This window comes from Humulus lupulus, chromosome 2 (genome assembly GCF_963169125.1).
Source record: "Humulus lupulus chromosome 2, drHumLupu1.1, whole genome shotgun sequence".
Classification (NCBI taxonomy): domain Eukaryota; kingdom Viridiplantae; phylum Streptophyta; class Magnoliopsida; order Rosales; family Cannabaceae; genus Humulus; species Humulus lupulus.
The window spans coordinates 126,619,554-126,691,642 of NC_084794.1; the positions used below are offsets into that span (position 1 = coordinate 126,619,554).

Below are 72,089 nucleotides of genomic sequence, written 5' to 3' on the forward strand. Positions count from 1 at the left end.
TGCATAATTGATTCTACAGATGCACTTAGGAAAGCATGCACCCAAATTCATTACAGCTATACACATTTTTTTACACGAACATCTTTCTATTGGCAATGATGAAAGTAAAAATAATACAGTGGATCTTATAGCCAAATTGATGATGAATATGGATAGATAAAGCCAAATATATTTCATTCCTTGGATCATTGAGTAAGAACAGACTACTTAAATATTATCACTACTATGTTTGGATTTTAATAATTACAATTTATAATTGTTTTAGTCGACATTGGATGTTGGTGTTTGTGATGATGCAGGGGATGACCATAATTTTGGACCCTTTGAAAAATCATAAATCTCCACCAATAAGTAAGGAGGTTATGGAAAAGTAAGTTTTTCAATTTTAATGTATGCATTGTTAATTTTTAAGAGTTGAGAGTATAATATGTAGTTAATTAAATTTAATTTTTGTAGATCATACGCACAATGTTCGGAAAATGAATACATTGGCACATTTACAAAATTGTTAAGAGGTTCTTGACCTAAACAACCCGAAAGTCATGAATGCGATTATTATTGTTGTACCCTAATTTTAGCACGAGTTCATTCGTTCAGGTTGGGTATAGCTGGCAGATAGATACATGGAGAGATAACCGAGGGGAATAATATATGCTTGTTATCCACGTGGACAGTTTTAGATTCATAGTGGGCATACGTGAATATAGTCGTCCTGAGTTTATCCCGAACTAAGGGTGCAATGGCTGTGAAGCGCGAGCTCATAATATTAAATAGTTGTCGAAGCATAAGCTTGGAGGAGATATCCAGATCGTGGTAATTCTAATATATTGCATACTCAAGGATCCCTAGAGACTCGGGATCCCTTTATACATTTATTTATGACCAGGCTGTCATAATTATTATCCGAGATAGCAGGAAACTGTTATCCTGTTATCAAATCATATCCCAATATAAATGGGAATTATTTGTATTAAATGTAATTATTATGTAAATACGTGATTGACTCACGCGGTTACCCAAACCTATCCATGGAATCCCCCTATAAATACTAGGAATATTGGACAGGAAAGGGGACCATTATTCTGTAATACCAAAACTCTGTCAAAATAGAGAGAGAAACAACAATAATATTGACTCGTGGACTAGGTGGATTTTAACCATTGAACCACGTAAAAGTTCTGTGTTCTTAAGTGAATTTTTTTTATTGTTCATTACGGTTTATTATTAAGCACTAATCTGCCTTATTATTTCTTCATACACTGTTGGCGAAAAACTGCGTCAACAATTATGTACTAGGATACATTTATGATCTTGTAAATGCACTGAATCCGACAGAAGTTATCAAGAAGAAAGTGTGTTATATTTTATACTCTTTTTTGCTTAAGAAAAAATTATATATAGTATTTAATCATCTAATCTATATTAACTTTTCAATTTTGTAAAGGTTTGACAAAATTGAATACAATGTCAAAGATAATCTACTCCCACTACAAAGCGATTGGTTAGCAAGATTAATGTCATTTATTTATGAAGTCTAATTTTTCATGTGTAACTTGCTAACTTGACTTATATGTTAAATGATATTTGTATGTTCTTATTATGTATATGTAACGACCCAAAAATATACAAGACCAAAATTTTGTGGAAAATTAAAACTTCACTTTAGTCATCTTACGAAATTCCATATAAAAAAAAAACTTTTAAAAGATCGTGTGTGCACACTTTTAGTTTAACAAACTGAAATACAAGTAATTATCCAAAGAGTTATAATATAATAATTATCCCAAAAGTCATATCAAGTTTTCAACTTTGTCTTTTCAAAATGGCGATCCATCAAAACCATCCTTAGGTTGGGCCACATGTACATATCCGCAAGCAGACTCCGACGCTCACTGCTCCATCTTGCTCTTACCTACAACATGAATAACTAGGTAAGCAACAAAGCTTAGTAAGAATAGCCTTACAACACAAGTATTCTAAACCCCGATAACAAGTTGACCTAAGGTAGTTACCACTACCGGTCACTAGGGTATTGGATAAGTTCCAACCCTATTACACAATTTTCACAATTAATAGTCATATCATAAACTCACACTTTGGTTGTACCTAACAACCAAATTCCACACATATCATAAAACCTGCACTCAAAAAATCCATAACATTCAAGATATAATTTCATAATTTAAACAATTCAAACAAACACAAAGGATCCTGGCTCCAACCCGGATTCACTCTTAACGTCCTGGCTCCAACCTGGACTATATTACCGCTGCCCAGGCTCCAACATAGACCATTTCGTTTTTGCCCTGGCTCCAACCCGGACTATGTCTTACCCTCAACCTGGCTCCAACCCATACTATATTTTACCATGTCTTGGCTCCAACACGGACTATATTTTACCATGTCTTGGCTCTAACCCAGATGGTATTACACTAAGGTTTCGGCTCCAACCTGAACCCACTTACCATTAAGCCGCATAATGCATAAGCATTGCAAAGGTGGGTATAAGGCATACCCTAGTCTTAATGACCCAAATAAAACTAGTGTAATCTACTACTACAACCGCACACTAGTATATTCATGTTATAGCCAAGAAAGGGAAAGGCTAACTTACCGGATTCCTTAGCTTCCAGTAGAATCCTTAATATCGCTAATCGTTTCCCCTTGGCAGTTACTGTAATTAATACAGTGTACTCGGATTAAACTATGACATATACTTATAGTTAATATGCTATGATAGTTGCACTCAATCAATATTCATGGACTCTATACAGTAGTCTCCTACACACTTCATGACGTATAACAATCGGATTTTCGTTTCGGTCCTTAAATTATCGTAGGAATCGGTCTCAAAGTAGCATGCTCTCCATACAGTGTGATTTAATATTTCTTCATAAAGAAACTATTTTATTTGTTACTTATGTACTCTTGTTTAGAATAAAAAAAGTTAACAAAATCTCTTTTTAGAAAAATACCATAATTTTTCCCTCTTTCAGGAAATCCACCATTTTCTTTTATAATATAAAATACTCTTTTTTTACTCTTAATTATATATATATTTGAAAATGTTACCCTTTGTTTATAAAGATTCTTTTTAGCATAACCTTTTATATTTTTACCAAGTTTAAAAGATAGCCTAAAACCTCTTTTGTGGTATTTTTGAAAAGAAGGACAATTGGACCCTTAATTTATTAAAATGGTAAAAATCACATTTATTTATCTCCAACTGATTTAGATTGATTTTATATTCCAAGTCCTTAATTAATTTCATAAAAAGAACAAATTTCCATTTCTCACATTTTTAATTTTTAATTTTTAATTAAGTGATAAAAGTCCATTTTCAAACATTTTCCATATCTCGAGTTATTGGCCAAAGCCCTTGAAATTTTGTCCACTTATTCATGGTCTTAAGGACAGGAAATAGTTGAAAACCTTGTGTTAAAACTCGTTTTATGTTGGGAGAACCAAGCTTCCAAAAACCTCATTTCGTTATGGTCAGTATTTTACATTTTCCAGATTTTAGGGCAAACTTTACAGACATGTTTCTCTTAAATTGTAACATATTTTTCTCTAAAATTTCACAGGGACCTTTATACATATAGAAACTATATTCCAATAAAATTTCATAATTTTTAGAATAGTATAACCCACTGAAATATTTAATGAAATCTAAGCAGTGCTTGCTGCCTAGTATTTTTTTTCCAGATTTGCATCACAATGCCAAAAAATGCATAACTTGAGCTTAAAAATTCCTTTTTGTGATTTTACAAAGCCTAACATCAAGTAATCTCAAATTAATACATCACTTGAGCTTAAAAATACCTTTTTGCAATGATGTTGTATGGATTTTCTGGAGACGGAATAACCAGCACGGGATCTACCGAGCTCCCGGTAACCTTGGGAGACTATCCAGTCTCAGTAACTAAGATAATGGAGTTCATAGTGATGGACACCTCATCAGCCTACAATGTACTGCTCGGGAGACCAGCCCTGATTGGGCTAGGGGAAGTTTCATCTGTGAGACACTTGACCATCAAGTTCCCAACACCTAGTGGCATTGGGACGCTAAAGGGAGACCAACTGGCCGCCCGAGAATGCTATAGCATCTCCATGAGGGGGAAAGGCCAAACAAGTGCACAAGCACTTGTTGTCATACGAGAAATAAGTGGGATGGTCTTTAAAGTCGAAGAAGAGATCGACCCCAGAATAGAATAGAATAGGATAAAGTCGATCTCGGGCCAATTGAGGAGCTCGAGGATGTAGAGCTCGATGAAACAGATACAACTAAGGTGGTAAAAATATGGAAGAACCTCCCAAAGGATGCAAGATAGCAATTAATTCGCTTCCTGAGGGAAAATCAAGATGTGTTCGCATGGTCACATTCATACATGATTAGGATCAGCCCGAACATTATAAGCCATTTGCTCAACATAGATAAAGGATTCCATCCAAAGAAACAAAAAAAAAGGCTCCTAGACGACGAAAGGAAGAAAGCCTTGAAAGAAGAGATCGAAAGGTTGAAGGCAAATCAGTTTAACCAAGATGCTTTCTAACACGATTGGATAGCAAATCCAGTGTTAGTTCTGAAGCCCAATGGCAAGTGGCGAACTTGCATTGATTATTCGGACCTCAACAAGGCATGTCCAAAGGATTGCTTTCCCCTACCTCAAATTAATCAGCTCGTAGATTCCACCGCAGGTCACAGCATCATGTCATCCATGGATGTATATTCTGGATATAACCAGATAGCCATGCATTCACCTGACCAAGAACATACAAGCTTTATGACCGATAAGGGTTTGTACTGCTACAATGTGATGCATTTCAAGCTCAAGAATGTCAGGGACACATATCAAAGATTAGTGAATAGGATGTTTGCCAAAAAAATAGGGAACAATATGGAGGTTTATGTGGACAACATGCTGGTCAAGTCCAAGCATAACTGTAACCATGTTGATGATCTCGCAGAATGCTTTGCTATACTTCGGAAATACAACATGAGACTTAACCCACAGAAATGCTCATTCGGAGTATCCTTGGGAAAGTTTATCAAATTCATAGTAAATGCTCGAGGCATAGAGGCAAACCCGGATAAGATCAAGGCATTAATCAAAATGCCCTCACCTCAAAAACATAAAGATGTCCAGAGTTTAATTGGACGAATGGCGACCTTAAGTAGGTTCATATCGAAATCTACAGACAAATGTCTTCCATTCTTTAATCTTTTGAGAGGGGTCAATATATTTGAATTGCTGGACGAATGTGAGCTCGCTTTTCAAGCTCTTAAAAATCACCTCGCCGAACCACCAATCTTATCCAAACCAATCACAAGGGAAGTATTATACTTATATCTCGCCACAACCAAGCATGCAATCAGTGCAATACTTGTTCGAGAGGATAAGAAAGTACAAAAACCTATTTACTATGTTAGTAAAAGGTTACTGGGGGCAGAGTCAAGATATCCATTAATGGAAAAGTTGACCTTGTGCTTGATACATGCATCTCAAAAGCTCCAACCCTGCTTCCAAGCACATCCTGTACACATATTGATTGATCAACCATTAAGGCAAGTGTTGTCGAAACCTGAAGTGTCTGGGAGACTGTTAAAATGGGTTGTCGAACTCAAGCAATTCGAGATCACCTATCATTCGAGAACAATGATCAAAGGGCAAGCCTTAGCAGATTTCATAGTTAAGTGTAGGGGAATCACAAACGAGGAAGTCATAACCCCAGCCCACGAGCTGTGGAGACTTTACGTTGATGGATCTTCAAATGAGAACAGGTCGGGGGAAGGAATCATTTTGATCACTCCGACGGGAAATCATTTTCATTCAGCCTTACGGTTTGGCTTTGAGGCATCAAATAACGAGGCGGAATACGAAGCACTATTAGCAACACTTTGGATAGCTTCCAAGCTCAAGGTGAAAGCCATTCACTGCTATAGTGATTCCCAATTGGTCGTTAACCAGGTCTTAGGAGAACATCAGGCTCGTGACATTAAAATGGCAGCTTACTTGGAGAAAGTCAAGGAAAAATTTGGGCAATTTGAGTTCTATGCCATTGAACAAGTTCCATAGGAGCAAAAATTGAATGCAGATGCTCTAGCTAGGCTCGCCACAACCAAAGAAGCTGGTACACTCAATGTGGTGTCGGTTGAGTTCTCACCAGTCCCAAGCATAGCCGAGCTTGAAGAAGAAGACGTCAACATGATTGATGTTAGGAGTGTGTCCTAAAAGCAAGTAAAGACATTTGTTTTTTCTGTGAATAAATAAATACAATGGTTTATTATTATTGTCATATTTAGATTGTTAAATTATTGTTTGAATAATTTTGTAAATATCAGAAAAATTCCATATTCATTATTGAGGATGTGATCTTGTATTAGTACGAGAGAATTAAGATCACATGAATGAATAAAAATAGTCAACAACAACAAATTAAAGTTATGGAATTCTTTAATTGGAGTTGTAAGTACGGTTTACTGAGTATCATAATGATACAAATAATCTAGATTCGGATTATTGATGTGGTAAGACATCTCGTTAAAGGTGCTTTATATAATATGATTATATATGACATGGACCGATATGAATTAAAGTCTTTATCCAAAAACCATTTAACAATAAAGACCTGTAATTCATATCATAACTGATGATCATTTATAGATCAACCTAAATCCTGAGTGTTCATGAACTCTTGTTCATGTTTATTAAATCTTTTGATTCACTCGTTAAGGTCTCTTCAAAGAATGAGGCTAATGACTTTTGTTTTGGAGATTTAATATCATGGATGGCTGGGAACATGTATCAACAATACAGAATCTAATCTTTCCTAACGGATCGTATATTAGTTCCTTTAAGGGTTAATTCTGGAACTGAATGATTTTGAGCTCAAATCTATAATTAGATTATAGATTAATTATTCACTAGTGAATTAATGGTACTTAAGGAATAAGAAGTAAATTAGAAAGGTTAAATGGTAATTCTTCTATTCTAATTTATGAACTAATTAATTAGAGGGTTGAACTATTGTAAGATGATTATATCAATGGACGACTTAAGGAAAATATTTCTGTAAAAGTATATCTATAACATAAAGAGTGCAATTCTGAATTTATAGTGGAGTAATATCAGAATTAATAAATTAACTATTATAATTAAAGAGTTTAATTATTTAGTTTCAATTTATTGGAGCTTAATGTTATAGGTCCATGGTCCCCGAAATGGCTCAAACAATCACTGTCAAAGGCAAATACAAAAATGAGCAAAAAAGACTTATGTGATAAGTAAAATATTTTTCTATGTATCAAACATGATTATTGATTAATTATGTGTAATTAATTAATTAAGAATTAATTAATTATTTGATTTATTATAAATATAATTAATTTTGAATTAATTTATTTTTGGGATTTTTGGTATTTAAATAATAATAAAAATTGGAAAAAATCACATGCTTGCACATGCATGTGGTACACGTGTGGCACAGTGCACAGGCACTGTGCTACACGCATAAGAGATGGACTGAGTCTCTTGATTCCACAATTTTAGTTATTTAAATATTAAATAATAATGAGATATTTTAATATGATTAAAATATTATTATTTAAACAAAAATCTGATAACTGATAAGTTATTTTGAATTTGTTTAAAATAACAAATATTTTAATATATTGGATATTATTAAATATGGGATATCAGTTTTAACAAAACGTAAGTTTTCAGGGATAGAAAAATATCTAGGATTCTCTCTGAGAAAAGAGAACAGTGACAAAAACAAAGGTCATTGTTCTTCACAAAACCTAGGTCCAAACTTTATCAGATCTCATGTGTTGAGAACGTCTGATAAATAGTTATTGCCTATTATTTGTATAGCGAGCCCACACTCGTTCTTTGTGTGACTGAGAACATTTTGGAAGATCTTGGTGTGAGATCTCAAGGATTCAGCCATACGAAAAGATAGCAGCAAGGAAGGACCTGAGGTAATTTTTCTATTCTTGTCCTTGATTCAATATATATATGAGTGTGAAGAAGTAGATCTAGAAATCATATGGGATTAATCTGACAATTTGATTGTTGTTCCGCTGCGCATAATCTCTGATTTGATCAATAAAAACCAACAAATGCTACCATAGCCATCTTCACATATATATGTATTGAATCTGTGTGGGTTTAATTTTATGCATTTATTTATGAATGGATGGCTTAATGTGATTGAATGCGTGGGAATGTTGAATCGTTAATTGTATGGTGTTTTTGGGTTAGGATTTGTTTATGATTAGATCATTGTGTAAGCCATTAAAGGGCATAGGATTTATGTAATTTTATTTGGTTTTCGACACCATAAAATTGTAATTCCGATCACACAAAAGTCAGAACGGAGCCCGGAATTCAGAAATCAGCCACCGCACCTCCGAGGCCAACCTCCGAGCCACTGCCCGACGTCGTACGGACGGCCGTACGAACATGTCTGTACGGTCTGGCCCCGGCAACCCCGTTTTGACGCCGTGTGGCCCCGCCTGACGGTCCATAATTTTTTTTTTCTGAAATTAATCTGTTATTTTTTTAAAATTTTAAAATGTTTAAATATCTTATTTTTGAAATTTGATATTTAAACAATGAGATATTTTTGTTGTCTTAACAAACTTTTTTGAATATCTTATTTAAAATTTAATTTTTCAAAATAACAGATTTAAATTCATTTCAGTTTTAATTAAAAGTTGTTTTAATTAAAAAGAAAAATTAAAAAATGATTATTTAAAAGTTTGTTTTAATTAATAAAAAATAATTTGAAAATTGTTTTCTTATTATTGTTCTGGACCATCAATGCCACAAATCCTACCGACAGTAAAGTAAAGAAGCCCGATGGAGATCAATGCAGTTTTATTTTATTTATTTTAATTTTATAAAGTGGTTGTAAAATTAGAAATACCCAAAAAGCACCCGGTTCAACATTTATTGTTTATTTATTTATTTAAATAATTATATTCATGTGATTAATGTGATTGATAACATGTTCATGCATTGTTTGCCATACATAAAAACCCACACAGTTATAATCATGCATCTCATTAGTAGAAACATGATTATTAGGATTGTCCTATATGTTTATATGAATTGTTTTGTGAAATCAATTGCATGTAAATTACTTAGTTTTATTTTGAAAACTTGGTAAAATATCACACCAAATTTTTAAGTCTTTATGACTTAATTTCTTTAAACCAACTTTATTTTAAAAAGTGTTTTTTTAGTAAAGTTTAGATGAACATGATTGGTAATTTAAAATTGGATATGGACCTAGAAACTCGCTTTCTTTCCAATTTTAATTATGTTCATAAAGTTTAAAGAAACTATAATTAATTTGGAATTAATTAGGTTAAAAACACTTATTTCAAAATAGTGAGTGGGAGAGGGTTGATATCTCAAACATAACCCATGGTCTCCATTATTAATATGACACCGTGAGATATGAATAGCGCCTCGCGACGGCTTTGTTTTCGTCCCCCTAAGGAAGGTGTCTGGACATATCAATAGCAAGGTTATATTTCTTACATAGATAGGAACTAATGATGTATTTTAGGCTTGACCGACCCTAAGGCGACATGTCCTAAGTTAAGTCATGAACTCCGAAATAATGGGTTACACTCACAAAGTTATGATTAAGCTTGAGAGTGGATAATCAGATAATCATAACTTGACCAAACTAAGCGGTACTTTAATGTTTAAAAGAGAAAATAAAGAGTTATTTTAAGTATTAAACAATAAAGATAAGAATGTCTTATAAATTCTCTAAAATTAATTTGACCGACCCTAAGGCGGCACTTTAATTGTTAGAAAATTTTATCGTGGAAATTAATCTTTATTTTATGTGTTTTAATTCTGCTCATGCATCACGTTTAATTTCCGAAACTTTGATATTTATTTTTCTAAATATAATAATAATATTTATTTGTACTTATTTATTACCAGCAAAATGTCTATTGGTGAATCACACACCGATGCCTTTCTCAAATCCTTGGTTTTTGAACCTGGAAATATGAAACACTGGTTTCGAGGCATGTTGAATATTTTTTCTTATAAGAAGATGATGTCAACTTTCTGTGAAAAACCTCCAATAGAACCACCTCTGGCTACTAGCTATGAAGCAGAAGAAAAATATGCATATTGGATGAAATCCGATCGTATGGCACGTTATTGCATGCTTTCAACCATGCCTGACGAAACAAAGGAAAAATATATACACTATGACTCAGCTCATGAGATGTGGCGAGCAATGACAGAGGAAGTCTATGCTGAGAGTCGTCGTTTATATCAAACGAAAAAGGTAAATAAGATTTACATATATTTTTCAACTTTGAATAATTGATTCAAAGATTATGAATATCAGATTCAAAATTTTTGGATAGTAGATTCAAAAATATATGCCACTAATCTATTTTTCTTTTGTCTTTCCTTTTGCAGAATCAGAACCCTAAAAAGGAGGAAGTGACTGATGAGGATTTTGGTAGCAAGTAAGGAGCTGGAGAAATTGGAGAGCAGTAGTTTTATTTAGTAATTTTTATTGTTAGTTGAACAATTTAAATTTCTTTATTTTGTTTTAGAAATTTTAGATTTCTTTAAACAAAGAAAACTACAGTCTAGAAATTTAGTTTATTGTTAATAATTTTGATTATTAATGTTTGGAAACTTATTTCTATTTTTGCATAACATCTATTTCTTTATTAATAAAGTAGTTATTATATAAAGAAATTATCTATTTACTTGTTATGCAAATGCTTTGGGATAAACAAAGTTTACATACTTATATTGAATGACAAATTTTTATAATTTTTGAATTATTTAAAAACAACTAATCCTAGATCTATTAAACTAATTCCGATAGTGAAACATATCTGTGACACTTGAGATTGGACCATATTGGTCTAGACAGAATAAATAGGCTTGTAAAGGATAGTCCTTTAATAGAACCATTTATTGGATCTCTCCCTATTTGTAAATCCTGTCTAGAAAACAAAATGACCAAGAGACTTTTCTTTGCTAAAGGTTCAAGAGCCACAGAACCACTTCAGCTAGTACACATGGATGTTAGCAATCCACTTAATGTACAAGCAAGAGGAGGTTGTGAATATTTCGTCACTTTCATTAACGATTATTCAAGATATGGTTACCTATACTTATGCAAAGAAAATCTGAGACTTTTGGAAAGTTCAAAGAATTTCAAGCAAAGGATAAAAAGCAATTAGGTAAATCACTAAAAAGCGCTTCGATCTGATCGAGGAAGAGAGTACTTGGACTGTGAATTCAAGAACCATCAACGTGAGCATGGCATTCAATTCCAACTCACTACATCTAAAACGACACAGTAAAATGATGTTTCAGAAAGACGGAATAGAACGTTATTAGATATGATTAGATGAATGATGAGCTTCTCATCATTGCCACTATCATTCAGGGGCTATGCGATTCAATGTGTATACACATTGAATAATGTTCCACCTAAGTCTATCCAAAAGACATCCATAGAATTATGGAATGGTTGTAAACTTAGTTTACACCATTTTAGAATTTGAGGGTGTCGTGCATACGTGCTTAATAGGAAGACCGGGAAGTTGGAAACGTGCTCTGAAGTATGTGTGTTTGTGGGATATTCCAAAGAGACTAGAGGTGGAATTTTCTATAGTCCAAAAGAAAATAAAACATTTGTATTGACAAATGCTACTTTTCTTGAATATGGCTATGTTAATAACCACAAACCTCGCAGTAAGATTGTACTGGAGGAGATGGTCTCAAATAAAGTTGCAAAGTCACCAGCAATAACCAATGAAAAACGGGAAGAGGAAACTACTAGTTCTAGTCATAATAGTAGAGAACTTCATTGTAGTGGGAGGGTTAGTAAGTAATCCACACGCTATGAACACGAAGTTCAAATGCTTGTGTTTGACACAAACAAAGACGATCCATTGACATTTTGAAAATGCAATGAATCATTCTGACAAGGAAAAATGGCAAGAAGCCATGAACCAAGAAATGGAATCGATGTGTTCCAATTCTGTCTGGGTTCTTGAAAATCCACCTGAGAATATCAAACCCATTGGTTGCAAGTGGATATTCAAGAAGAAAAGGGGAGCGAATGGGAAAGTAGAGACTTTCAAAGCAAGGCCTATAGCCAAAGGTTACACACAAAAAGAAGGGGTTGACTATGAAGAAACCTTTTCTCCTGTAAGAATGGGTTGACTATGAAGAAACATTTTCTCCATAAACCATGCTAAAATCCATTTGTATACTCTTGTCCATAGCTGCGTGCATGGATTAAGAGATCTGGCAAATGAATGTCAAAACAACTTTTTTGAATGGCTACCTTGACAAAACCATTTACATGTCTCAACCAGAAGGGTTCGAATTAAAAGATCAAGAGCAAAAGGTTTGAAAGCTTCTTAGGTCTTGGAATATTAGATTTTATGACACAAGAAAAACATTTGGTTGTTGAAGAAAATGTTGATGATCCTTGTGTCTATAAACAAATCAAAGATATTATACTAGTATTCCTCGTTCTTTATGTTGATGATATTCTACTCATTGGGAATGATGTAGAGACATTATCAAATGTAAAGAACTGGTTAACTGAACAATTCCAAATGTAAGATTTGGGAGAAGCCAAGTATGTTCTGAGCATTAAGATTCTTAGAGATAGACAAAACAAAACTTTGGCACTGTCTCAAGCAACTTATATTGATAAGATGCTAAAACGCTTTAATAAGCAATACTCCAAAAAGGGTGATATGCCAACCCATTCTGGAGTATTCCTTTCCAAGAAGTAGTGTCTCAAAACACCTCAGGAAAAGGAAGACATGAGACAGTATCCCTATGCCTCATCAGTAGGCAGTCTGATGTACGCCATGTGTGTACAAGACCTGACATTTGTTATGCAGTAGGGATAGTCAGCCGTTATCAATCCAATCCTGGATTGAGTCATTGGATTGCAGTAAAGAATAATCTCAAGTATCTTAGAAATACTAGAGAGACTATATGCTAGTATATTCAGGTGGAGACCTGAACCCCACTGGTTACACTGATTCTGATTTTAAATCAGACAGAGATAGTCAGAAATTGACTTCTGGATCAGTGTTTATTCTTAGAGGAGGAGCATTAGTCTGGAAAAGCATTAAGCAAACCAGCATTGCAGACTCCACCATGGAAGCCGAGTATATAGCGGCTTGTAAAGCAGCTATGGAGGCTCTGTGACTCAAAAGGTTTTACTCTAATATGAAAGTTGTTCCAGAAGTGGAGAAACCACTTGTTCTTTACTGTGACAACAGTAGAGCAATGGCCAATTATAAAGAACCAAGAGGCCACAAGAGGGGAAAGCATATAGAGCGCAAATACCAGTAAGTCAAAGAAATCGTACATAAAGGAGATGTGTCCATTCTGAAGTCGTATCAGAACACAACCTTGCAGACCCGTTCACGAAGACGCTTCTAGCAAAGCAATTCGAGGGTCATGTACGTAATATGGGATTGAGAGAAATGCCACACTTGGTTTAAGTACAAGTGTGAGATTGTTAGGAGTGTGTCCTAAAAGCAAGTAAAGACATTTGTTTTTTTTGTGAATAAATAAATACAATGGTTTATTATTATTGTCATATTTAGATTGTTAAATTATTGTTTGAATAATTTTGTAAATATCAGAAAAATTCCATATTCATTATTGAGGATGTGATCTTGTATTAGTACGAGAGAATTAAGATCACATGAATGAATAAAAATAGTCAACAACAACAAATTAAAGTTATGGAATTCTTTAATTGGAGTTGTAAGTATGGTTTACTGAGTATCATAATGATACAAATAATCTAGATTCGGATTATTGATGTGGTAAGACATCTCGGTAAAGGTGCTTTATATAATATAATTATATATGACATGTACCGATATGAATTAAAGTCTTTATCCAAAAACCATTTAACAATAAAGACTTGTAATTCATATCATAACTGATGATCATTTATAGATCAACCTAAATCCTGAGTGTTCATGAACTCTTGTTCATGTTTATTAAATCTTTTGATTCACTCGTTAAGGTCTCTTCAAAGAATGAGGCTAATGACTTTTGTTTTGGAGATTTAATATCATGGATGGCTGGGAACATGTATCAACAATACATAATCTAATCTTTCCTAACGGATCGTATATTAGTTCCCTTAAGGGTTAATTCTGGAACTGAATGATTTTGAGCTCAAATCGATAATTAGATTATAGATTAATTATTCACTAGTGAATTAATGGTACTTAAGGAATAAGAAGTAAATTAGAAATGTTAAATGGTAATTCTTCCATTCTAATTTATGAACTAATTAATTAGAGGGTTGAACTATTGTAAGATGATTATATCAATGGACGACTTAAGGAAAATATTTCTGTAAAAGTATATCTATAACATAAAGAGTGCAATTCTGAATTTATAGTGGAGTAATATCAGAATTAATAAATTAACTATTATAATTAAAGAGTTTAATTATTTAGTTTCAATTTATTGGAACTTAATGTTATAGGTCCATGGTCCCCGAAATGGCTCAAACAATCACTGTCAAAGGCAAATACAAAAATGGGCAAAAAAGACTTATGTGATAAGTAAAATATTTTTCTATGTATCAAACATAATTATTGATTAATTATGTGTAATTAATTAATTAAGAATTAATTAATTATTTGATTTATCAGAAATATAATTAATTTTGAATTAATTTATTTTTGGGATTTTTGGTATTTAAATAATAATAAAAATTGGAAAAAATCACATGCCTGCACATGCATGTGGTACACATGTGGCACAGTGCACAGGCACTATGCTACACGCATAAGAGATGGACTGAGTCTCTTGATTCCACAATTTTAGTTATTTAAATATTAAATAAATAATGAGATATTTTAATATGATTAAAATATTATTATTTAAACAAAAATCTGATAACTGATCAGTTATTTTGAAGTTGTTTAAAATAACAAATATTTTAATATATTGGATATTATTAAATATGGGATATCAGTTTTCACAGAACGTAAGTTTTCAGGGATAGAAAAATATCTAGGATTCTCTCTGAGAAAAGAGAACAGTGACAAAAACAAAGGTCATTGTTCTCCACAAAACCTAGGTCCAAACTTTATCAGATCTCATGTGTTGAGAACGTCTGATAAATAGTTATTGCCAATTATTTATATAGCGAGCCCACACTCGTTCTTTGTGTGACTGAGATTTCAAGGATTCAGCCATACAAAAAGATAGCAGCAAGGAAGGACCTGTGGTAATTTTTCTATTCTTGTCCTTGATTCAATATATATATGAGTGTGAAGAAGTAGATCTAGAAATCATATGGGATTAATCTGACAATTTGATTGTTTTTCCGCTGCGCATAATCTCTAATTTGATCAATAAAAACCAACAATTGACTCACAACCTACCTGGATGGCCCTCATAATTGACTACCTCAAAACTAGGAGCCTCCCAGCAGACCGAATGAGGCTAGGAAACTTATGTACAAGATACCAAGATACACCTTCTTGGAAGGGAAGTTGTAAAGAAGATGGTATTCTATGCCACTACTAAGGTGTGTAACTCCACCCCAAGCCATAATTTTTTTAGAAGAAATCCATGAAGAATTTTTGCAAAGACCACACTGGGGGGCATAGTCTATCAAAAAAGGTGATTAGGCAAGGATACTTCTGGCCTACAATTAAAGCAGACTCATTCGAATAAGTCAAGCGTTGTGACAAGTGTTAGTGGTTCGCTTCAATCCCGCGAGATCCACTTACCGAGCTCACCATTATGAGCTCTCCGTGGCCATTCGCAGTATGGGAAATCGACCTCATAGGATCCTTACCAACAAGGAAAGGGGGAGTAAAATATGTCGTAGTCGCTATTGATTATTTCACAAAGTGGACTGAGGCCGAACCTCTAGCAATTATTACCTCAAAGAATTTTTTGGATTTCATGGTGAAAAATATAATTTGTAGATACGGGGTACCAAGGAAAATAGTATCAGACAGCGGGACCCAGTTCGATAGCGAATTGATTACACAGTTCTGTGAAAAGAATGGGATAATCAAAAGTTTTTCCTCTGTAACCCATTCGTAGGCAAATGGCCAGGTCGAAGTAGTGAACAAAACTATGAAAAGTTCTATTAAGAAAAGGCTCAAACATGCTAAAGGAAAATGGCCAAAGGAATTACCACAAGTCTTATGAGCATACAGAACGATAGCCCGGACCTCGACAGGACATACCCCCTTCTCCTTAGCTTACGGTTACGAAGTTATGCTACCTATTGAGGTCAAAATCCCAACAATCAGACGTGAGGCATACGACCAGACCTTAAACCAATCCCAGATTGAAGAAACACTAGATTTAATTGAAGAAAAATGAGACGAAGCCCAACTTAAGAACGTTGCATACCAACAAAGGGCTACAAGATACTTCAACAAGAGGGTTCGAGACATAAAATTTGGATTGGGAGATTTGGTGCTCCAACGCATGTTTTTGGCCACACGAGATCCCTCAACAGGCATGCTCGGTCCTAATTGGGAAGAACCATACACAATCGAGTCCATTATTCGACCTGATGTTTATAAACTACCGATATTAAATGGAGAATCGGTACCACGAGCTTGGAATGGTGAACATCTACGACCTTATTATCAGTTTTGTAGGAATGATTTTTATTCATTTGTAACCAAGCTTGTACTTAATTTTTGCTTTTTATTAATAAAGCACCAATTTTTATTCAAATGTTGTGTATTTTTATTATTGTACTTTTTGCAAGCTCTCAAAATTCAATAACCTAAGATTGCAATCATAGGATATTAAGGGGGCATAAGTGGTATACAATAATACCATAAACTCAAAAATATAACATCAATAAAAATGAAATAAAATTAAACAAGTGTATGGATTATTAACCAAACACAAACTAAACAAGTCTGAAATGAACCAGCAAATTCTAATCAACACGGTTAAAAGTTGGAATTCTAGATAAACCAACAAAAATTTATAAGTTGAGACAGAGCTGGAAATTTTTGCAGACAAGTTTCACCTCGCAACCTCGAGACTATACTCGAGGATGAGGAAAAGTTGCTATGATTAAGCAAAAAAAAAAAACTAGACTAATAAGGTTACCCACAAAAAAAAGTATTTTAAACGAAGATACGAGGTGAAAGTAATATTCAATTTTGAAGATAATGAAGTCGAAAAATGTGCAATCAAATAAACTATGTATGAATGCATGGAAATTCGAGCTCAAGCACGTCAAGTATTTGTGTAGATAAACAAATATAGAAATAAGTACTTTATGGGTATGCTCGAAATATTTTGAGGCTAGAAATGTGAAGCATGCGATAAAGGAAAAAGCGTTCAAGGTAGGTGTTGACGCAGTTTTTCGCCAATAATAGATTTAGAAATCTAATAAGAAGGATATTAGTGCTTATTGGTAAACTATAATGAACTTATATGAGCAATTTCTCACACACACAATTTTACGTGGTTCAGTGGTTAAAATCCACCTAGTCCACGGGACAATATTATTACTCTCACAATATCTGCAAAGTTTCTGTATTACAAAAAGCAGTCCCCTTTCCTATCCATTATCCCTGATATTTATAGTGTAATTTCCTAGAGAGGTTTGGGTAACCATGTGCATAAATATGGTAAAAATTTAATAAAGATAATTCCCATTTACATAGGGATACGATTGCCTAATAGAAATTACTCTTGTTATCTCGGACAAGAAATGTGCAATATAGCCTGAGCATTAACGAGCATATAAAGAGCCTCCGAGTCTCTCAGAATCCTTCACTTTGCATCATGACCAAGTTTCCCCGAGCTGAACATCTTCATCGAGCTAGTGATTGGAGAGTATCTGAACCTTAGTTTGGATTAAGTTCAAAGCACCCTAAAGGGGATCAGGCCACTACATGTCTCAAACTGGATCATCATCCTAAGAGGCGACATGATAATTATTTGAATGTCGTACTGCCAAGTCCTAACTCGAGCTCCTCACATCATTATTAGCTAAATTTTTTACTTGCCTGCTTTTTCCACATGATTATCTGCCAATTGTACCCCTAGCTGAGTGATTAAACACGTGCTAATTTTTAGGGTACAACATATTCCCTCCTGGCTCCTGCTCATGTTTGACGCTATTATTTTCTGACACGCACAGTAGGGGCTTTTAGGATTTTGTCATGTAAAATCATGCCTGCCCACTACTCGAGTGTTGAACACGTGGCCGTCTGTAATTGGTGTATGTTCGGGTTTCAAGGACTGTGATAATTGTCTTGTAAACTTTTTGTAGTCGCACGGGTCATTTAACCTTGGCTTTTGGATCTCAAGCTGACCCAGTCGGATGGCCCAAATTAATTCCCAAAACTTACGTATAAATAAGGAGATCAGACCTGAACCTTACCACCTTCGCATTCAAAAATTTCCTTTTAGAAACAAAAATCCCCTTTTTCTCTCAATTTTTTCCAAAAACCTTCATCGCCCTTCAATTTCTCACAAGCTCTCAAGCTCCTGCTTGTAGAAGCATCAATATTCTCATCGAACAAATGTATAAAATGTAAGTATTTCATCATCTGGTTTGAATCTTTCACTTCTTTATTTTCCAATGAGCTCTTTTTACTTCGAAAAAATATTTTTTGTTCAGTACCATTTCGTGTTCTAGCCATGTCTGAGTTCAAATAGGGATCAGTTTAGGCTAAAATAATGATATTGGACTTGTTTAGAAATAAGTTATTTGAAAACTGGGCAAATTTTCTAGGTTTTGCAAGGAAAATGTTGCTAGTGGATCGATTAGGATACCTGTTTGGATATAGAAGTTGAGAGGTTTTTAGGTTTGGCTCTGGGTAGCTTAAGGGTCACGATTCCTTAAGTGATTTTTCATTAAACTGCTTTCAAAAGAAAAGTAGCGAGTTTGATGGGTCTAACACGCGAATCTCGAAGTATTAGGGAATTTCCCGAAACTATAGCGCGTGGCCTAGGATTGCGCGTGGAAACACGTGTTGGTGCTAGGAACTACCTTAGCTCATGTGATTTTTGAATCAAAAAAAGTAAACCACTGAAACCCTTGGGTCACCATACCTTTATCGCTCTAGTTAGTCATTATTTTAGGCCCCCACTAATAGGCCGCTTTGTCATCAGGCGAGCTAGATCATGGCCCCATCAAAGAAAAACATCGTGAGCTCCTCTACTCAGAACAAGAATAAGGACAAACAGATCGCATCCGAATCTCCAATTCCTCACTTCGGCCCAGTGGTGGAGAGGGAGATTGTTGTCGACCCTAACACCTTTTTCGAGGCCGAGCACATCGTGTCCCGAACAACAACGTAGGGGAAAGTGAACAAGATATTGCTGAGCCATGGGATCGAGATGGGAATTGATGGCCTTATTTCCCGACATCCGTTGGAAGGAGAGCGGAGTTGTGCCCCTCTTCAAGATGACTTTGGGGCTTGGAGTGATGAGCACCTGAATGCAGGTGCTTCCCTCCCCTTAGACTAGTACTTCGTAGATTTCTTGAACTACGTTGAACTGGCACTATTCCAACTCCCCCCAAATTCGTATCGACTTTTGGTGGGGTTAAAATATCTATTTTTGAGGCACGAGTGGGAGATCCCCACCCCAGCTGATATTATATACTTCTTCTGCCTCAAGGCTAGTCCTGATCAGAAGTTGCGAGGTGATGGCTTTTACTACCTCACTCGCTTCCCCAACTCGGCCTCCATTATTGACCTCCCCAGCCATCCAAATGACTATAAATGCCAGTTCTTTATGTCGAATAGGTTCAAGAACTACAATCACCGCTATTTCAACCGTCCTCGTAAGTCTATTAACTTTTTGAACTCCATACATGATCTTCCTTATCATTCTTTATTGAGTTTAATCCTCCTAACAGAGTTCATTCTGTGTGAAGGTATATTCAAGAGGACAGGGCGATTTGAGACCCTTGGAGGTCAATATGAAATGGTGTCCCGTCTTCCTCCGAAGAAGAAAGAATTCTGATAGGTAGTGAATGATGCTACCATGGTGGCCTGCAACCTAATACGCAAAGATCAGACGTTGGCTATCAAGATATGAGGTCCATCTCCTGTACTTCCTAAGCTTCTTCCTCCTAAAGAAGTCCTTCCCGCCATTGAAGACACCGAGGAGGAAGAGGATGTGGTGCCATTGGTGCGCAAGAGAAGAGTTCCTGAGGATGGGCAAGATCCTGACCCAGAGCGAGCTGAGTCCGGGGCAGCAGCCGGCACTTTCGGCCAAGGTAACCCATATAGAGAACTAGATCGGGTTGCTGCCAATTTTAGGCTAATTCGTTTCAACCCCCATCAGCTCATGAGTTGACATCCTGTTGACCTGGACCTGAACATAACACTCCTCCAGTGTGTGGATCATCTGGTGGTACGCCATGACCATAGCTATCCCAGATGCACCATTATAGTAGACAATACCCTCCATTTTAGGTCGACCATTTTTTAGGAATACAATACGAATCGTAGGACGTGGCCTTCCTTACATCAGGGTGCATTCTCCCCCAATTTTAGGTAATCCGTAGATGAATCCAACTCGGAAGGAGAGCCTAAGCCCTTAGGACCCAGGGTGTAATAATCCAAGAGTCTCCACCACCTCTGATAGTCCAGAAGTTAGAGGTTTCATCCAGTCTGGTTCATAACCCCGAACTGATCATAGTAGATTCCTCCTCTAGTTCGGAGGGTAGGGTTCTTGCTTTGTTCTTTTCTTTGCATTACATTGACTAACTGTTTCTTGTATTTGACTCCTATGCTCATTCTATTCCAGGTGAAGAGATTGATTTTCCAGATGCCTCAGGTTTAAGGGGAGCCTTCAAGGTTGGTGGGGCCGGAGCTGGGCCCATGGTGAAAAGGCCTAAGGTGCCAAAGAAACATGTTCCCAAGAAGGGAACTTCCACTGGGTCTCCTGTCAAAGACAAAGGTACCAGCTCCACTTGAAATGAGCAATAACAAACTCGACCCCCAGCCCCGGTAACAACAGTCATAGTTCTCGAGGCTGCTCCTCCTCTCCCTCGACATGTACCTTCGTCGGTTCCTCAAGTGATTCGAGGCGAAGCCCCGTCCGCTCAGGTGCCCTCTGTTCACATCCCGGTGAAGCCACTCGAGCTGGAAAGTATCCCTGAAATGTTTCAGGGGATTGTATTTGAGATGGAGAGCCATATGGTGGGCCATGCGTACAAAGCCAATGTTAGGGATCTGAGGGCCATGGAGGAGCGTACTCCCAAAGATGTTCTCGATTTCGCCATGGGAATGAACCTCATTGTAAGCCACTTTCATTCCTTCTATAGTACTTTTTTCTTTATCTTTTTTTTTTACTAACCTTATCCTGTATTTTCCCTCTGCAGTCTGTCCTGACTTAACTCCACGTATTGCTGGGTCCAAGCTACGAGTGATGAGCTCCAAGCCACCCTGATTGCTGCCTAAGAGAGCGAGTGATCCGCCAAAGCTTCCCTGGTTTCCTCCCAGGAGATCGACCAGTCTGTAAAGGCTGCCCTGACTGCTTCCTAGGAGAGCGAACGAGTTGCTAAGGATCAGGTCATGGAAGTGAGCCGTCGACTGGACAAGCTGCAGGTCGAGAATGATAGCCTTAAGAAGAGGCTTGACAAGGCCGAAACCAAAGCCAAGGACGAGGCCGAGAGGGCGAGGTTGGAGATTGCAGAGTTGATGAACTCTCTGGAGAAAATGCTCTATCGGTGTTGGGCTTTCAACCAAGACAGTAATTTCACCTTCATCCAGCCAGGGTTTTGGGAACCTTATCTTGCCAAATTCAAGATTGGATTCTCATAGGAACTCTCTGAGACCGCCGAGGCTTCTGATGTTGCTGAAGGGGATGGCGAGGAAGTGACATCATCCGAGCAAGTCGACGGAGCTCAATGATTCCTTTACTTTATTTTGTATTTTGTAACCAAGTCTCTAGGGATTAAAACAATCGCCTTCGGGCTCAGATTGAGGATTTTTCCCTCATCAAGGAAACTATATGCTTTTGAATACATATTTAATTTGTGATCTATTCGTGTTCCCCTTAGTCTATTGTTTTTTCATGTTTTTGAATTTTGAATTCTTGTACACTTGAAATCTCAGGGGTTGTCTTTAGATCGCGATAAGTTTTTGATGGCTTGACTAATTAATTTTAGTAGATATCTTAGTTGTATCCAAGATTTTGCCTGCCTAATTGCATTATACCTATTAGGAATCAGGCCTCTGACCTGGTCGTATCCATGAGTTTTTAGTCTGCTTAATAACATTGTACCTGTTAACAATTAGGCCTAGGACCTAGTTATATCTAAGGGTTTTGTTTTAGAGATTTCTCAACTTAGTTCGTATTCATAATTATTTTGAAAATCCCGAGCTTTAAAAAGACGTTGAATAATCAATTTTTCCAAACTCTAAGTTTCAAACTTTATCTGAATATGCTGAACTTAAAAGCTCTCTTCAGTTATGTGCCCCCCGAGCGACCAAATTTTATAAATGTTCTAGGCTGCTTCTACAGAATGAGCATGCGATAATAAAATGACAAAATTGATTACATAATAATCCAATTGTTATTAAAATGAAACGACTTTTATAGATAAGCCTTACATGAACAATAATTCCATAAACATTAAAGACAACAAAATTATTGATAATACTTTTTGAGGTGCAGGGCATTCCAGATCTGTGGAACTATTTCTCCATTTAACCGGGCTAGCTTAAAGGTCCTTTTCGCGCAGGAACTCCATGATTTGGTATGGCCCTTACCAGTTCAGCCCTAACACACCCTCCTTGAGATCTTTACTTGCCAAAAACACCCTCCGGAGAACCAAATCACCTAGTTTAAGTCTGCGTCCTTTTACCTTCTAGTTGAAGTAATGAGTGATTTTATGTTGATAATGGGCGAGCTGCAATTGTGACGCTTCTCATTTTTGCTCGATCAGATCAAGGGATGCACTGAGTAGCTCGTGATTCTAATCTCGATAAAAGGTTTTCTGTCTATGGGTTGTCACTAACGCCTCAATCGGGAGCATAGCCTCGCTTCCAAAGGTCAGAGAAAAAAGGGTATGTCCCGTGGAGGTTTGATGTGAGGTTCTGTAGGCCCAAAGTACTTGTGGGAGCTACTTGGGCCATAGTCCCTTGGCTTCATCTAACCACTTCTTTAAGCTCTCTTTTAGGGTCTTGCTTACAGCCTCAACCTTCCCATTAGCCTGCGGGTATGCTACTGACGAAAAACTCTTGGTTATGCCGTATTTTCACAAAGGTTTGTGAAGAGATCACTATTGAATTGAGTTTCATTGTCAGACACGATCTTTTTTGGGAGCCCGAATCGACATATGATATTTTTTACGACAAAATCTAGGGCTCTTTTTGAGGTGATGGTTGCCAAAAGTTTGACCTCCACCCACTTCGTGAAGTAATCAATGACGACAACAACATAACAAGCTCCTCATTTTCCAGTTGGTAAGGAACTAATCAAGTCAATTCCCCATATTGCAAACGACCAAGGGGATGAGATCATGGTTAACTCAACGGGGACTGCTCGGGCAATTATGGCGAAGCGTTGACATTTGTCACATTTCTGCACGTACAAGATCGAGTCCTTTGTTAGAGTGGGCCAAAAATAGCCCTGTCTCAATACCTTTAGAGCCAGGTTTTGCCCCCAACATTTATTCACGATAACGTGGAGCTCGTGTACTTGGGGGAGTAAGGGTTTTCCATCAAAGAATTTAAATTCCATATATTGAGTTATGAAAAATTTCTTGGTACATTCTTCTTCAATTTTGTACTTCCTCTCAAGTGCATCTCATATCTCATTTGCTGATGTTGTGTTGATGTAGAGATCATAGAGATGATCTATAAGGGCGTTGAGTATGTGGCCTCTACATATTAGCTCATATTCTTCCCTTTTCTTCATTTCCTTGATAACTTCTTGAGCATCATCATCTTTGGAGCATCCAAAGCTTTCAAGTCTTTGTCAAGAATGTAGTGAACATTCAATGTTGTGAGAAGAAACTTGATATTGTCTTGCCAACACACAAAGTTTAAGCTATCGAATCGATCTTGTCTCACTAGATCTTGAAACATAAACTTGAGGGCAGAGATAGAGGAGCTTTCTTCCATAGCTTTGGTTAGTAGATAAATCTTAGAGATAGACAATCTTTGATACAAAACTTAGGTTTGAGGTTAAAGATTATTGATTGTTGGGGATAAGACTATACAAAAAGCTTTGTATATTACAATTGAAAGGAATAAACCAAAGATAATCTATTCTCTAATGGGAGAATAATACAAAGAACATAACACAAATAAAACAAGTGGTAGAATGAACATTTAAGTTGTAGAACCTTGATTACATAAAATCATACGTCTACGATTTTATGTGAATCAACACCCAGTTGGAGGAGAATTCAAATTAAAATGGATGCAACATGGACGAATGGTGGAGCTACAATGAGAGTGGTTGGCAAAGATCAAACGGGCTGAATTAGACTCCTATATGTAGAAAAGGTTGAAGCTTAATGACCTATGGAATGGGAGGCATTATTGGCCGCATATATGCAAATGGTCAAAGCAACTCAAGTATCAATTGCATTTGGTATCGGATTGCCATGGTTCGAGTCTTCAATAGAAGAAGCCACCAGATTGAAAACTATCCCTTTTTTTTCCAACTACTAAATAAGATTTGTACTATTGAAAATCTAATAAATAAAAAAATAGCTATAAATTTTTACTTTTTTCACAATATAAAATGAAAATTTTAAAATAAATCCTAAAATTTACTTTTCATCCTTCTCCACCTCTTTTTCTTCTTTTTCTGCATTAGATCCGTTTCATTCTTCAAAACCACTACAGTTTTGCAGACAGTTTTGCAGCGAGGTAAATTGTTGGAAGACAAGACGTTTTAATTATCTTTTAAAATGAATATTTTTTCAACGTTTTAATTATCTTTTTTAAGAAAATAAATATTTTTTTAATTAAAGGGCCACAATTTAATACTACCCAAAATTCAGAAATTCAGAGAGTTTTTTTTTTTTTGGCAATAAAAAAAAACATAGTTTTAATAAATAACAAACATGTTATTGATGTGGCACATTAATTCATAGAAAGAAATCTAACCAAAACTTCAAGTTTGAATAACAATTTAGAAAGAATTTTTAACATTAGATTGGTTAAAAAAAACTATTTATTTATTTTTTAATAAATAAATTTCATTGCCCAAAAAAAAGAACTTTTGAAAATGAATAAAACGGTGTCTATTTAGGCTATTTTTTTAATTCCTTGAACCAATTTTTCATGCTCTATTGGTACCAGGAGAAACCAGACACAGTAGCCATGGTGTTCATCACATCCCTAAACCAGAAAACATTAGCCCTAAACCTAAACCCTAGCTCCACCACTCTTCATGACCTAAAGTTCGCTATCAATGAAATTTCCGGCATACCCATTTCTCTACAACACCTCTTCTTCTCGCAGAGCCTCAAATTGTTCTCAAACACCGATTCCACTCTCCTCTCCGAGCTCGGTGTTCGACCCTATTCAACCCTAACCCTCCATATCCCCTTGGTTGGCGGGATGCAAGCCCCTACTATCCCTAAACCGCGCCTTGATTTCTTGAACTCAAAGCCCCCGTCCAATTATGTCGCTGGGCTCGGTCGTGGTGCTACTGGGTTCACCACTCGGTCTGATATTGGTCCCGCCCGAGCCGCTCCTGACCTTCCGGACAAGTCGGCCACCACAATAGGCGGTGCAGGGGCTTCTGCTGTTGGTCGAGGGCGCGGGAAGCCCGGGGAGGAGGAGGAAGAGGACGATGGCGAGGACAAAGGTTACGACGAGAATCAGAAATTCGATGAGTTTGAAGGTAATGATGTGGGGTTGTTCGCCTCAGCTGAGTATGATGAAGACGATAAAGAGGCTGATGCGGTTTGGGAGGCCATTGATAAGAGAATGGATTCGAGGAGGAAGGATCGGAGGGAGGCTAGGTTGAAAGAGGAGATTGAGAAGTACCGAGCTTCGAACCCGAAAATTACAGAGCAGTTTGCTGATTTGAAGAGGAAATTGTATACTATGTCTTCCAATGACTGGGATAGTATACCTGAAATCGGAGATTATTCGTTGAGGAATAAGAAGAAGAGGTTTGAGAGTTTTGTTCCAGTTCCAGACACACTTCTTGAGAAGGCAAGACAGGAGCAGGAACATGTCACTGCATTGGACCCAAAGAGTAGGGCTGCAGGTGGCACGGAGACGCCATGGGGCCAAACCCCAGTTACCGATTTGACTGCTGTTGGTGAAGGAAGAGGTACTGTATTGTCTTTAAAATTAGATAGGCTTTCAGATTCTGTTTCAGGGTTAACTGTTGTGGACCCTAAGGGGTATCTTACTGATCTTAAAAGTATGAAGATTACTAGTGATGCTGAGATTTCGGATATTAAGAAAGCTAGATTGTTGCTAAAGAGTGTTACTCAAACAAATCCAACACACCCACCGGGGTGGATTGCGGCTGCAAGGTTAGAAGAAGTGGCAGGGAAGATTCAGGCGGCAAGGCAGCTGATTCAGAAAGGGTGTGAGGCGTGCCCTAAGAACGAGGATGTCTGGTTGGAGGCATGTAGGCTTTCAAGCCCTGATGAAGCCAAAGCTGTGATAGCAAAGGGAGTGAAAGCGATACCAAATTCGGTGAAGTTGTGGATGCAGGCCAAGGATTTGGAGCATGATGATGTAAATAAGAGTAGGGTTTTAAGGAAAGGATTGGAAAATATTCCGGATTCAGTTAGGTTGTGGAAGGCAGTGGTAGAGCTAGCTAATGAGGAGGATGCTAGACTTTTGCTTCATAGAGCTGTGGAGTGCTGTCCATTACATGTGGAGCTGTGGCTTGCACTTGCAAGGTTGGAAACTTATGATAGTGCTAAGAAGGTTCTTAATAAGGCAAGAGAGAAGCTTCCAAAGGAGCCTGCTATTTGGATTACAGCAGCAAAGTTGGAAGAAGCTAATGGAAACACTTCTATGGTGGGAAAGATCATTGAAAGGGGTATAAGGGCTTTGCAAAGAGAAGGGCTGGAGATTGATAGAGAAGCCTGGATGAAGGAGGCTGAGGCTGCTGAACGAGCAGGGTCTGTTGCCACTTGCCAAGCTATCATTCATAATACAATTGGAATTGGTGTGGAGGATGAAGATAGGAAGCGAACATGGGTTGCTGATGCAGAGGAGTGCAAGAAAAGGGGTTCCATTGAGACTGCCAGAGCTATTTATGCTCATGCACTTACTGTCTTCTTAACCAAGAAAAGCATATGGCTCAAGGCAGCACAGCTTGAAAAGAGCCATGGGACTAGGGAATCTCTTGATGCTTTACTTCGTAAAGCTGTTACGTACCGGCCACAGGCTGAAGTTTTATGGCTCATGGGAGCCAAGGAGAAGTGGCTTGCTGGGGATGTGCCTGCTGCTCGAGCAATCCTTCAGGAAGCTTATGCTGCTATTCCAAATTCTGAGGAAATTTGGCTTGCTGCATTCAAGCTTGAATTTGAGAACCAAGAAATTGAGAGAGCTAGAATGCTTCTTGCTAAAGCTCGAGAAAGGGGAGGCACAGAGAGAGTATGGATGAAATCAGCAATTGTTGAACGAGAATTGGGGAAGGTGGACGAGGAGAGAAGGTTGCTTAATGAAGGTCTGAAGCAATTCCCATCATTCTATAAGTTGTGGCTGATGCTGGGACAGCTAGAGGAGCGGCTTGGTTGCTTGGAAAAAGCCAAAGACGCTTATGAGTTGGGTCTGAAGCACTGCCCACATTGCATACCTCTTTGGCTTTCTCTTGCTAATCTTGAAGAGAAAATGAATGGACTGAGTAAAGCCCGTGCAGTTCTTACCATGGCCAGGAAGAAGAATGCTCACAATCCTGAACTCTGGCTTGCTGCAGTTCGTTCTGAGCTCAAGCACGGCAACAAGAAAGAAGCTGACATTTTGATGGCAAAGGCACTACAGGAGTGTCCCAACAGTGGTATACTGTGGGCAGCCTCGATTGAGATGGTACCTCGTCCCCAACGCAAAACCAAGAGCTCGGATGCCCTCAAGAAATGTGATCATGATCCCCATGTTATTGCTGCCGTGGCTAAGTTGTTCTGGCATGATAGGAAGGTGGATAAAGCTAGGACTTGGCTCAACAGGGCTGTGACTTTGGCTCCTGATATTGGTGATTTTTGGGCTTTATATTACAAGTTTGAGCTTCAGCATGGAAGCGATGAGAACCAAAAGGATGTTTTGAAAAGATGTGTTGCTGCTGAACCAAAGCATGGTGAGAAATGGCAAGCAATATCAAAGGCAGTGGAGAACTCTCACCAACCAATTGAAGCAATCTTGAAGAAAGTAGTGGTTGCCCTTGGGAAGGAAGAAAGTGCCGCGGAAAAACACTAGCTACTAGTTCTTCTATGTTGTAGATTTTTTGCTTCTCTCAAGGTCACGTGGTTGAACATTGTAAGGATACCATTTTTATACAGGGTAACCTTTTATCCTCTTGTTCTTCTGAACTTGTTCATTTATTTACAAGTTCATCATTTACATTACTCTTGGGAGCTGTTCTGATGCTTCAAGCATATTTATTGCAGAAATAGAGTGGTGGGGTTATCGTATTTTTTCTCTGTTCAAACATATTTTCAGTTCATTTTTTCAAGTGCTTCCTTAATTTACCTTGACCATATTGGCTATTGCTTTTCTAAGCGGGTTTTTTAGATTCTTGGGACTTCTTTTCTTATCTTGTTTCTTTTGTGGGGTCACATTGTAATTTGTTTTTGTTCCCTTGAACATTCCTTTCTTTTCATTCTCTTGGAGCTGTAACCTATTTGTTCATGTAAAAATGAGTGTCACCTTTATCATAATGAACATGCTTGTGTCATTACTTTAGTTTTATCGGCTGATTCAACTGAATTCAGGATGGTTTGTACTGTTTGAGGTTTAGCTTTTATGCATGAAGTAACCCACTTTGATAGTTGTTGAATGGCCATTTAAGTTTCGATAAGGAGTAATTTTCCCTCCCTCCGAACTATTCTGCATTGCAAATTCCTCTTTGTGACAATATTTCATTTCCCCCCCTCCCCTTAACTATTATCTTCTTCTAGCCTCACCACAATGAGGCATATTTTGAATGCTAACAGGGAAATAAGGAGCAAGTAATATCACAGAGAATGTAGGAGTAGATGCTATGAAGATGTGGATGGATAAAAGTGGCCCGTCTTTGAAAATAAGATTTATTCTTTCAAGGTAAGCAAGTATGTAATTGCTCCCTATCCAACTTCATAGAAATACCGTACTTAAAACATATTCACGATGTTTGCTTCTTGACCTTTCTCAAATTGTTTAATCAGTTTTAATATCTTGAAAATCGTGTATGTTAAAGATTGGAAACTCCATCTAAAAGGTTGAGATTTTAATATTTCTTACTAATGTTATGGTCCTTGTGTTGTGGTACTCACATCAACGTCTATGGGGGGTTATGCAGGGATTCTAAGAACTGAAAAAAAGTTTCAGTTTCCTTTTTTCTTTTTCCTTTTCTAATTGGCTAAGACCATCTCTAATAGATGTTGTATATTTTGGCCAAATTTGGCCCAAAATGTGTCAATGCTAATTAGACCCATTTTTTGCACTTGTACTTCAATGCAAAATGTGTAAACTAGATAAATAAGTCAATACAAATACAAATGTTAAATGCTTATTGAAAATATACAAAACAATCAATTTTCTTTTATTAAAAGATAAATTAAAAATTAGAAATATTTTTCAATTAATATATCGTATTAATGGGCTGCAAATGAGTAATTAAAATTTTTTATATTTATTGTGGGCCAAATTTGACACATGTTATATTTTGTACTAAATTTGGTACAATTTTTAGCATGTGTCAAATTTGGTATAACTTTTAGCATGTGTCAAATTTAACACATTTTAGACTACTATTGGAATTCCATTTTATAAAAATGAGTTAAAAAATGACTACTATACAATGCAGTCCATTGTTGATGCTCTAAGCATAGTACTTTTTCCTTTATAGTGACAAATAAGCTGTAATTTCCTTTCTAACATGGAATAGTTAATATAGGATTTTTTTTATGAATTTGGAAAATCAATGATAGACTACATCTTCATAGATACATTAATGAAGACTTGCTACATAGGAGGAGAGTACAATACGGGGGCAGAGGGAGAATGAGAGGGTTTAGAGAAAATTCAGAGAAAAGAATGGGATAAGGGGGGAGAAAGAACTAGAAGTGAAAAAGCAAGGATTACTTTCAATAAATACAGTTTTGACTTAAATTGATCAAGAAGCATAGTCACTCACCACCTACCAATTTCTTCCCATGGACTTTTAATGGAGCCTACTTTAGCTTGCTAGAATTTAGTTCTGCATGAAAGAAGATAATATGATGATATACCATATTATTTTGGTAATTTTATCGTTTAATTTTTGAAGTTTTATAATTTCTTAGAAAGATTTTGTGGTGTTCTGATGCACTGCAGATTTCCTGAATAGTCTGCCTACTATTTGTTTATCATGCTTTATTTGCTTAATAGTCTCTTTTTGACTTTACGGCCTTGAATTGTTATTATCCTTTATGAAAGGGAATGGAGAACGATTTGGGATAGTTGGTTTATTAATATTCTCATTCTAGTTGCTACTCTTATCACCATATAGTTGTTCCCTTTATAGCTTGACCTTGATTGGATTTGTTCAGGTATATACCAACAGGGTTTCTATTTGATTCTCTATGTACAGAACCAGGGCCTTGGAATTTGGCGGTACAAAATTTTCTATTATTTTATAATTGGTGTTGGAATAAGCATAAAGGTTATTTATGGAACAATTTACTAATACTAGAGGAACGATTGAAATTTATCTGATCATTACTTATCTGCATCTATGGAACAAATTGGCAACTAGTATCAAGTTTTGAACTTTATGAGTACATTTTATAGAATATCCAGCAACTATATCAGTACACAAGGTGAAAATAGTATAAAATAGAACTTTACTATCTCGCTGAAGGAGGTTGGCATATGATTTTTGTTGGTTGTATGATAAACTAGCTATTATTTCTTATTGGTTTTTTCGTCAAAAGAGAAGTTCCTTTCATTGCCAATATTCCCTTGTGATAATAGTGCTTTGAAGTTAAAGATAAATGGAAATGATGATTTAATTTGTAAAAGCATTTTTAATATTGTTATCAAAGAAATGAAAATAATACTTTCTCGTACATTTCATTGAAAATATGATATATCTTTATAGGGAGATTCTTACGTAGGTACATCATTTTTGTCTAGGATTAATTTTTTTTATGACTCAATGTTTTTTTATATTGCGGTGTACGTTGTAGTTATAGTAGACATTTTACCTGCTTTTGAGAAATTCGAAATAATTTATGGTATTGAAATTAAGGTGCAACATTCAGTTGCATGTGTGCATGTTTTTTTAATACGAGTGTAGAATAGATTGTTTGAATCTGATTTTGATACTGTAAATTATTCGGATTTTTTTGAAAACTGGTGGGATGCTTGCTATAATTTTCACGTACACTATCATATTAAAAAAATATTGGGTTATAATTTCTTTAAGTGTCAAAAATTAAAACACTCATGTCAATAGGGATAAAAGTGATGACCCTACTTAAAAAAAAAAAACTCCATATATTTATATATATGCTAAGAATTCTATATTATAAAACTATACAAATTAGTATCGTTATACTAATTGGAATTATTAGGGCTGATTATACAACTAATTATGTCTAGCTTGTTGAATAGATAATTAGAGCTTACATGAATACGTACCCTGATGTTCTTCAATCTTAATATATTTTATAGAAATCATACCTTAATTTTCGGTGGACAAAATAACAGTCAATTTCAATGTATTTACAGGATTTGCGATATGAAGAACAACTTATATATTACACCACAATTTTAATGGTACTAAAGTTATAAGACAAGTATACTAAAGTTATAAGACCTACTTCTCACACACTGCCATAGCTTGGTCTGTTAGTTGAACTTAAAATTAGTCATAGCTTTGAAGACTAAAGGACATAGGGAACGAGTTTAATCGAAGTTTGCAAAAATTGAGTGTGATATTTTTATCCTTGAACTCTTTCACTTTAGTGTTCATTTTTTTATTTCATAATTGTCTATTTATTTATTTTGCCTAAGTTTCATTTATGATTTAAAATAAATAGTTTGCCTTTAAAGTTTCGAAAAAGTTTTAAATTCCTAATTCACTCCCCCATCTTGGAGCCATTCTTGAGCTAACAAACAAACAAACTGCAAGCATTATTACTTCTCAGCTCATTGCCACACATTTGAGATATGCTTATGGTATTGATTAGCATGTAAATTCATATTATTAGGTGCATCTTGGTGGAATATTAGAATTAAATCATGTATTTTTTTTAGTTTAAATGCAAAAATGATTTAAAATGGAAATATTAAATTTAATCTAATTTTGTGTTAATTTCAGATTTAGAGTAAAAATGGTAAACATGAAATTGTGAAAGAAGAATGTGAGAAGCTCATATCAATTCCCTTTGAAAGGCCAACACTCAAAATAGATATATAACATAAATATATCAATTCCCTTTGAAAGGCCCAAGACTCCAAATATATATATATAACATACGTATATAAAGAGGAACCAGAAATTTGATAAATATGCATTTTATATGGTATTTTCTGTTTTTTTTTTTTTTTATGGGATTAGTTTCCATATTTTTGTAATAATTTAGGAGTAATACCATATTTTATTTTATAAAATTATAGTGGCTAATTTTGAATTTTTTTAAGGGTATTTTAGTAATTATCGTTATTATTTTAATTTATTTGATTTTACAGATGTTGAAAAACGTTTATTAGTAATATATATTAAAAAATCACAAAAAGTTGATTTCGTGCCTCTTCGTTTTTGCCATGCAGGTACTTGAGTACCTATAGCCTCCATTTTCTACTAGGTTGCTTCCTTCCCACGCTTTATTTTTTGCGCATTTAGTGTTCTCATGTTCTTCAATCTTTTCGTGTTCTTCATTTTATTTTTAGTTTTTACTCTATATTGAGAAATTCGAATATTGCCGATCGTTCGTTGGGTGTTCTACGTGGTGAGTTTTTGGTTACATCGGATACTTAATATTTTTCTAATTTGTTTGGATATTGCTTTGGATTTTTTTTTTTCACTTTATATTAGTTTGTTTCAACTTTAATTTTTTTGCTAGTTGTGGGCAGTTGATTTTGTATCACTGTTAATGAGGGTTTTTCAGTTTCAAGCACATTTTGTTTGTTAGTTTTTAAGTGGGAAATTTTTGGCTGGTTTTTATTCAGTTTTTCCTTTATGTTTTTAATCACGTTTTTGTTGATTTTTTTACTGAGAAGTTTTTGGTAGTTTTTTTTTATTCTGTGCAATACATATATATGTTTTTCACTTTGGATTTTTTTTGTTTGTATATTACTTCTGTAGTGCATTTTGCATTTAAGTTCAATCAACACTGATGGAATAGTCGGAGTTAGTTCCTAGAGGTAGTGATACTAGAGTTGGTGAAGTTGGTGGTGCATCTGTTTCTAAGAATATTGCTCAGAATGTGTGATGCTGAGAAGAAATATTCTGAAGATGTAGAAAATTCTTCCAAGGTCGCTGGCGTTGGTGATGAGATTGGTGAAGTCTATAGTAAGGAAGAAGAGTAAATCTCCAGCAAATTTCAAACAAAAGAGTAAATCTTCTGCATATGGAAGTAATAAGGTTAAATTTGATGCATTGGGAAGTAAATATGGTAAATCTGATGCCACTGAGACAAAGCATGTTGTGGTATGATTTTTTGTTTGTTTTTTTTTCTAAAATAAATTCATATGATGATGTTAATGAAACCAGGTTCACATTTTGTGTTTGTGTTTGTTTTTTTTTATCGTTTGACATTTTTTTCGTAAAATGTTTCTGTTTAACAATTATTGGTTATATGTGTAACTGGTTACTGATATATAAGTTTACATTTAAATTTTTATGAAACCGGTTACATGTTTTGTAATTGGTTTCTTTGTTCCTTTTGCAGGCTCATTTAAAGATCAGTCCCTCTAAGAGGTTTGGAAGTAAAGCTCAAAGTTTCAATGACAAGCTTGTTATTACGAACTTGAAAAAAAAATTCATTGCAAAACAAAAAGAAATGTTTAAGAAGACGCCATTTGGGCACTTCTTAAATGTTTATGATATTTATTTCCAAACCCAACTGGCACAACTTGTTTTGTTGAGAGAGGTTTATCATGAGAGGGCGGATGAGGAGTTTGCCCTTGTTATAGGTCTTAACTGCAATGATATTTCTGATTTAACTCTTTTTCATACAAAGAAGATTGCTTTTAAGAAAAAAAATATTTGGTCGTTTTAGTGGTAAAGTGTCAAAGGTAGAATTGAATAATGCTTTCAATAGTGAAGAGTGAGGAGTTATCTGTTAGGAAACTACTTGTATGGCTATACCTATTGTACCGTAAAAGTAATCGTGGATTCAATCACTCAGCTAGGGTTACAACTGTCAAAATAACACATGGAAAAACCAGGCAAGTAGAACATCTAGCTAACGTTGATGTAAGCAGCTCGAGTTAGGACTTGGCAGATCGCCTTGCAGGACAATAATCCAGTTTGAGACATGTATTGACCAAATCACCTTTAGGATGCTCTGAACTTAATCCGAACTAAAATTCGGACACTCTTCGATCACCAGCTCGATGAAGATGTTCAGCTCGTGGAGACTTGGTCATGACGCACAGTGAATGTTCCCAAAAGGCTTAGAGGCTCTTTATACGCTCATTAATGTCCAGACTGTATTATACATTTATTGTTCGAGATAACGAGAGTAATTTCCATAGAAAATCGTATCCCTATATAAATGAGAATTATCTTGGTTGATTGTTTACCATATTTATGCACACGGTTACCCAAACCTGTCCTGGAATGTCCACTATAAATATTAGGGATAATGGACAGGAAAATGGACCACTTTTTGTAATACAGAAACTCTGTAGAAATTGTGAGAGAATAATATTGTCTCGTGGACTAGGTGGATTTTAACCACTAAACCACGTAAAATTGTGAGTGTGAGAAGTTGTTCATATAGTTCATTACGGTTTAGAAAATAACACTAATATCTTTCTTAATCTACCATTGGCGAAAAACTGCGTCAACAGTTTGGTGCTTTCATTGAGAGTTCTTTAATGCTTAATCTTTTACAAGTTTCATTCAAACATTCATCATGGTGGTTACTCGATCAATGCATGACAATGAAATGGAGCAGCCTGGTGGGCAAGTGGCGCATCATATGGTCATTCCCATTGAAAAAGGCCCAGGCGTTCAACAACGTCTTGGAAAGCAACAGATGAGCCAAGATGATGCTGGGAGTTCAGTGTCACTCCCAAAAACTCCTAATCTAGGATATCTAACAACCATCAAGATGTAGAATGCCCAATTAAGGAGCCATCTCGCTCGGGCTAACAGGTAGATCGAGGAGGTCTTGGATTGGTTACTCCATCTTGCAACCAATGCTAACGTCAGAAATAAGCAAAGTGGGTCCCATAGGTCCCACATGAATAACCGACCTAATCTCACTCGTTCTATTAAAACTACAACTCTGAGCTTTGTACCTTCAGAGCGAAATTAGCGGAGTGCTCAACCTGCTAATCATCACAGGAACCATCATCCCCATGTTAGTCGATCGGTCAGAATTGTGACCCCCAGCTCTATACCTTCCGCATAGATTCCAAGGAATGTTCACAACAACCCAACAGGGCGAGCTGGGACAAATTCACGAAGTTAAAATGCCCCAGCAAATCCACCTGTGCCGCGATTAGAACAACAGGTACAGAGGACTCGAGAGAATGGGGTAGAGCCGAGACATGCTAATTTAGTCTGACCTGACGAGATGAGGATAGCCTCGCCAATAAGACACCCGCCATCACCGGTTCGACATCCAACACCACCGCACCCATAGAGGGATGCTTTAGTTTGTGGGAATAGAAGGAGAAATCCTCCCCCGTCAGTGGACACCTATGTCCCACAAGCTTGCGTTGATAATCCAGGTCCTCGTTCTCAGCCGCGGGTCATAAGTTTCGCTAATGGAAGTTATTGGACGGGGAGCCAGCGTGGTGCCAGGTCTGAAAGTGACCCGAGGAGTCATCTGAGTTCCGCACAAAGTCCTTGTTCCGATTCTCATCCTGACTTGCGTGACCATCTGAATTCACAAAGAAGGTATCCAGCTCGCAATGATGATATGAGTTATACTCAACATGGGGGAGGTCCATCTATCCTGCGCGACAATGGGAATGTCCCACCTGACCAAGCTCGAACTTGGAGGGAAAACAACCCATCAAACACGTACAATAGGATGGGGGCTGGCGAACAGCCCCCACCTAATCTAGAGATCAAAGATCCAACCCTCGAGCGTCTGGCCTTGATGGAGGAGTAGATGAAGAAGCTTTTATCTAGAAAATGAATTGATGATTGTGATTTCGATGAGGAGCTCGAGCCTTTCGCCCCAAACATTGCAGCAGCTGTGTATCCTGTAGGCTTCAAGATGCCGACCATGCCTAGGTTTGAGGGAAATTTAGATCCATCCGACCACCTCGAGATGTTTAATACGCTGATGATGGCCCACAAAGTTGGGTTTGAACTAAGATGTATTTTGTTCCCCACAACTCTAACCAGACCTGCCAGACACTAGTTCAAAAAATACAAAAAACATTCGATCAGTTCGTGGAAGAAGTTGTCTTCCGAGTTTAAGAGATCGTTCCGAGCTTCAAAGGAAACTCGTGTAGAGGCCGACTCATTGGCCAACATAAAACAACAACCTGGTGAGTCCTTGAAATCATATCTAAGTAGGTTCACCAACGTTCCAATATGAGCTCTAGATGCTGATGATAGTTCCAAGCTCATGGCAATGAGGACGGGAATCACGGTAGGAGGTGATTTATGGCAGGAACTCCAGCGAAAAGGAGTTAAAAGTGTAGATGAGTTCTTGGCCCAGGCTCAGGAATGGATAAATTTTGAGGAGGCGCGATCTGTTGTCGCAGGAACTAGCCAGGTCCCTATTCAGCCCGCTGGAGGGGTGACAAATGTTGCATCTACGGCTCAACCTGTTACCCATAATAACTAGGTGGGAAACAATAAGAGGAAAAGGGAATGGTGAGGGCGACCAGAATAACACAAAGAAGAACAAGCCCGAGGAAAATTTCAAGCCAATCTATGCCGCCTACACTAGCTTGACAGATACATGGAAGCATATTTTCTTGGCGAATTCTAATCGCCTTCAGTGGAAGAAACCAGAGCCATTAAGGCACCAGAGGGCGAAGAGAGATCCCTCTAAGTTTTTCCGATATCACAATGACATCGGACATAACACTGATGATTGCTGAAAATTGAAGGATGAAATCGAAACTCTCATTCAGGCTGGATCGTTAGCCCAGTATGCCCGAAACCGAGTCGCTCCCAATCAATCAGCCGGGCAGAATTCTCGTCCAGCTCCGGAAACTCCGATAGGTCAGCCTAGGACTCAGATGGATCAAGGGAACCAAGTTGACTCTCCTCCAATAGTAGGAGGTGGTATAACCACTATTTTCGGAGGACCTCATTTGACGGGCACAAGTAGTGGAGCCCAAAATAGGTATATATAGGACCTGAAAACTCACAACGACATTGAATTTATCCCGAAGCAACGGTTATCAAAACAACAGCGGTTGGAAAAACAACCAATCATTTTCACGGAAGAGGACGCTAGCCACGTTTAGTTCCCACACAATAACCCGTTGGTGGTAGCCGTTCAACTCACTAACTGAAGGGTACAAGAATATTGGTTGATAATGGGAGCTCAGTAAATGTGCTTTTCAGGTCCACCATAGAAAAGATGGGATTATCCATAACCGATCTTAAGGCGATGATAACTCTTGAATAAAGAGTTATTTTATGTGCTTTTGAACTTATAATTGTGAAAAAATCATGGGTGATGTTAGTTTATTTTTAGATTTTTGTAGCTAACCTTGATGTTTTCATTATCTTAATTAAGTGTAATTATCTTTTAGTTTTTAATAGCTATTGGGTTAAAGATAATGATTTCATGGATAAATGTTTGCACAAAGGAATGAGCTAACATATGAATCTATTGTGATAATTTTGTGTTGATGGCTGAATATTCAGGTTTGCTGCAGCAAACCTGAAGCATTTTGATCAGGCATATTTTGGAGCACATGGTACGTGTGGCAGTCAAAGGGTGAGCTGACATTTTGGCTGAGGTGGAAAGGGCAGAAAGACTATTCAGCATGTTGGAGAAAAGGACAAAAATGAGAGGAAATGAGGACTTCATGCTTTGGGAGAAAAAGGGGCATTATGGTACTTTTGGAGAGAGAAGGGAAAAACCTAATATACATAAAAGAAGGCTTCAGCCATAACAAGTACCTAGCAACCATTTTTGGCAAAGAAAAACTAGAAAAAAATAGAGGAGAAAAGCTGAGAAGACCAATAAGGAAGAAGGAGAACAAGCATAGAAAGCTCAAGCATCATTTTAGATTTGTTCTTTCTTCTTTTCCTAAACTTTATTTTATTAATTTCTGAGTTGGATTCTAAATCTGAATATTATGGGCTGTTTTGATTGTGAATTAATGTCTATGAACTCAGCCATGAACTAATTTTTAGGTGGCTTGAATTGTTGATGAACCCTATGTTATAGTCTATAAATTTCTTGCACTTTATTCTAGTAAAATCTCCTTTGTTCATTCAAGTGTGCTTACATTAATTTCTTGTTGTTGTTTGGCCAGCAATGACAAGTTATTTAATTATGTTTAATGCTAGAAAGATTAAATGTAATGGGAAAAGCTTGGATGACACAAGTCATAATCTAGGTTAGGTTATGTTAGTAAGTAACATAGGGATATGTTATTTGCCTTGTGTAACTTTAGAGAATTAAACTTTGATTTGCATTCTTAAATCTGATTTTGCATAGGAATATGTTTAATTAGGTGGAAGAATTAATGTCATAAAATTTGGGTAAGTTTTATGAGTGTTTAAATGAATTCTTGTTAACCTGGGAGTTTTGCTAGAATATTGCTGCAGCAATATGTCCGCAATTTGTTCAGGATGAATAATATAGGGGAATTCAATAATTCATGTCCATTTTGCAATCCATATATTTCTCTCAATTTTCTTGTTCAGTTCAGTTTTTAATTTCAGTATTTCCATTTTATTTTAATATTTTGCTTAGCCTATAAACAACCCACTTGATTTTTAAATTTTTAAAATTGTTTAGTAATTGTTGTGCTTACTTTTTTAATTTGCAATCCCTGTGGAGACAATTTACTTATCATTATATTACTTGTGTGATTACGTGCACTTGCGTATTTAAAATCAATATTAAATTGATCACAACAAGTTTTTGGCGCCGTTGCCGGGGATTGAAATTAGAAATTCTTGTAAAACCAATTACTTGCAATTTATTTTTTTTCTTTGTTGAGCTGACTTTGTTTGCTTGCTCTTGTGTTTCCTCAGGTGATTTACTATATGAACGAGCAAGAAGACATTGAACTAGCTCCTATTGACCCTGAAATTGAAAGAACAATTAGAAGAAGACTAAGGGAACAACGGGCTCAAAATTGCCTTAATATGGCTGAAGAGGTTGAAGGAGTTGAGGCTGCTAATAATGTCACTAACACAATTGCTATGGCTGATGATAGAGAGAGAGCCATAAGGGAGTATGCTGCCCCCATGTTTAATGAGCTTAATCCGGGCATTGTTAGGCCTGAAATTCAAGCACCCCAATTTGAGTTAAAGCCCGTGATGTTCCAAATGTTGCAAACAGTGGGTCAATTTAGTGGGCTGCCTACTGAGGATCCTCACCTTCATCTTCATTCATTTTTGGAGGTGAGCGACTCTTTCAAGCTACAAGGAGTGACTGATGAGGCCCTAAGGTTGAAAATTTTCCCTTTCTCTTTGAGGGATCGAGCTAGAGCTTGGCTCAACACCCTTCCTCCTGACTCGGTGACTACATGGAATGAGTTGGCTGAAAAATTCTTGATGAAGTACTTTCCCCCTACCAAAAATGCCAAGTTTCGCAATGAAATCATGTCATTTCAGCAGCTGGAAGATGAATCATTCTGTGAAGCTTGGGAAAGATTCAAGGAATTATTGAGAAAGTGCCCATAACATGGGATCCTGCATTGTATACAAATGGAAACTTTCTACAATGGGCTCAATTCTTCCACTCGTATGGTGTTAGATGCTTCAGCCAATGGGGCTATTCTCTCTAAGTCCTATAATGAAGCCTATGAGATTTTGGAGAGGATAGCTAGCAACAATTATCAATGGTCCAATGTTAGAGCCTCAACAAGTTGAAAAGTGGCTGGCATACTTGAAGTGGATGCATTGACAGCTTTGACTGCTCAAGTTTCTTCAATGACTAACCTTCTCAAGAACATGAGTTTGGGGGGAATGGTACAACCAGCTGCTATGGGACAAGTTGCTGAGGTATCTTGTGTTTATTGTGGAGATGGGCATGCATTTGAGAGTTGTCCTTCGAATCCCGCTTCAGTTTTTTATGTGGGGAATCAAAATGACAACTGAAATAACCCATATTCAAACTCTTACAATCCGGGGTGGAGGCAGCATCCAAACTTCTCATGGGGGGGGGGGGGGGGGTCAAGGAGCTAGTTCAAGTGGAGCACTAATGCAAAACAAGCCTACATATCCACCGGGGTTTTCTTAACAACAACAAAGAGCTCAACCACCTCCTCCTCAAGTGTCTCAATCAAGCTCTTTGGAGAGTTTAATGAAGGAATATATGGCCAAGAACGATGCTGTGATTCAGAGTCAAGCGACATCGTTGAGGAATCTAGAAACTCAGTTGGGGCAGCTTGCTAATGAGCTAAGGAATAGACCACAAGACACCTTGCCTAGTGATACAGAAAATCCAAGGAAAGATGGCAAGGAGCATTGCAAGGTGGTTACCTTGAGAAGTGGTAAAAATGTGGAATTGACTGAGGATAATTGTACTAGAAACAACGAGCCCACTTCAATCCAAAGTAGTGGGGACAAAGGAGACAAAGCTGTGAATTAAAATTTTTTAAATGTTGATCCTGAAGGAATTGCTGCAGCAATTCCTCCGCAAAATGCTACAGGAAAGCCTATAAGCAAGCCCCCTCCACCATTTCCTTAGCGCTTTCAAAAGCAGCAACAAGATAGTCAATTCCGAAGATTTTTAGATGTTTTGAAACAACTTCACATCAATATACCATTGGTGGAAGCTTTGGAGCAAATGCCCAACTATGTGAAGTTTTTGAAAGATATTTTAACTAAAAAGAGGAGGCTCGGTGAATTTGAAACAGTGGCGTTGACTGAAGGGTGTAGTGCTATATTGAAGAGTAAAATTCCTCCTAAATTGAAGGATCCAGGCAGCTTCACAATTCCTTGTTCTATTGGTGGTAGAGATGTTGGTATAGCACTTTGTGACTTGGGGGCTAGTATCAATTTGATGCCCATGTCAATTTTCAAGAAGTTGGGGATTGGAGAAGCAAGACCAACCACAGTCACTTTGCAATTAGCGGATCGTTCTATGGCACACCCGGAAGGAAAAATTGAAGATGTAGTTGTGCAAGTTGATAAATTCATCTTTCCGGCTGATTTCATCATCCTTGATTATGAAGCAGATAGAGATGTTCCTATTATCTTGGGTAGGCCATTTCTATCTACCGGGAGGACCTTGATTGATGTACAAAAATGGGAGCTTACTATGAGGGTGAATGACCAACAAGTGACTTTCAACGTGTTCAATGCTATGAAGTTTCCAGAAGAGGTTGAGGAAAGTTCTAGGCTAAGTGTAATTGAGTCTATTGTTGCTGAAAAATTCCATAAGGAAGCTTGTAAAGATGGAGTGGGGGTGAGGTCACTTGAAGAGCTTGAAAACTTAAGTGAAGAGGAAGAAAGCCAAGTTACATGGGTAGAGTCAAAGCAGCCCTTTGCTAAATTCAGGAGGCCTTTTGAGTCATTGAACTTGTTGGAAGGGAATTTTAAGCCTCCTAAGCCTTCTATTCAAGAGCCACCAAAATTAGAGTTGAAGCCTTTGCCTATTCACTTGAAGTATGCTTATTTAAGAGATAATGAGACCTTGCCTGTGATTATTTCAGCCATGTTAGGAGCTGAAAAAGAGAGTTTGTTGCTGGCTGTTTTGAAGAAATACACAAGGGCCATTGGTTGGACTATGGCGGATATCAAGGGGATAAGTCCCTCATTTTGTATGCATAAAATTCTGTTGGAGGATTGCTGTAATAATTCTGTTGAGCAGCAGGGAAGGCTTAATCCTATCATGAAGGAAGTGGTTAGAAAAGAGATAATTAAGTGGCTTGATTATGGAATTGTTTAGCCAATTTCAGATAGTTCTTGGGTAAGCCCAATTCAGTGTGTTCCTAAAAAAGGTGGAGTCACGGTGGTGGCTAATGAAAATAATCAGTTGATTCCCACAAGACAAGTGACGGGGTGGCGTGTTTGTATGGACTATCAGAAGTTAAATAAGGCTACTCGTAAAGACCACTTCCTGCTGCCATTCATTGACCAAATGCTTGATCGGTTGGCGGGAAAGGAGTTTTATTGTTTCCTCGATGGGTATTCAGGCTATAATCAGATTTCCATCGCCCCAGAAGACCAAGAGAAGACTACCTTTACTTGTCCTTATGGCACCTTTGCCTTTAGAAGGATGCCTTTTGGGCTATGCAACGCCCCCGCCACTTTCCAACGTTGTATGATGGCAATATTTTCAGATATGGTGGAGAAGTCTCTTGAAGTCTTCATGGATGATTTTTTAGTATTTGGGGAGTCTTTTGACACTTGTTTGGCTAACTTGGAGCAAGTCTTGGCTATATGTGAAGAAACAAACTTGGTACTCAATTGGGAAAAATGCCATTTCATGGTTCAAGAAGGCATTGTGTTGGGCCATAGAATTTCTAACAAGGGCATAGAAGTGGATAGAGCAAAGGTGGAAGTTATAGAAAAATTGTCACCACCTACTACAGTCAAGGGGTTTAGAAGCTTTTTGGGGCATGCGGGCTTCTATAGGAGGTTTATAAAGGATTTTTCAAAGATTTCTAAGCCCCTTTGTTCCTTACTTGAGAAAAATCGAGCATTTGAGTTCACCAAGGAGTGTCAAGAAGCATTTATGACTTTAAAAAAGGCTTTTATCACCGTACCCATCATTATAGCTCCGGATTGGTCTCTCCCCTTGGAATTGATGTGCGATGCTAGTGATTCTGCTGTGGGTGTTGTACTTGGGCAGCGAAAAGAGAAGGTTTTTCATTCCATTTACTATGCAAGCAAGACATTAGCCGATGCCCAATTGAACTATACTACCACCGAGAAAGAGCTTTTGGCAGTGGTGTTTTCTTTTGACAAGTTTAGAGCTTATCTTGTGGGGACTAAAGTGGTGGTTTATATAGACCATTCAGCGATCAAGTATCTAATTGCCAAAAAGGATGCTAAGCCACGACTTATTTGATGGGTGTTGCTTCTTCAAGAATTTGACTTGGAAATTCGGGATAGAAAAGGAACGGAGAACCAAGTTGCTGACCACTTATCTAGACTTGAAGATGGAAGTGAAAAGCAAAGTGAAGGGCCTATTAAAGAGACATTCCCCGATTGGAAATTGTTGGTTGTGAACCAAACCACTACTCCATGGTACGCTGATTTTGTCAACTATTTGGTGAGTGGTTTGCAGCCACCTGATTTGAATAGGCAGCAACTCAAGAAGTTCTTTCAAGAGGTGAGATTCTATTATTGGGATGAGCTCTATCTGTACAAGCAGTGTTCAGATCGAATCATGAGGCATTGTGTGCCTGAGGATGAAGTTTCTAGCATACTAGAGCATTGTCATTCAGATCCTTATGGTGGACATTTTGGTGGGCAAAGAACAGCCGCTAAGGTTTTTCAATCGGGGTACTATTGGCCCTCTATCTTCAAGGATGCTCATGAATTTGCTAAGAGATGTGACTGCTGTCAGCGTGTTTGAAATATTTCAGCAAGGAGTGAAATGCCTTTGAATAACATCCTTGAAGTGGAATTGTTCGATGTTTGGGGAATCGACTTCATGGGGCCATTTCCACCATCATTTGGAAATTTGTATATCTTGGTGGCTGTTAACTATGTCTCTAAGTGGGTTGAAGCAGTGGCAAGTCCTACTGATGATTCTAAGGTGGTCATGAAATTCCTACATAAGCATGTGTTCACCCGCTTTGGCACTCCAAGGGAGCTTATAAGTGATGAAGGCACCCACTTTGTGAACAAGATTTTGGCAGCTTTGTTAGCCAAATATAGTGTGAAGCATAAGATTGCCACAGCCTACCACCCCCAAACCAATGGTCAAGGGGAAATATCCAATAGGGAGATCAAGGGAATCCTAGAGAAAGTGGTGAATCCTAGTAGAAAGGATTGGTCTCAGCGATTGGATGATGCTCTTTGGGCCTATCGAACGGCTTTCAAAACCCCTTTGGGAATGTCACCGTATCGTTTGGTTTTTGGGAAAGCTTGCCATTTGCCCATTGAGTTGGAGCATAAGGCATATTGGGCAACTAAGAAGCTCAATATGGATCTCCAAGCTGCTGGAGAAGCTCAAAATTTATAGTTAAATGAGCTGGAAGAGATGAGGTTGTTCTCCTATGAAAATGCTAAGTTGTACAAGGAGAAAACTAAGAGGTGGCATGATCAGAAAATTCACGCTCGGGTCTTTGAGAAGGGGCAGAAAGTATTGCTCTTCAACTCGCGCTTGAAGTTATTTCCTGGCAAGTTAAAGTCCCGCTGGTCTGGCCCATTCACAGTGGTGCAAGTTTATCCCTTTGGAGTAGTTGAAGTTCGCGAAGATCAATCCGGAAGGGAGTTTAAAGTGAATGGGCAGCGGCTGAAACATTATTGGAGAGGTGAGGTCAACTGCGAGAAGACCTCCATCACTTTGGAGGATCCTTAAAGCTGGGTTGTTTTGGGTTGTCAAGTGATTCAGGCACTAATTTAAAGACAACCCAAAAAGAAGCAAGTGTAGAATAATAGTGTTTATAGAAAAAAAAAAAAGAGAAAAAGAAGAGAGAAAAAAAAATATATATACATACATATGAGTGTTTTCAATTATTTTAATTTTAATTTTAATTTTTTGTAATGTTAATTCCATTTTATTGTGATGTTTTGGAGTGGTTTTAGGTGTATTTTGGTGTTTCAGGTATTGAGAAATCAAGAAACAGGGTGTTTTGAAAGTCATGTTGGAGTCTGAAGGTTTTGCGAGGGTTTTGCTTCAGCAATATGTACGCAAAAATATCCGAAAAAAAGAGAGTTACATCAAATTTGGGTGGCTGAAGCAAATCTTGGGCAAAATGTTAGCAATCTGGGCAGAGAAAATTCCTGGGTCGTGGTTTCATTCAGAGGCATATATATAATACTATATTAATATAAAAAAAATATAAACATATATATAAAAATAATAATAATAATCATAAGAAATAAATAAATAATACTATATTTAATATTATTTATTCATATTTTACTATATATATATATACTTATATGCATATATGGAAATATGTAATTAAAAATATAAATATATATATATATGTCTATACCCCAAATACCCTAATACCCATTGTCATCTTCCCCATATTCATCTCCCACCACCCGTTCATCCCCATTTCTGCCCAGCAAAACAGTCATAACTCTTCACCCAGCCGCGCAGTCAAGAACCCAGCCGCCCCTCACGAACCGAGCAAGCCACGACCTAGTCCAGGCGAGCCCCTGCCCTTTGTGCGCCTCAGCAGAGAAGCCCCTGCCGCTGACCTCTACCACCCAGCTAAGAAGCACGCTGATCCCAGCACTCGGCCACCCAGGCGCGCCACTCCAGTCCAGGCGCAAGGAACCAGCACCCCTTCGGCACCCCAGACGAGACCCCACAGCCAGACGCATCTTTGTTAGCGTGCCTCCTTGACTCATGAGTCAGTGTTGTTGCCCTCCTGCCCTTTGCGTGTCCCATCCGAGAGAAGCTCCTCACCAGCCACGCAATATCCGATTGCACCCACACTCTCGGAACCTAGGCACCAAGCTCCTCACTAGCCAAATATTTGGGGTACTAATTCTTTGTTCTAATATACTCTTGTGACTATTGCTGGGCATTGGACTTCTCTGCTAGTGTGTTCTTTTGGGGGTCAGCTATTGGATTATTGGTTGACAGTGTTTATTCTACTGCTTTGTTGCTGTGTTGTGCTGTACCACTCTCTTTACTGATAAGCAGGATATTGATTTGTTGGGTGCTCCTTTTGTTGTGTGATAGCCTTGTAAATTAGCTGCTGTCTTTTTGCCCATCATGACCATTAAAACATGAGCACAGAGAAAGAATCCCAACACTACCCCACCATCCCCTGTCCCACCAAAAGATAAACCAAAATCTACACCAACCTCTATCCCACAACCAACCAAAACAACCAAAAAGACATCCAAAACCACCACTGCCCCACCAAAGACCCCACAAATTCCCACTGCCCCACTCCTACTGCCTACCCCAGCAGCTATAAATACTCCTACCCAGGCCAAAACTACCCCACTCGCCACCAAACCAAAACCACCCCGACTCAAATCCAAAAGACCAGCCCCACCAGCATCAACTGCACCCCAACCAAAGCAACAAAAGACTGCCACTACCACAAACACTGCCCTAGCCTACACACACAGTTGTCCCACCTCCTAAAACCAAGAAAACAACTACCCCTTCAGGTCCTGCCAGAAAACTTACTTCTGCTCAAGCCAAGGCCAGAGATGAGTCTGTCAAGACAAAGAAATTGTTTCCACAAAGAGGATTTTTGCCTACCACTATTGAGGTGCCTGCTTTTATCAATACTGTCATTGAGCAACACAATTAGGAGCTTTTTTGTCACAAACCAGAGTATGACATTAATCCATTGGTCAGAGAATTTTGTGCCAACCTAGCCTCCGCTGAGAATTCTGAAGTGTTGGTTCGTGGCAAGGTTGTCTCTTTTGCTGGTGAGGCTATTAATGACCTTTTTGGGTTAGCCAGCGTTGACTGCGCTGTTTATAATGAAATGATCTTGGCCCCTACCCCAGCTGACTTTGACAAGGCGCTGCAGCGTGTTGTAGCTCCCAGAACTCAATGGTGTATATCTTCTGGCGGTGTGCGCACTCTCTTGCACACCTCCATTTTGCCTGAAGCTGGAGTATGGTTAAGCTTTTTGAAGTGTCGATTGCTGCCCACAACGCATGACACCACGGTGTCCAAGGAGAGGGTGCTCCTGTTATATTGTATATTGGCTGGGCTAAGTATCAATGTAGGCCAATTAGTCTCGAGGCAGCTTGTTAGCTGTGCCAGGAAGAAGAAATGGAAGCTGTTCTTTCCCTCACTCATCACACAGCTATGCATTAGAGCTGGGGTGCCTTTTTCTTCCACAGAGGATCTACTTTTCGAGCGCTGGGAAATTGATTTCACTCTCATTGGGCAGACTCGTGAACCTGCCTCAGCCTCTGGGCCCTCCACCATGCCTCCCCCAATTCCACTCATTGACCTCATTGCCCAGCAGCATGAGATTCTTGGTCGGTTGGTGTCTATGGAAGCTCAACAACATGCTTACTGGAAGTATGCTAAGCAGAGGGATGCAACCCTCATCAAGTCCCTCCAGCGAAACTTCCACAAACCAACCACTGCATTTCCAGTCTTCCCCAGCTCCATCTTGGAGGCGTGGACCGCGCTGGTTGTGCATGATGGCCCTAGTCCTTCGGATGCTGATTCCGAGGACTAGGAGGAGGGAGCTTATTTAACCCACTTTTGATTTGTAATTATTATTATTATTCTGTAATTAATTCCTGTCTTGAACTCTCTTGTTGTCTACCTTTATTACCTATTGTTTTGTCTTGCTTCTGTGTGCTTTGTTGCTTGTTATGTTCCTGTCTTGTTATTTAGTTAATCTTGTAGCGATACTCTTTGCTTTTGTTCATCTGTAACTAGGGGGCTCCATGACGATTTCTTTAATCAATCTAAGTTGAAGCTGACTGTCTTTCTTTTTTGAGTTTTCAACTAAATTCTTTGGATGTGAATGTTGCTAGCCATTGATTGATGCAAATGTTTCTCTTTTTAGTTTGTGCATAGTTTGATTAAGCATTTTTTAAGCCTGAGATAGAGCTAGTTTCTTGTGAGAGCTTAAGTTTCTAAAATTATTTAGTGATTTTCCTTGAGGCGAAATCCTAGACAACACCACACCGATGACATGATTTAGGCCATCTTTGGACCGTTTGAGCCTTTGATGCCTACCTTGTATGCATTTTCCTCACTAGTCACCCCATTGAGCTTAAGTGTCATTTTTCCTTTCTTAGCCACTCATTAGCCTACCTTTTTTATATATAATCATCTATTTTCACCACACCCTTTTAGCACCTTGATCTTTATAGGATTTATTTGTTATGCATTTTGGGGGGTTTTGTGAGTAAGTGGATGAGAAAATTGGGTGAGTGTTTTCCTTTTCTCCTTTTGCTTGTTTTCACCATTGGGGACAATGTTGATTTTAAGTTTTTTTTTTTTTGGGGGGGGGGGGGGGAGAGTGTGTTCTCAATTTTCTTGTACTCTTGCCATTTAGTTGTTGTTTTCATAAAAAAATAATAATAGAGAGAATCCAAAAAAATAAAATAAAATTAAGAGTACATTCCCTTGCATCAAAGCATCTAAAAAAAAAAGAAAAAAAAGAAGAAAAAATCAGAAAAGAAAAAAAAAAGTATGTATATTTGCAAATAAGTTTGGGGGTGTACTTTTCAAATAAAGAAAAAGTTGTTTTAGTTTTGTCTTTGTATGTTAGTAATAAATGCTAGTGGCAAGATTTATATTGTGTTGAGGGGTTTTCTTTGGGGGAAATTAATGTGTGCATTTATGTATTTAGGTCCTAGAAAGATTGAGGTGTTTAGGGTGATTTGAGCCAAAAATTTATCTCTCTTATCCTACCTTTACCCTAGCCTATCATTACAAGCTTGTTAAAGTCCTATTGATCTTTGGTGTGGTGTTTGTCTACATTAGTAGAGAGGGAATCACTAAGTAACTTATGGAGACACTAGTTAAGCTTGAGGACCAAGGTCTAGCTTGATTTTTAGTAATTGAAATTGTTTAGGAAAAGCTATGCATGCACTAAAGGGTGAAACACTTGATTCATATTTTTGGCAGCAACATTCATGCTTGAAGAATTTGGCTTAAAGCTTGTGAAAGATTGAAATTCAGCTTCTCTTTTTCAAAAAATAAAATTTCCCGAGAGCCTTCCCCTTTTTACCATTGGCATAGCAAAGTTTGTCCATTGTTGTGGTGTTTTGTCTTTGTGTTTTCTTGTCTTTTGTTGTTTAGTTTGTGTCTTTTGTTAGTTGTTTTTGTTTTGTTTTTAGGGTCATCACTCGAGGACGAGTAATGTTGTAAGTTTGGGGGTGTGATAACTCTTGAATAAAGAGTTATTTTATGTGCTTTTGAGCTTATAATTGTGAAAAAATCATGGGTGATGTTAGTTTATTTTTAGTTTTTTGTAGCTAACCTTGATGTTTTCATTATCTTAATTAAGTGTAATTATCTTTTAGTTTTTAATAGCTATTGGGTTAAAGATAATGATTTCATGGATAAATGTTTGCACAAAGGAATGAGCTAACATATGAATCTATTGTGATGAAATTTTGTGTTGATGGCTGAATATTCAGGTTTGCTGCAGCAAACCTGAAGCATTTTGATCAGGCATATTTTGGAGCACATGGTACGTGTGGCAGTCAAAGGGTGAGCTGACATTTTGGCTGAGGTGGAAAGGGCAGAAAGACTATTCAGCATGTTGGAGAAAAGGACAAAAATGAGAGGAAATGAGGACTTCATGCTTTGGGAGAAAAAGGGGCATTATGGTACTTTTGGAGAGAGAAGGGAAAAACCTAATATACAAAAAAGAAGGCTTCAGCCGTAACAAGTACCTAGCAACCATTTTTGGCAAAGAAAAACCAGAAAAAAATAGAGGAGAAAAGCTGAGAAGACCAACAAGGAAGAAGGAGAACAAGCATAGAAAGCTCAAGCATCATTTTAGATTTGTTCTTTCTTCTTTTCCTAAACTTTATTTTATTAATTTCTGAGTTGGATTCTAAATCTGAATATTATGGGATGTTTTGATTGTGAATTAATGTCTATGAACTCAGCCATGAACTAATTTTTAGGTGGCTTGAATTGTTGATGAACCCTATGTTATAGTCTATAAATTTCTTGCACTTTATTCTAGTAAAATCTCCTTTGTTCATTCAAGTGTGCTTACATTAATTTCTCGTTGTTGTTTGGCCAGCAATGGCAAGTTATTTAATTATGTTTAATGCTAGAAAGATTAAATGTAATGGGAAAAGCTTGGATGACACAAGTCATAAGCTAGGTTAGGTTATGGTAGTAAGTAACATAGGGATATGTTATTTGCCTTGTGTAACTTTGGAGAATTAAACTTTGATTTGCATTCTTAAATCTGATTTTGCATAGGAATATGTTTAATTAGGTGGAACAATTAATGTCATAAAATTTGGGAAAGTTCTATGAGTGTTTAAATGAATTCTTGTTAACCTGGGAGTTTTGCTAGAATATTGCTGCAGCAATCTGTCCGCAATTTGTTCAGGATGAATAATATAGGGGAATTCAATAATTCATGTCCATTTTGCAATCCATATATTTCTCTCAATTTTCTTGTTCAGTTCATTTTTAATTTCAATATTTCCATTTTATTTCAATATTTTGCTTAGCCTATAAACAACCCACTTGATTTTTAAATTTCTAAAATTGTTTTGCTTACTTTTTTAATTTGCAATCCCTGTGGAGATGATTTACTTATCATTATATTACTTGTGTGATTACGTGCACTTGCGTATTTAAAATCAATATTAAATTTATCACAACAGACGACCACAATGACACTGTACGAATTCTCAGGTGAAGGAACAACAGCCACAGGGAAGATCGGACTGGTGGTTATGGTAGGGGATGATACATGAACTATTACTAAAATACTCGAGTTCGTTGTAATTGATTGTTCGACTGTGTATAAAGCGATTTTGGGACCCGCGTTGATGGTTTTTGAGGCCATCACCTCGATCCGACACCTGGCGATGAAGTTTCCCTCAACTTCAGGTATATGCACCGTAAGAGGAGACCAACTTGCTGCCAGAGAATGCTACAACATTACCATGAAGGGAAATCACTACACTGGCAATAGGAAATGGTCATAATCGAGGGAGGAGAGGAGTCCCGGGTAAGGGAAGTTACCCATGGGATGGAAGAACCTCAAGAAGAAGATAACGAGGTCACCCAATAGGACGACATTGATCCGCGATTAGGTGAGGGTAGGTTTGAGCTCCAAGCTATGAAGGAGCTCGAGAAAATCAATATCGACCTAGAAACACCTTCAAGAGTTGTAAAAGCTGGGAAAAATCTTTGAGTTGAAAAGAAGAAGGAGCTGGTCGAATTCTTGAGAAAGAACGTAGACGTGTTCGCCTGGTTGCATGAAGATATGGTTGAAATAAGTCCGAGTGTAATAATGCATACTTTGAACTTGGACAAGAATGTGCCTGCAAATTCCCAAAAATGACGGCTTTTGGGGAGAGAACGGTCAGAAGGTTTAAAAGAAGAAGTAGCTCGCCTACTTAAATGCGAATTTATCAGGGAAGCAAAATATCCGACCTAGGTTGCTAACCCTGTTCTGGTCCCGAAGTCAAATGGGAAGTGGAGAAATTACATTGACTTCTCCGATCTCAACAAAGCCTGTCCTAAGGACTGTTTCCCATTACCTAGAATTGATCAGTTGGTAGATGCAACAACCGCTCACAAGCTCATGTCTTTCATGGACTCATATTCTGGATATAACCAGATCGCAATGAACCCTGCAAGCCAAGAGCATACCAGATTCATGACTGAACATAATGTATACTGCTACAAAGTTATGCCATTCGGGCTAATGAATGCCGGTGCAACATACCAACGATTAGTCAACAAAATATTCGTTAACCAAATCGGGAAAAACATGGAGCTGTATGTCGATGATATGCTTGTTACATCAAAGACTACCAGACCATGTGTTCGTCTGGAAGAGTGTTTTGCCGTACTAAGGAGGTATGACATGAAGTTAAATCCTCAGAAGTGCACTTTTGGAGTCTCGTCAGGAAAGTTTCTGGGGTTTATAGTCAACACAAGGGGGATAGAGGCGAATCCAAAGAAAATCAAATCGTTATTGGATATGCCTTTGCCTAGGTCGTGTAAGGGCGTATAGATTTTAACTGGAAAAGTGGCAGCCCAAAACAACTTCGTTTCAAAATCCATTGACAAGTGTATACCATTTTACAACTTGCTCAGAGGAAACAAAAAGTTCGAGTGGATCAAAGAATACGAACAGGTGTTTCACGATCTGAAAGCTCACCTGGCTGAACCCCCCGTGCTATCAAAACCAGTATTTGGAGAATGTTTGCTCCTATATCTGGTTGTGATGAAAAATGTGGTCAACGCTGTGTTAGTTTGAGAGGAGAATCAAGCGCAGAAACCAGTGTAATACATAAGTAAAAGACTTCTTGAAACTGAGTCTCGATATCTATTAATAGAAAAGCTTGCGTTTTGCCTTATTTTGGCTTCAAGAAAGCTTAGACCGTACTTTCAGTCCCACACCATCCACGTCTTAACTGATCAACCTTTAAGGCAGGTCTTGCAAAAACCTAAAACATCGAGACATCTACTAAAGTGGGCCATCGAACTCAGCCAGTTTGAGATACTGTACATGCCACACAAAATGATCAAAAGTCAAGCCATCGCTGACTTCGTAGCCGAATGCACAGGTTTTTAGGATGAGCCGATAAGAGAACCGGTGCAAGAGTTGTGGAAAATCTTCGTTGATGGATCCTCTAACGAGAATGGGTCGGGAGCTAGGATAATTCTGATCTCAATTGAGGGGCATCGATTCCATACTGCTCTTAGGTTTAGATTTGAAGCATCCAACAACGAAGCCCTATTGGCAGAAATAAGGGTGGCGAAAGAACTAAAAGCAATGGCGATCCAATGTTATAGTGATTCCCAGCTCGTGGTTAATCAAATATTGGGGTAGTATTAAGCTCGCGATATCAAAATGGTGGCTTACTTGGCAAAGGTTAATGGCGAGTTGTTTGAATTCGAGTTCGGCTCCGTTGAACAAGTACCTCGCGAACAAAATTTTAATGCTGATTCTTTGGCTCGACTTGCTACGACCAAAGAGGCGGATACATTGAACATAGTTCCGGTGGAGTTCTTGGGAAAACTGAGCATAATAGCAGAATCAATTAAGGTTGGAATGATTGACATAAAACTGACCTGGATGACCCCCATAGTGGAGTACCTAACAACTGGTAAGTTACCTAACGATCGAAAGGGCGCAAGAAAGTTGCTATATCAAGCTCTGCAGTATGTTATTATAATATCCACTTTTACTAGTAAGGGTGTAACGACCCAAATTCGCTAATAAGGCTTAAGGGCCTTGATTAGCATGCCTGGAGGGCATAATGGGATTTATGTGTGATTCTTTGAGATAAATGCATGGTTATGATTTAAAGCATGTTATATGACTAATTGAACATTGAGGCGCATGACTATGTGGTTAGTATGCATGTGTAGGTGAAATGATATGCATGTGGACCCCGTTTGCATGATAGGGGTAAACTGGTAATTTTAGCCCGCTGAGGGCATATATGTGATAATTGTATTCTGTGAATTGTACCACGTGAGTGTGGTGTTATTGTTGTGATGCACGTGCCGAGACGGTCCTAGAGAGCTAGTCAACTTAAGAGTCACAACGAGAATTCTATACCCGGCTCGGGAGGAGCCTAGGGGTACTTTGGGAATTTTATGGCTAAGTTGAGAGTTAGCGGGTGATGGTTATTGAAGATTTAGTAACCTGGGTAACCGTTAGTTACTGCTGAGAGTAACAAGTTAGGTGAAAGAAATGGTAGAATTGCAATATAAGAGAAAGGACTAGAGTGCCCTTGAGGTGTAGTTAGCAAAGGGTTTTGATGAAGGGGTAAAATGGTCTTTTGGCTGGGAAATTGGTATATTGCAGCTGGGTATAAGGGGTACAGGGTTTGGGGACTTAGTCATTTGATGCTTTGAAATTTAAAGAGAAGACAAAGGAGAGGGAAAAGGCTAGGGCATGAAGAAGAAGAAGGGAGCTGAAAACTTGAGGACTTAGGGGATGAACCAAGGAAGCTTAAGGTTGGATTCTTCATTCAAGGTAAGGTTCTATGCAATTTTAAGATTTATTTCTGTTGTGGTTTAGGAATTTGATGCATGGCTTAAGCTTTTCAAGCTTTGGTTTATGTTTTTGGTTTATGGGTTTAGATTTCTTAAGTTGAGATTAAATGGGTGGATTTTGAGTATGATTGTGTTATTGAGTTGGGATATGATGTTTATGGGTTGATGTATGGTCTATTTGAAGTTTGGAATTTGGTTTTGGGGCTTAGGTAATTGTTGGGATGATTTGGAGGGGTTTAAGTTCGGGAAAAACGCAAGTGAAAACCCAGAAAATCTGGGTTCGCGTATGAGCGCCGCGGCCCTGTTCTTGGGCGCCGCGGTGCAAGGTTGCATCAGGAGGAGGTCAGGCTGCTGGGCGCCGCGGCCCTTGAAGGGAGTGCCGCGGCCCTAGGCCATTTTGGCAGCCCAAAAGTTGAGTTTTTAGGGCTTTTTCCCGGGGACTCGGGGGATGGTTCCGATACTTTGCTTTATGGATTTAGAGGTCCCGGGAGTGCGGGATTGGTCCCGGGAAGTGGTCTTGGACTTGGTTAGTATTGAAAAGTGTTTTATGTGTGTTGTGACTAGGCTATTGGTGAGGCTCGTGCTAGAGGACCGTGCTCGCGGCTTTAGTGCATCAGGAGGCTCGGAATACAGGTAAGAAAACTATAACACCCGTAGGATAGGGCGTGGGCCCATAGTGTGATTGCGGGGCTCGGCCCTATATTGCATGATGAGATGATTGCCGGGCATGGCCCTATATTGCATTACATGTTAGGGTGTAGACTTACATGTATTGATAATTGTATGAATGTTGTTTGATTTATGCTTTGTATGATTATAATGAAATGAACGGCAAGGGCCGAGTGCGGCGTAGGCCGGGTACGGCAGCGGAGCCGGAAGTAACACTAAGCACATGGGCTGCTTATGGTCAGGGCAGGGCCCGGGACCCAGAGGATATGTGTGAGATCCTTGCGGTGAGAACCGATACCCCAGGGCTTCGGTAAGGCTTCTGGGGCGGCATGGCCGTGTTTGTTTAGTCTAATGGTTGATTTGTTTATCTGTGGATTATCTGATATGATAAATTGTATAAATTGCATATGTTATGTTCTGCATGAGTTTTCTTGCTGGGCTTCGGCTCACGGGTGCTCTGTGTTGCAGGTAAGGGCAATGACTGAGTCAACCAACCATGAGTACGGAGAGCGTGAAGCGACGCGTACATGTTTGGCATGCCCGACTGCTTTGGTTGGGGGTTTATTCAAAAATGGCTGTAATAACCTATGATTTTATGATTTCTCAACTGTAACCTTATTTCAAGATGTAATTAGTTTTCAAACCTTATTTTGGGATCCCAAATGTTTAATAATAGAAGTTTTAATGAAACGACGCATTTTCAGAGATTACAGCCTTAACTTTTAACTAGTCACACTTTTGTTTCAAAACCTCGGTTAGCGAGTTCATTGCACACTGTTTTGTCTTAAAAACTCACTTAGTAACGGCTCTAAGGAAGTAGGGCGTTACAAAGGGTATTATGGTAAATTATATGACATTATGTGTTTAATTATATGAATTATGATATGCATGATTTATGATATATGTTTATTTATGTGTTCTGTCAAGCTATCCACACACATTAAGTTTCTTCAGGTATTAGGGGCCAAAGTGTAATAGAAGTTGTGTATTAGGGGTCTAAGTAGAATTATGAGTTTTATGACAGAAAATGTAATTATCAAAAGTTAAAACTATTAGTTTTGGTTGGAAATTACAATACGGGTCTTAAGTGACAATTAAGGATAAATTTGAGGTTGTGGACAAAAAGTTCATTTGGTTGTTATAAGAATTAAGTCAGATTATATAGATCAAATAATAAGTAAAATAGGTTTAGAAATCGATCTTTCCAGACTCTGGTTTTGGGCAATGGACTGAAGGGGAAACATACCAAGAACAATCTCACGTTCTTGATCTGAGTTTGTGTAGGCTTGAGGTTGAAGGAGATCAACAATTTGGGCTATTGAAGGGCTAGAAATTTCATTGGCGGCAAGGATCTGAGTTCTTGTGGCTGAATCTTGATCTGTAAGTGTTCAACTTCTGTTCAAAGTTTTTTTGTCAATTGAAGTTTTTTGAAATTTTGAGACTGTTGTTATTGTTTTCTGGGTTGGTGAATGTTTAATATAGGTTTAGAAATGATAAAATCTAGATTTATGGGGTTAGAAACATGTTAAGATACCTGTTTTGAGGATTTGGGGTCAAAGTTTTGCAATTAGGGGCGATTCCTAGGTTTAAAAATCGCATATGCGATTCTCAGAAAAGGGCATAGCGCGACCGCGCCCAGCTCTGGCGCAACCGCACTACCTATCCAGCGCGCCCGTGCCCAGCCCTGGCGCAACTGTACTACCTGTCTGACAATGGAACTCAGTTCGATAGTGATCTCTTCACAAACTTTTGTGAAAAATACAACATACCCAAGAGTTTTTCATCGGTAGGATACCCGTAGGCTAATGGGCAGGTTGAGGCTGTAAACAAAACCCTAAAGGTGAGCTTAAAGAAACAGTTAGATGAAGCCAAGGGATTATGGCCCGAGCAGCTCCCACAAGTACTTTGGGCCTATAGAACCTCACATCGCACCTCCACAGGACATACCCCCTTCTCTATGATCTTTGGAAGTGAGGCTATGATCCCGATTGAGGCACTGGTGATGACCCATAAATAGAAAACCTTTGATCAAGATCAAAACCACGAGCAATTAAGGGCATCCCTTGATCTGATTGAGGAAAAATGAAAAAGCGTCACAATTGCAGCTCACCCATTATCAACAGAAAATCACTCATTACTTTAACTCGAAGGTAAAAGGACGTAGACTCAGACTCGGTGATTTAGTTCTTCGGAGGGTGTTTTTGGCAAGTAAGGATCCTAAGGATGGTGTGTTAGGACCGAACTAGCAAGGGTTGTACCAGATTGCGGAAATCCTATGAGAAGGGACTTTTAAACTAGCTCGATTGAATGGAGAAATAGTCCCATGGAGCTGGAATGCCTTGCACCTTAAAAAATACTATCAATAGTAGATGACATAATTGCTTTTTTCTTTAATGTTTTTGGTACTATTCCATGTAAGGCTTATTTATAAAACTCATTTTATTTTAATAACATTGGATTTTTACATAGTCAAGATTGTTATCTTATTATTGTAAGATATCACATGCTCATTTTGTAAAAGCGTCCTATAAAATTTACAAGTTTTGATCGCTTGAGAGGCACATAAATAAGTTCTGATCGCTTGGGGGGCACATAACCGAAGAGAGATTTTAAAAGAGTTTAGCATATTCGGATAAAATTTAGAAAAACTTAGAATTTGGAAAAATTGATTATTCAACGACTTTTTAAAGCTCGAATTTTCAAAATAATTATGAATACGAACTAAGTTGGGAAATTTCTAAGACAAAACAAAATCTAGAAGAAAACTAGGAAAACTTGATATAACTAGGTCCAAGGCCTGATTCTTAACATGGACAATGCTATTAAGCAGACAAAACTCTTGGACACAACCAGGTCTGGGGCCTGATTTCTAACAGGTATAATAGAATTAGGCGGGAAATTCTTCGGTGTAATTAGGATATCGGCTAAAGTTATTTAAGTCGAGCCATCAAAAACCTATCCCGATCTAAAGACAGCCCCTATGATTTTGAGTGTGCAAGAATTTAAGATTCATAAACACGAGAAAACAATAAATTAAGGGGAACACAATAGATCACAAGCTAACATACATATACTCAAAAGTATATAGTTATCTCAAGGAGGAAAAAACCTCGATCTAAGCACGAAGGCAATTGTTTCAATCCTTAAGGACTTAATTACAGGAAAAAAGGCATCATTGAGCTCAACCTACTTGCTCAAGTAATATCACCTCCTCGCCGTCCCCATCAGCAGCTTTGGAAGCCTCGACGGTCTCAGAAGGTTCCTGTGAGAATCGAACCTTGAACTTGGCAAGATAAGGCTCCCAATACCCTGGCTGCATGAAGGAAAAATCTTTATCCTGGTTGAAAGCCCAACACCAGTAGAGCATCTCCTCTAGAGAATTTGTCGACTCTGCAATCTCCAACCTCGCCCTCTCAGCCTCCTCCTTGGCTTTGGCCTCGACCTCGTCAAGCTTCTTTTTGAGGCTATCATTCTCGGCCTGCAGCTGGTCCAATCGTTAGCTCACTTACACGACCTGGTCTTTAGCAATCCACTCGTTCTCCTGAGAGGTAGCCAGGGCAGCCTTTGCAGATCGCTTGCTCTCTTGGGAGGCGGCCAGAGTGGCTTGGAGCTTATCACTCCTAGCTCGACCTCGAGCAATACCACGGAGTTGAGCCAGGACAGACTGCAAAGGGAAAATGCAAGTTAAGGTTAGTAAAAAAAAAGAGAGAGGGAAAAGAAAAAGAAGAACTATAGGAGGAATGAAGGTGGCTTACAGTGAGGTTCATTCCCATATTGGACTCGAGAAGATCTTCGGGAATACGCTCCTCCATGGCCCTCAAGTCCTTGACATTGGATTTATATTCATGGCCCACCATATGGCTCGCCATCTCATATATATTCCCTCAAAATGTTTCGAGGATCCTTTCCAGCTCGAGTGACTTTGCTGGGATCTGTACGGAGGGGATCTGAGTAGAGGGGGCTTCACCCTGAATCACTTTAGGAACCGGGGCAGGTACATGTAGAGGGAGAGGTGGAGGAACCTCGAGGACGGTGACCGCCGTTAGTGGAGCTGGGGGCTGAGTTTGCTATTGCTACCCCCGGGTGGAGCTGACACTTTTATCTTTGATAGGAGACTTGGTTGAAGTTCCAGTATTGGAAGCAGATTTCTTTGTCACCCTAGCCCTTTTTATCACTGGCCCAGATCTGGCCCCACCAACCTTGAAGGCACCCTTTAAACCCGAGGCATTCGTCAAATCCATCTCTTCACCTGCAAAGGAATAAGCAGAGGATTCAGATACAAGAAAGAGTTAGTCAAAGTAATGCAAAGAAAAGAACAGAGCAAGAACCCTACCCTCCGAGCTAGAGGAGGAATCTATTACGATCGGCTTGGGGTTATGAAATGGATTGGATAAAACCTCTAACTCTTGGACTACCCGGGGGGGGGGGGGTAGGGGGGACTATAGTATTATTACACCCTGGGTCCTAGGAGGCTCAAGCTCTTTTTCCGGGCTGGAATCATCTACAGATTACCTAAAACTAGAGGATAATACACCCTGGCGTAAGGAAGGCCATGCCTTATGATTAGTACCATATTCCTAAAAAATGGTGGACCTAAAATGGACAGTATTGTCTACCACAACAATGCATCTGGGGTAGCTATGGTCATAGCGTGCCACCAGATGATCCACACATTGGAGGAGGGTTGTATCCAGGTCTGGGCAACAGGATGTCGACTCACGAGTTGACTTGAGTTGAACTAAATTAGCCTAAAACTGGCAGATACCCGATCTAATTCTCTATAAGGGTTACCTTGGCTGGAAGTGCTGGCTGCTGCCCCAGACTCAGCTCGGTCTAGGTCCAGATGCTGCCCATCCTCAGAAGCTATTCTCTTGCGCACCAGCGACGTCACCTCTTCTTCCTCCTCAACATCTTCAACGATGGGCAGGACTTCTTGAGGAGGGGGAAGATCGACAAGCACGGGAGGTGGACCTCGGTTTATGATAGTCAACGTCTGATCTTTGCAGATTAGATTGCAGGCCACCATGGTAAGATCGTTCACTACCTTTCGGAACTTCTTCTCCTTCAAAGGAAGACATGACAATGTCTCGTACTGACCTCCAAGGGTCTCAAATTACCTTGTCCTCTTGAATATAGCTACACAAAGAACGAACTCAATTAGGAGGATTAAACTTAATAAAAAAAAAGGAATTCACGTATGGAGTTTAGAAAGTTAGGAGACTTACGAGGACGGTTGAAGTATTGGCGAGTGCAGTTCTTGAACCCATTCAACATAAAGAACTGATCTTTATAGTCATTTGGGTGGCTGGGGAGGTCAATGACGGAGGCCGTGTTAGGGAAACGAGTAAGGTAGTAGAAGCCGTCACCTCGTCCCTTCTGATCAGGGCTAGCTTTGAGGCAGAAGAAGTACATAATGTCAGCCGGGGTGGGGACCTCCCACTCGTGCCTTAAAAATAAATATTTTAACCCCACCAAAAGCTAATACGAGTTTGAGGGGAGCTAGAATGGAGCCAGTTTGATAGTTTAAGAAATCTACGAAGTACTGGTCCAGGGGAAGAAAAGAACCTGCTTTCAGGTGCTCATCACTCCAGGCCCCAAAGTCATCTTGAAGTGGGGTGCAACTCTGTTCTCCTTCCAACAGAGGTCGGGCGATAAGGCCCTCAGTCCCCATCTTGATCCCATGGCTCAACAGTATCTTGTTCATCTTCCCCTGAGTCGTTATTCGGGACACGATATGCTCGGCCTCCAAGAAGGTGTCAGGGTCAACAACAATCTCCCTTTCCACCATTGGGCCGAAATGAGGAATAGGATATTAGGACGCGATCTGCTTGCCCTTATTCTTGTTTTGGGTAGAGGAGCTCGCAACATTTTTCTTTTGTTGGGTGATGATCTAGCTCGCCTGACGGCAAAGTGGCCTATTAGCTTTGACCTAAATAATGCCTAGCTACGACGATGAAGGTATGCTGACCCAAGGATTTGAGTGTTGGTTATTTAATCCAAAATCTATGCAAGCTAAGCTACGACGATGAAGGTACAATGACCCAAGGATTTGAGTGTTGGTTATTTAATCCAAAATCTATGCAAGCTAAGCTATGTCCTAGCAACCACGCGTGTTTCCATGCGCAGTCCTAGGCCACGCCCTATAAACTCGGGAAATTCCTTGATACTTCAGGATTTGCGTGTCAGACCCACTAGTTTTTTTTAAGGCAGTTTAATGTAAAACCGCTCAGGGAAACATAGCCCTTAAGCTACCTGATTTTGAACTTAAAAACCCTTAAACTTCCTATGCATAAACAAGAAACCCGGATGCTATATCATATGCCATGCCCTTTCAAAACCCAAATATCTACCTAATTCTTACACACATTATTCCTAACCAAGCCTAATATTGTGTTCTTGGCCTAACACTAAACTCTACTAAGTTCAAACATACCCAAAGTAAGAGACTGTACTGAAAATTTGTGAAGTAAGAGGAACTTAGTGAAAATAAGAGTGAGAAATCTAAACCAAGTATAGAAACACTTACAGTTCCGATGGTTGAGGGAAATAGTGATAGCTCCGATGAGAGTCACCTGAGAACTTCTGAAGAATGGAAGGAGGGCGAAGGGTTATGAAGTTTTTGAGAGAAAAAGGGAAGTTTTGTTTTGAAAGGAAATTTTTTGAATGAGGTGGTGAAGTTTAGGCTTGGTCTTCCTATTTATACGTAAGTTTCGGGAATTAATCTAGGCCATCCAATTGGGTTAGCTTGGAATCTAAAGGCCAATATTAAATAAACCTTGCGGCGGCAAAAAGTTGACAGGAAAAATGTTGCAATCCTCGAAATCCGAACAAATGCCAATTGTATACGGTCACATGTTTAACACTCGAGTAGTGGATGAGCACGATTTCACATGACGGAAGCCTAAAAGCCCCTACTGTGCGTGTTAGAAAATGACATCATGCATGGGCAGGAGCTTGGGGGAAATGTTGTACCCTAAAAATAAGTGTGGATTCAATCACTTGGTTAGGGGTACAACTGTCAGAAAAACACATGGAAAAAGTAGGCAAGTAGAACATCTAGCTAACGTTGATGTGAACATCTTGAGTTAGGACTTGACAGATCGCCTCACTGGACAATAATCCAGTTCGAGACATGTAATGGCTAGATCACCTTTAGGATGCTCTAAACTTAATCCGAACTAAATTTTGGACACTCTTCGATCACCCCCTTGATGAAGATGTTTAGCTCGTGGAGACCTGGTCATGATACACAGTGAATGATCACGATAGGCTTGGAGGCTCTTTATACACTCATTAATGTCCAGACTGTATTATACATTTATTTCTTGCGATAACGGAAGTAATTTCCATAGGCAATTGTATCCCTATGAAAATGGGAATTATATTAGTTGATTGTTTACCATATTTATCCACACGGTTACCCAAACCTATCCCATAATGTCCACTATAAATATCAGGGATAATGGACAAGAAAAGAGACCGCTTTTTGTAATACAGAAACTCTGCAGAAATTGTGAGAGAATAATATTGTCTCATGGACTAGGTGGATTTTAACCACTGAACCATATAAAATTGTGAGTGTAAGAAGTTGTTCGATATAGTTCATTACGGTTTAGAAACGAGCACTAATATATTTCTCATTGGATTTCTTAGTCTACTGTTGACGAAAAACCGCATCAACAATACTAGTGTCAAATTGGTTGATGCCTTTTTTTTTTTTGAAATGGTTGGTCATGATTTGTCTGAGTTGAGAAATATTGGTTTTGGGAAATTCATTTGGGATAGGACTTTTAGTTATTTGAAGGGTGCTTTGAAAGGTGGTAATAAAATTTCTTATGGTCTTTATGTGGATGGGAAGGTTGGGCTTCATCCTTACAAACTTTTAGAGTTTCCTCTTTCTTTTCTTGTTTGGATATATGAAACCATCTCGGAATTGTGCCCTGAGTTTTGTCAGATGGTTTCTAAAAGTATCCCCGGTTGCTGAATTGGAAGAGTTCTGATAATGCTTCCTATTATGACATGGTGCCAAAGATTTTTAACAACAAACAAGTAAAATAAATTTTGTTACTGGTTAGTATATATATCTATATATATTTTGTGTGTATCATTTAGCTAATATTTTTGTATAACTGGTTACGAACCTTGGTAACCAATTTCTGTTTTGAGTGTTATTTATTTTATTATTTTTGGTTTCAGTTGATAGTTTTGGATTTTTATCCAACTTCTGGGGAGAGGCACAAGCTTGAATTGAAGAATTTTAATTTTGATCCAATATATTTGCCTAAGGAGGCTCCTGATAGTGGAGTAGAAGTTGATTCGGGCACCCATATATTTGTTAGTGTTGGTGATTTTTTTTAAAAAAATTATTATTTGTTTGAAGTTTATAGGTTTTCGTTTTGGTATTTTGTAATGTATTTTATTATGTTTTTTCAGGTAGATGATAAAAATTTGAAAATGATTTGTAAAACAATTACTTCGATTAAAAAGAGTAAACACACAATTATTGCTGATATTGGAAGTCTAAGGGTAGTTTTCATGGGAAAACTTTGTGATTTGTCTGCTTTGATTGGAATAATGAATTAAAATAATTCAGAAAAAGTTGTACATTCTTTTGAAGAAAGTGCATGATTTGATGAAAAGAAAAAGCCAGTTGATTTTGATTATGTTTCTATCCCTGTTTCACCTGATAGTAATGTAATTGGTTTCTCTAATTCAATAGTATGTTGTTATGTGTAACCAGTTTCATTTTGTTTTAGTTCAGGATTCTGGGAAGGATTTATGTGAAGAATTTGACGGGGTTTATAATGAGTTGGAGTTGTCAAATATTGGAACTCTAACTGAGGTATTGAAATCAAACATTTTTTACTTTGTATTATTTTATTTGAAAATGAGTTTGCGGTAACTGGTTTACTGCTTCTTGATTTTAGGATTTTGCAAAGAAGGCCGAGTTCAACTATGAGGGTTTAAGTTTTGATCGTATATATATTGATTCAGAGATTTTGAGGGTTATTGATAAAACTTTTGAGTATGCAAAAGAAAAAAAAAGAACTTAGGCAAGAGAAATAAGGATGATCGGAAAATTGTGGTGGTTCGTGATGCTGATGAAAATCCAGTTTCAATTGAAAAGAGGGAGCCTAAATCTAGTGCTTATGTTAAATCATCTTTTGTTACTGAATTTGGTTTGTCTGAAGCAAAAGAAGATATGAAGAGGAAGGTAGATGTAACGACCCAAAATCACTAATAAGGCTTATGAGCCTTGATTAGTGTGCCGGGAGGGCATAAATGGGATTAAAGTGAATAATGTTTATTTGAATGTGATATTATGTGATTAATAGTGCTTGATATTATATGATAATTGATGATATTATATGATGATATGATATATATGTATGAGATATGTGTGAGAACCACATTATTATGTGGATAAATTAGCAGCCGGCGACTCGAGGCGATCTTAGGGCTACATAGCGGGAAAAGTCACAACGGGGCATTATAATTGACTTTGGACAAGTCAAGGAGTATTTTAGTTATCGGGTAGTGATTTAGACTATCGGGTGATGGAAATAAATAATTGGAGATATATTTGAGGTTAGGATGTCTAGGCGGGATTATTGGGGGATTTTACCGTTTTGCCCTCGGGGACGTTTCCGGCACCCCGAGCTTTGGGATTAGTCTAATAACCTAAGGATATACTTAGAAGACTTTAGAAAATACTAGACAAAAAGTGTAAACCGACCCTCTCAGCTTTCTCTCCTTTCTCTCTCTTAAGGAAGAAGAGCAACTCTGAATTTTCAAGAGAATCAAGCAGAATATTTGGGAATTGAAGGGAATAATCTGGAGGATTAGCTCAGGAATTGATCAAGGATTGAGATAGGGCCAAGGTAAGCTTTGAATTTTCGTTTCTATGGTTGGGAATTTTGAGAAAATGGCTGAGTTTTTAATGGTTGTGGTTTTGGTACTCAAGGTTGGATTTGAGGCTGGAATCTTTGAAGTTAGGTCAGGGAACTCTTGGAGAAACAATTCTACAACTGAGGTAAGGTTCAATTCAAAGTTTGATGGTTGAATTTTAGAGTTTCCATGGCTGGGTTTTGTGTTTTTAAGTTAGGAAGTTCCAGTAATTGAAATGGGTCTTTGATGGGTTTCTAGCCTAGGATTCAGCTGGGTTGAGTTGTTGGAATCTTGTGGGAAGTCTTTGGATAATTGAGTTGTGGATTTGGGGTGGTTTTGAGTGAGTTTGCATGAGGTTTGGGAGTTAAAAATGGTGGTTTTCTGGGTTCGAAGGGGTCGGGCCGCGACATGGTTCTTGGTGAGCCGCGGCCCTTGGAAGTTGAGTTGTGCTGAGGAAGGAGGGCAGGCCGCGGCATGGCCTAAGGAATGCTGCGGCCCTTACCTATTTTTGTGCCCTTGGAGGGTTCTGTCTAGGGCCATGCCGCGGCATGGATGGCCCATGCCGCGACATGGATGGCCCATGCCAGGGCCCTTAAGGGATTTTGGGATTTTGAGATTTTAGGCTTGGGAATTTAGCCTATGGTGCTCGGGGTTGAGTCTTTTACCATATTTGGTGAAGTTCAATGTTTCGAGGACTAGAACTTGGTTTGGAAACTCATTTAAGATTGTTAATGGTATCCTTCATCATGATTGTGACTAGGTGCTAAGCTAGGGCTCAGGGATCGGATCGCGCTCAAGGAGTATCGCCTGTAACTAAGTCATCTAGAAGATAAAGGTAAGAAAACTACACCCAGATGAATATTTGAACGGGACTAAGGGCTCCCTGATATATATGACTGAAAGAATGGTATTATGCCATGTAAATTGTAAACCAAAGGCCTAAGGGTGCCACGGTTAACTTGTGCAATTGGCACGACTCGGACAGTGGTATCCGAGGACAGCTTGTTATGCACTGAGCTCGGTTTAAGCGGGCCGGAGTCAGTGGGGTAAACAGAGGGTGCGACCTAAGGTGTCGGCCCTAGTGTTTGTGATTGTTGATTATTATATTTGGCTATGAATGTGATTAATGAGAGTGTTGAATAATCTAAGTATAGATGAAGTTATTGTACCTTGAAGTATGCTTATATGCTATGGGTTGAATATTCCGAACATGCTTACTAGAATATCTGTTTGAAAATATTGTATATGCTGTGTATGTTGTTTTCTTGCTGGGCCTTGGCTCACGGGTGCTGCGTGGCGCAGGTAAAGGCAAGGGTAAGACTGATCAACCCCGATTGGAGAGCTCTGCAGGGTGACTGTACATGTTAGGCTGCTCAACTGCCACGGTTGAGGAGATTACAGGGACAAGAGGACCAGAACCTTGTACTTTGCCTTAGTATGGCTAATGTTTACTCTTAACCGCTGAATTTTGTAAACCAACTTTTAAACATTGTACTTTTGGGGATCCCTTCTGTAAATGGTTTATAATCTATAAAATGTTTCTTTTGTGGCCAAAATCTCTTTTAGCCCTAGAGCACTTTAGCTAATGACACGTTTTGAGTAAATGACTTGATTAGCAAGTCTCACACTTTTATAAACACACAGTGTAGCGGTCTTGGCTATCCAAGACGTTACAGTAGAAGTAGTGCTTATTGTGAGAGAGTTGCTTCCATTTAAAAATGAAATTGGACACAATGTTTCAAAGGATGAGTGCATGGATTATGTTGCTTGGATTAAGGATAAGATGATTTTTAAAAACAAGTATGTATACATTTATATTTTATATACATATATTTTGTTTTTTTTGTGCTTGAAGGAAGAAGAAGTTTTCTGATGCTGATAACATTATTCATCCACCGGTGGATTTTAGTTTTGTTAAAATTTATGAAAAGATGTGGTTTTACAAGCTTCAAACTTGTGGGGAGGAGCTGAAGGACACAGTAAGTAACCAGGTTCTTTTTATAATGTCTGTAATTTGTTTCCTTTTTGATTTAAAATTTAGTTTTTTTTCCTAATGGTCACGATAAGTAACCAAGTTCTTATTATAATGTCCGCCACTGGTTTCAATTAAGTTTTTCTATTTATAGTTTTGTTCATTTTTTGTTAATGTTTCTAATTGATTTCTTTCTATTATTTTAATGTTATCTTGTGTGTAACTAGTTTCTTTAATTCTAAGTTTGGACTTTTGTTTTCTTATTTTTTTTGTAGCATATCAATGTTTGCTTTTACTATTTGAGGAAGAAAATTAAGTTCGTTGATAGTTTGAACAAGAGGGTTACAACTACAGACTCTTGGTTTGATGCAATTGTTAAGGGTCTGTATGATAATTTTCTCGTAGCAAAATGTGATCCAAGCAGCATTCGTTTTGATAACCTCGTTTCTGATTATATAATTGGTGAATATTTTTATTGTAACACTGCTTGGGTGGATGTGGATCATGTTCTTATTCCCATACATGTGAATGTTCAATTACATTGGATTTTGATACACTTTTGCATAAAAAATAGGATGCTAACTGTCTACAACTCTTTGGTGAGGAAGAAGAATGAGAACATTGTATTGCCATGTGTAAATGCTTATTATGTTATTATACCATATTTCTTGGAGTTTCCTGATTTTTATGTTGCTAGGAAAGACCTGGATTTGAAGGTGAGTCCATATTCTATGTGAATGAAAGAACCTTTGGATTTTGGGTTTGCCAAAGACCTTCATTTTCAAGAGGACAAATAAGTAACCAGTTTTTGTGTTCTGTTGTTTATTTTTTATTTTGTCTATTTTTATTAATTACATTACGTTTTTTATTTTTGCAGTGGCTGTGGAATATTTCTTATTAAGTTTGCTAATTTGTTTATCCATGGGAAGATTGAGGATATAACAAAGAATATGGCTTCCAAAGTTGCTACCTATCGTGATAATCTTGCTATTAACTTGTATACTCACGGAAAAAAGAAGCAAATCAGTGGGTACAAGAAAGAAGATGAGGGTCCATCGAAGAAATCAAAGAGGAGGAAGAAGAATAACTAGATATTGTAGACTTTTTAAGTAGTAGTTATGACTTTGGCTTTTTTAAAGTAAATGTGTAGTTGTTTGTAACCAACTTCTGTCTTTTTTTTTTAATTGAACTAGTTTTCAGTTACTGTTTTGTTGTTGTTGTTTTGGTTAATGTAAAGAACTAGTTACAATTATTGGTTCAATATAAAATTTGTTTTTATATTTTTGTGTATGATTTTTTTTTTAAATAGAGTTGGTAGATTTTTTCAATAAATAATTATTTTGCAAATTATTTATGGAGTTTTAATCTTTTGAAAAAGATAAGTGATTAAGTTACTGGTTTGTATATATTTTTTTAAATAGGTGTCTATCATTTTTGGACAAGTTTGTGTGCAAATGGATAACCGATTTACGTAGTCTTTGTTACAATATTTTCTTATTATTATTTTTTAATTTTGATATATTGTTTGTTAAAGTAGGATCATTAATTATTTATGAAGTTTTAATCTTTTTTTAAGAGACAAGTGATAAAGTAACTGGTTTGTAAATATTTTTTTAAAATATGTGTGTATCATTTTTTGACAAGTTTGTGCGTTGATGGGTAACCGGCTACTGCAGTCTTTGCTAGTGTAATTCATTTGTCACAGGTAACTGGTTACAATATATATATTTTCTTAATTTTGATATAATGTTTGTTAATGTAGGAGCATGAATTGTTTATGAAATTTTAATCTTTTTTGTAAAAGATAAGTGATTAAGTAGCTGGTTTGTATTTTTTTAATAGGTGTGTATTATATTTTGACAAGTTTGTGATATGATGGGGTAAGTGGTTACTACAATTTTTCTAGTGTAAGTCATATGTTACAGGTAACTATAGTAACTGGTTACTGTAAGTATATTTTTTTGACTAGCTTGTGTGCTAATAGGTAACCGAGAGCTTGAGTCATTGCTAATGTAATTTATATGTTATATGTTAAGAAAAGTAACCCGTTTCTATTATTGGGAAAACAAATTTCCAAAATGTCTGACATTAGCATACAAATTTATTTGAATAAATTCAAAGTGTAGTCTATATATAATTCTTACAAAATTATTTGTCTAATTTCTTTGCCATTTTTGGTTTTCACACCTTTGGGATTGGTTGATTTTTGCATGTTTTCCTATTGTGTCCTGGTTGCCCGCATCGTCCACATTTAATCTACACTTTTGGCTCTCCTTTAGATCTGATTCTTTTATTTCTAGGCCACCCTGATGGTTTTCTTGTTTTTGGTGGTAGGATAATTTTGTCAAAACTCTTTGGTAGTTTCCATTCACTTTTATTTGGCAAGGGATGAACAGTTGACTCATATGTTACTTTCATAGTTGTAGTTTTGTAGTAATCAACAACATAATCATAAGTTTTCAGTTGTGTTTTTGCAAATACTGCTATTGCATGTGCACACGGTATTTCATCTTGTTGGAACCTTTTCCACTCGCATGTTTTATCAATTAGGTTGACTAGAAAATTTCCTTTGTCTTCTACCACAACTTGGTACAGTATGGTGTTGACTGGAAATACCAGCTTTTTTTACCAGAGGAATAAATGTTAGAAACTAGTTACTATGATAGTTGCTAGTAACTGGTTATTGAATGTTTTGGAAAATAATATTAAGTGCATAATGTATCTTAGTTACTTGAAATTTAATTTCCCAAACAAAATTTTCTATGAGCACAGTTTCAACATCTGTTGTTATTTGTGTGAATGTTCCATTTTCTTCATTTCCATTTTTCCATACCCATTTTTGAACTAAACTTTGAAGGCCTCCCATCATTGTAGTGATTGGGAGCGTTCTTGCAGCTTTCAATGTAACATTGATTGATTACGCTATAGTTTATGTTGATATTGCCCAATAATTAACCTTGCGGTCGCAATAGTAAACGGGCTATGTCGTATCCACAGAGAGAGAAACACAACTAAAGATTAGATTATTAAAGTTAAAAATAAAAATAAAGTAGAATTGAAAATATGAATTTTATGAAATTAAAATGATAAATTAGAGAAAGTAATCAGAATAAGAGCATGGCAAGGTAGAGATGCAGTGCTGTAAACCCTATTCTAATACTGATATTAATTTAAAACACAATTGCAATTCTACACCATTAATTGCAACTGCAAGATGTATATGTTAAAAGCACGAATTAATTAATCTAGATTACATTGAATCTAACTCCTAATTTCATAGCATATCATATTATATATCAAAGAGTGACAAAATACCATTGGCAGAATGCAGTAAAAGACATATAATATAACAAATATACTAAAATAAATTAACAATCTATGTTACATAAGAAAATCATGACTAAACTTATGTAAAATATGCTAAATAATTTAGAAGATGAGAAACAAAATAATTAATGGGATATGTAGATGAAACACTAAAAAGAATCAATATCACTATTGAGAATGAGAAGTATAACAACTACACTCTAACCTCACCAATATTTCTAAAATAGTTCACTCATTTTTGTCACCTAAAACAAGCAAAACTAAGCTAGAAATAAGAAAAGCAACAAAATAACAAAGTGTATTTTTCCACTCTAAAATCTGATGTTGTTTGCCCTACATTTGGCTCTTTATTTATAGTGGAAATATGACAAAAAATGTGTAAAATTGTGTACAAAATAGTTAGAAAAATGGCTACAAAACTGATGGAAGTGGGAGACATGCTGCAGTGATTAGGGAGACACGTTTGACAGGTGTCGTGTGGTGGTTGGCTCGACAGAGGTGGTGCTGGGCCATGGGGAACAGATGCTAGGAGAGTGGGATAGGTGGCGCACATTGGTTGGCTCGACAGGCAGGCGTGGCAGCAACTGACAGGCGGTGGAAGCTGGTGTCAAGTGCCCATCAAGCGCTGGTGGGCTGCGTCAGGCGGCTTTGTTGCAGCAAGTGGCTCGGCTGGTATGGCCTCGACTGGGCTCAGCTAGGCTGGGCTTGGCTTAGCTGGGCAAATGGCAGACTGCCTTGTGGCAGCGTGGGCACTTGCTGAAGGCTTGGGCCTGAGCTGTTTGGGCTTGGTTTTGGGCCTAAGTTGATCCACAAATGTCTTTTAACAATTCCATTTGTTTCTATTCTTTCTTCTTTCTTTTTCTTTGTGTCAAAATACATCTTATTTTCTAAAAATTGAACACAAATTAAATTAAGATTAATATTTTCAAATATAAAATACATTACAATAAATTCATGAAAATATTGATTAAACTTAATTTATTAGACATTAAAGCTAATAAAATGATATTTTTGAGCACTAATCACAACCCCCAACTAGCTTCTTGCTAGTCTCTAGCAATTCAAGTGAAATGATAATTGTCAACATGATATTTTCTAGGTCAAAAATTTATAAAAGAACCTAAGTATTAACACAAAATGTTAGTAACAAGTCAATAAGAGTTATCAAAATTACTTTGAACAAATCTAGAGTTGTGAGTGTGTCCACCAAACTTGAACATTCTTACCGCAAACCATAGCACATAAAGCCTTCAAAATTATGCCAAGTAAAAGTCTCAACTCCATTAACCTCTCATGTAATTGAAAATATTTAAAGTTAAGGGTTTCACTCATGAAGTTGGAAATAAAGAACTAAGCACTCATCAAATGGATATATATTTAGGACAAACTTTTAAACAATCATTGCAACCAAGATAGGAAATAAATTATTTGGACAACCACCATAAAGAGTACCACAAACTAGTTTTTCGGGAATTCTAAGTTAAATAGACAATATTTACATTTATTCTAAGAGCCATAAAATAAAACATTAAATTAATAAACACACATTTTTTTTCTTGGACACAAGAGACAACATAATTGAAAATGATAGAACTATTGCTCTTGTGCCTTTTTTTTTTCATGAAGAACATAATAAAAAGGCTATCTACTAAGATTTGTCTATAGAAATTATTATCCCTAAAAAATCATCCATTCATACCACAATACCTTGTCCAAATAAGTATAACCATTTCTAAGAATTAATGAAAATTCAAAAGTTGTTTTCTCAAGTCTCACCTCTCACAGAAAAGAATGAATTACTTAAACATGGAATTTTTTTAAACAAATATGTGCTAACAACAATCTTACCAGAACATTTGACATGTGCATTATATAACTCTAGAAAATTTCTTAGTAATAAAGA

At 37.7% G+C, this 72,089-nt stretch overlaps 3 protein-coding genes and 1 non-coding gene across 12 annotated transcripts; 3 read left to right on the forward strand and 1 right to left on the reverse strand.

The window, feature by feature from the left end:
* Positions 1–25,300: 25,300 nt before the first annotated feature.
* LOC133818479 (protein STABILIZED1) lies at positions 25,301–30,977 on the forward strand. Of its 9 annotated transcripts, none has more exons than XM_062251368.1 (3): positions 25,301–28,516; positions 29,134–29,275; positions 30,745–30,977. In XM_062251368.1, exon 1 carries the CDS (start codon positions 25,328–25,330, stop codon positions 28,430–28,432), a length of 3,105 nt encoding a protein of 1,034 aa, XP_062107352.1. In that variant the 5' UTR covers positions 25,301–25,327; the 3' UTR covers positions 28,433–28,516; positions 29,134–29,275; positions 30,745–30,977. The 9 variants fall into 9 exon arrangements, with proteins under 9 accessions (XP_062107352.1, XP_062107349.1, XP_062107350.1 ...); XM_062251365.1 differs by having other exon boundaries at positions 29,170–29,283; XM_062251366.1 differs by having other exon boundaries at positions 29,170–29,283; positions 30,786–30,977.
* A 1,560-nt stretch (positions 30,978–32,537) lies between these two features.
* Positions 32,538–35,161, forward strand: LOC133818480 (uncharacterized). Its single transcript, XM_062251373.1, has 2 exons — positions 32,538–33,851; positions 34,093–35,161. Exons 1-2 carry the CDS (start codon positions 33,693–33,695, stop codon positions 34,420–34,422), a joined length of 489 nt encoding a protein of 162 aa, XP_062107357.1. The 5' UTR covers positions 32,538–33,692; the 3' UTR covers positions 34,423–35,161.
* Positions 35,162–40,115: 4,954 nt separating this feature from the next.
* LOC133820245 (small nucleolar RNA R71) lies at positions 40,116–40,217 on the reverse strand. The gene has a single exon (XR_009886670.1). It is a non-coding gene; the product is annotated as a small nucleolar RNA R71 (small nucleolar RNA).
* A 1,105-nt stretch (positions 40,218–41,322) lies between these two features.
* Positions 41,323–42,426, forward strand: LOC133814707 (uncharacterized). Its single transcript, XM_062247635.1, has one exon. The coding sequence runs from the start codon at positions 41,323–41,325 to the stop codon at positions 42,424–42,426; it is 1,104 nt and encodes a 367-aa protein (XP_062103619.1).
* Positions 42,427–72,089: the final 29,663 nt, after the last annotated feature.

Coding starts and splice junctions, on each gene's coding strand:
- LOC133818479 (XM_062251368.1), top strand. CDS start 25,328: ATGCTCTATTGGTACCAGGAGAAACCAGACACAGTAGCCATGGTGTTC.
- LOC133818480 (XM_062251373.1), top strand. CDS start 33,693: ATGAGATTGGTGAAGTCTATAGTAAGGAAGAAGAGTAAATCTCCAGCA. Junction 33,852..34,092: donor CTGAGACAAAGCATGTTGTG/GTATGATTTTTT, acceptor TTCCTTTTGCAG/GCTCATTTAAAGATCAGTCC.
- LOC133814707 (XM_062247635.1), top strand. CDS start 41,323: ATGCCCAACTATGTGAAGTTTTTGAAAGATATTTTAACTAAAAAGAGG.